At 39.1% G+C, this 72089-nt stretch overlaps 4 protein-coding genes across 6 annotated transcripts; 1 reads left to right on the top strand and 3 right to left on the bottom strand.

Moving 5' to 3' along the window:
• Positions 1-609: 609 nt before the first annotated feature.
• On the bottom strand, positions 610-14395 carry mia2 (MIA SH3 domain ER export factor 2). 2 transcript variants are annotated; one of them, XM_030126917.1, is made up of 23 exons: positions 14253-14395; positions 12698-12829; positions 12540-12561; positions 12310-12398; positions 12093-12164; positions 11559-11669; positions 11377-11448; positions 11148-11252; positions 10925-11047; positions 10516-10701; positions 10314-10404; positions 10093-10160; positions 9936-10006; positions 9739-9840; positions 9560-9656; positions 6782-6849; positions 6469-6554; positions 6227-6340; positions 5589-5750; positions 2667-2813; positions 2456-2508; positions 2207-2375; positions 610-2113 (listed from the first exon to the last, which is right to left on the bottom strand). In XM_030126917.1, the coding sequence occupies exons 1-23, from the start codon at positions 14274-14276 to the stop codon at positions 1890-1892; spliced, it is 2388 nt and encodes a 795-aa protein (XP_029982777.1). In that variant the 5' UTR covers positions 14277-14395; the 3' UTR covers positions 610-1889. The 2 variants fall into 2 exon arrangements, with proteins under 2 accessions (XP_029982777.1, XP_029982776.1); XM_030126916.1 differs by lacking the exon at positions 14253-14395 and adding an exon at positions 13497-13708.
• A 7589-nt stretch (positions 14396-21984) lies between these two features.
• gemin2 (gem (nuclear organelle) associated protein 2) lies at positions 21985-25630 on the top strand. 2 transcript variants are annotated; one of them, XM_030126856.1, is made up of 11 exons: positions 21985-22214; positions 22390-22474; positions 22677-22766; positions 22870-22929; positions 23098-23214; positions 24164-24208; positions 24298-24366; positions 24505-24615; positions 24959-25017; positions 25323-25376; positions 25433-25630. In XM_030126856.1, the coding sequence occupies exons 1-10, from the start codon at positions 22093-22095 to the stop codon at positions 25372-25374; spliced, it is 810 nt and encodes a 269-aa protein (XP_029982716.1). In that variant the 5' UTR covers positions 21985-22092; the 3' UTR covers positions 25375-25376; positions 25433-25630. The 2 variants fall into 2 exon arrangements, with proteins under 2 accessions (XP_029982716.1, XP_029982717.1); XM_030126857.1 differs by having other exon boundaries at positions 25323-25384; positions 25441-25630.
• A 476-nt stretch (positions 25631-26106) lies between these two features.
• pnn (pinin, desmosome associated protein) lies at positions 26107-30239 on the bottom strand. The gene is made up of 9 exons (XM_030126854.1): positions 30088-30239; positions 29556-29633; positions 29254-29325; positions 28911-28986; positions 28631-28725; positions 28422-28497; positions 28162-28317; positions 27905-28043; positions 26107-27828 (listed from the first exon to the last, which is right to left on the bottom strand). The coding sequence occupies exons 1-9, from the start codon at positions 30198-30200 to the stop codon at positions 26585-26587; spliced, it is 2049 nt and encodes a 682-aa protein (XP_029982714.1). The 5' UTR covers positions 30201-30239; the 3' UTR covers positions 26107-26584.
• A 2673-nt stretch (positions 30240-32912) lies between these two features.
• On the bottom strand, positions 32913-48645 carry fbxo33 (F-box protein 33). Its single transcript, XM_030125996.1, has 6 exons — positions 48050-48645; positions 45296-45406; positions 43333-43493; positions 42748-42956; positions 42347-42644; positions 32913-41610 (listed from the first exon to the last, which is right to left on the bottom strand). The coding sequence occupies exons 1-6, from the start codon at positions 48490-48492 to the stop codon at positions 41345-41347; spliced, it is 1488 nt and encodes a 495-aa protein (XP_029981856.1). The 5' UTR covers positions 48493-48645; the 3' UTR covers positions 32913-41344.
• Positions 48646-72089: the final 23444 nt, after the last annotated feature.

Genomic DNA, 72089 nt, shown 5'->3' with positions numbered 1-72089 from the left:
GTAAATCATCAGTGAATCTCTGGTTTAATCATTATCGTTCCTATAAGACTGGTTAAAGTAGGTCTGGTCAGAATCAGCTCAGGAGTGTTCTATTTAAAGGGTCCAAGTTTGCTATTGCTGTCATTTCAGAGTGGCTCTGTGGTCCTCAGCCAACATAGTTAAACTGATTGATCATTTACTTAGATGGAAAAACTACCACCATTTTATTTGGACTGAAAAGGCCTCAACTGACCCTGGCTAATGACAAAAATGTCCTTTAGCAGTCTGCCTTATAAGGTTTTGGATATACAGGAGACAGGTATGCACACTGGGATAAACTTTCCTTTCAGATATTAAAACATTCAGTTAATCTATGCATTGCGTAAAAGGACTCAAAATACATATGTCACACAAGATTAACAACAGACCTGTCCATACAGCTTGTTTTCTAACTCAGGCAAAGAACATCACATCAACTTCTGTAAACATACAGTACATGACAACACAGGTCAAGGTGACTCATTTTACAAACTTAGCACCCTTAGATGTCCTGCCTTGAAGCTTAATTATGATGAAATGAACCAGGTTCTTCAGCAAAAAAAAAAAAAAAAAAAAAGGACCCGTGTCAAGCATAGTAAAATTTGATATATTATTCAATATTCATCAGGCATGTTACATCTAGAATTAAAGTTACACACTTTTCACAAGTCTTGCAATAGAGGCTGGATACTCTGCATAATCTACAAATAAGTTAGACTGTACAGTCTAGGTTAAAATAAATTAGAGCAGAGACTACAATGGAAATGGTACAGGACTATTTGCAATTACAAATGTTCATTTTCAAAAGTTGTCCATTGCACCTGTATGTACATTATATAACACTGATTACTAACCAACCATGATTTCTAGTTTACATGTCTGTTTTGTTATCTGGGGTGGACACTAGTGGTTTTTCAGAAAAAAATACATTTGTTAGTCTTTGAAAACAGTGAAATTATGGAGGCACTGACAATTTGACAGTCTTTATTCATCTATTAATAATCATTTTACAAAATTCACATAAACGTCTCTCTAGCTCTGAAGGCCTAAATAGCCTCTTCTCAAGTCAGTCCACTGAATTCACTGCTTCAACACAATAAAAGTGGCTAAATTTAGCCACTTTTTTCCCAGCTTGAGCCAAATAGAGGGTTGTAACAAGATAATAAAAAAAGCATAGTTTATGAGCTGCTACTGTTGGGAAATAACAGCTTTGATGAAGGCAAACCCTAAAGAGTCACAGATGAGCCAGTGACATTTAATTAGAATTCCTACTTATGGAGACCATTCAAAATCAAATAAAATGTGTCATTTTACTTAAATCAACTCAGGTGAGTTAAAACCAGACCTAATACAGTATGACAGAATGTATGAGTCCAGGTCACTAACAAAACACATGATTAATGGCTGCTTTTTAGCTTGTGAGGAAAGATGTTGGAATACGGGCCTTCAAAGAGAAATGTTGACTGGTGGTGGTTTGTATAAACACACCAATGTCTTTTCTCTACACCTCAGTTCAATTTTAAGTTCCTTCTTGCATTATCAAGTAACTGTTTCCTGTTTCCACAGCCATATTCTCTTCCTCACACATACAGATCACACTGCCATGATTCTGTCTGTGAAATTGCACAATACAGCATGAGGGAGAGAATTGCACATAGAAAAGAAGGTAAATGACAAGCCTGACAACAAAGGGAAACACAGATGTCAATAGAGGAGACAGACGGCAACAACACAGGCTAATGACGACTGATAGTTTCCCCTCTAACGACACCCATTTCTCATTCAAACACAGCGAACTGCTTGCCATCCATTTATCACTGAGTCAAACTGGTATCTTGGCATGTCATCTCCAAACTGTTGGAAAACTGGAATCAAATGATGTCTTGTGGTGAAGGCGTGTGCTCCTCTGGTGACTGACTGTGTGGTGGGGAGGGGCGCTGCTGCTGAGGAGGGGGAGGACCCATAGAAGGAGGAGGGAAGCCATCAGGTGGAGGAGGCCGCATAGGCATACCATATGGGGCCATATGAGGAGGAGGAGGTCCACCTGGAGGGAAACGAGGGGGGAACATCATCCCTGGAGGAGGAGGACCCCACACTGGTAGAGGGGACAGGCAAAGAGAGTTAGGCTGATGACATTTGGAGATAAGCCCGTCTATTATGAGATAATACTGTAGCTATAACTACTTACTAGGCATGGGAGGTCCCCCTGGTCCCCTGGGAGGGTAGAAATCAGGAGGTGGAGGTCCATAGGGTGCCCTTCGAGGAAAGGAACCATCCACAGGACCCATTGGGGGTCCAGGAGGAGGCATGCCCCCCATCTTTGGATCTCCCTCAGGGGGAGCACCAGGACCAGTCTGCTAAGGAAACACAATATGTAAAGTTACAAAACTGTACATTTAGGTTAGCACACACAAACACTATGCATAATATTTTTTACCTCTCTATGGTCCTGTTCACCAGGTCCGAAGCTGTTTTCTCTGTATGGCCCATCTGCATTGACAAAACATTCAGTAACAGTTGTGACTAATGTCTGACCATACAAACGTGTGTACATATTCACAGAATTTTACGTTCAGCTTCTATTTTTCAGTATTTATATACAGTAAATGTTTTTGACAGAAGCCTTTCTCTTTGTATGACACACTCACCTCCCATGTCTGCAGGTGGTCCTGGGGGTCTGACAGGAGGGACACCTCTGGGTCCAAGTGGGACAGAGCCGGGAGGAGGAGGAGGGACATGACCCAATGGGGGAGCTCTTCTGTACATGGGTCCTCCTGATTCTGGGAAAATATAGCCTGAGAAAGATAGGGAAAGCAAAAACAACACTTTTTAAATCTCTTGACAATGTTATAAATGTCCAATACATTTTGGTGTTTTCAAGATCACTCCGATAGAGGGAGTTTGTGAACCTGGACGCTGAGCCAAAATGATGTTTATCTTTGTGATAAATGATTTAAAGGTTCTGTGTATGATATTTAGTGATATCTAGTGGTGAAGCTGCAGATTGCTACCAGGTGAATAGCACACTCAATCTCAACAGAGGCTGCAGGAAATACAAAAGGGCCCCGTTGAAACAGCGTCTGTTTTGCCTAATCTGGACTCTGTAGTAAATGGGATGTTATTGCTGGTCTGCACTCCAACGTAGGTGAAAATAATCTTAACACTGGATGTCACCCACTATAAAACGAAAGAACAAGAGACAGCCTGCATTGAACAACATTAGAAACAAGGCAGCGCAACATTGTGGACTTTGCAGAGACCACAGGCCCCCTCTGCAGATATAAAGAGCAGATTCAAAGGTGAAAAAAGATGATTATTATTTCACATAATTACATACTAATGAAAATGCAATTATGAACATTAAATTCACTTTCTTCAATAACATCCTCCTAAAGTTTACACACTGGGCCTGTATTAAACATTTTTGTGCTCCACAGACAGCAAGACATTCCTGTCAAATCTCAAAATGCATCAAACACAAGGTACATGCATTAGCATTCCCATGCACATAATATACAGTAGTTGAAGTTTTAGCTTCACAGACACAATTGCGACTCACTTTTAAATACAGCTGCATTCCATTTAACTATCATGACATGAGTTACATGTTATTTTGGTTGATGATGTATTATGATGTCTGTCCATCGAACATGAGAGTACGCACAGCAGTTTGGTGAGTATGAAAATTATGTCAGTCATATACTGTGGACTTCACAGCCACCAGATCTCAATCCAGTTTAAAACATGAAGGATTTTGGGCTAATATGTTAGGACAGGGGTTCCCAAAGTGGGGTATGCATACCTCCAGGGGTATTTGGAAAAAGCCTAGGGGGTACTTGAATTTTTTTGGGAAGAATACATTAAATAAGTCATCATGTACTGAATACAAAATAAATAATGAGAACTAATAATAATATAATAATGGATTGGATTTATGTAGCGCTTTTCTACACACCCAAAGCACTTTACATTATTGACCCATTATTCATTCACTCTCACATTCTCCCTCTGGTGGTGGTAAACTACATCTGTAGCCACAGCTGCCCTGGGGCAGACTGTGTGAGTGGCACTAGAGGCAAGGAGGGTGAAGTGTCTTGCCCAAGGACACAACGGACTGACTAGGACAGAGCGGGATTCGAACCGCCAACCCTTCCGTCATTGGATAACCCACTCTACCACCTGAGCCATGGCCACTCAGAACTAATGCTGAAATATAAAACAATAAATACATTCATATAATAGTTTTGTTGTCAAGCATCTTGTTTCAGCTTTGGAAACATTTTAAGAACATTTCTATTTTATATTATTCAAATTAGTATATCTGAGTAGCTACGCAATTATTTTTTGTTGATGAAAGATTCATTTATTAATTAATGACCAACTTATTTATTTTTGTTTATCAGTAAAAGACGGCACTTTTCAGTTTGTTTTGCACACAAAATTTACTTAAATTTTTTTTCTTTTTTACATATTCCAGTTAAATATATGTTGTTTGTTTACAAAGTTTTGAAAATATAAACAGACACCTTTGGCACAGGAACAAATTTTGCATTTTTTTTTCAATCAAAAATGCTGAAGCAAGAGTTGGGGGTACTTGGCTAAAAAAGTATATTTCATGGGGTACTCCACTGTAAAAAGTTGGAGAACCACTGTGTTAAGACATCACTGTCCACTTCCATTATAAAATTAAGAACCATCCTTTTCAGGAAAGGTGCCTATCCCTCCAGCAGAGTTGGAGGCAGTGCAACACCGTAGTAAGACATGTAATGATTTTTTTAATGTTAATTTGCCACCTGTCTGTATGAGTATTAGAGAAAATGTTAAATGTATAAATTAAGAAGATGAATGCAATGGCTCTCCATGACACTGAACACTTACAATAAATCTTTATTACTACAGTATGAAAGCTGACTCATTTCTATATGCCAGAGAAATTACATGTTTTTTCATTTCATAGAGAAGAAAAGTACCATTTTTCTGCCTTAATATAATAATAATGGATTAGATTTCTATAGCTCTTTTCAAGGCACCCAAAGCACTTTACATTAATGATCCATTATTTATTTGCGCTCACATTCTCACTCTGGTGGTGTTAAACTACATTTGTATCCACAGCTGCCCTGGGGCAGGCTGATGGAAGCGTGGCTGCCATATCGCGCCAAACAGACCCTCCGACCACCACCAAACATTCACACACATTCATACACCGGTGTGAGTGACACTGGAGGTAAGGAGGGTGAAATGTCTTGCTCAAGGACACAACAGAATGACTAGGACAGAGCAGGATTTGAGCCGCCAACCCTTCGGTTATTGGACGACCTGCTCTACAAATATTTCAGTTATAGAAATAAATCTATAAAACACAGAAAACGACAAAAACCAAACAGAGCTTGTAAAATCCCCTTTAACATAAATAACTTTTATCTTTTCAAACTACCCATGAAAAAGTACTTATTTCTTTTTGTTTATCTGTTGTCCTCAGTGTCTTCGGAGGTGGTCAGGCCTCTGTGGTTGACATTACATATTCACTCTGTCCACTCTGTTTCCTTCTTTACCATACACACACACACCTGGAGGGCCTAGGGGCCCAGGAGGTCCTGGGAGGGGTCCTGGCGGGGGTCCCCTTCGATCTCTCTCCCATGTAGGAGAGATTGAGCCACTGTCTGAATGAGGACCTCCACTCCGCTCCATCTCCCCTTGGCCACCTGGAGGCTCCACTGGACCACGAGTCACTGAGAAGGTAAGAAGCCAAACAAGAAGATGGTGCAAGGGATGGAGGGGAAGTATCACATAAATGAGACGGGAATAAAGATGAAGGAAATGAAGGGGAGAAGGAGCAGAAACAAAATTCCAGACACATAAGACAATTCATCCAAAGTGAGACATGCTTATGGGAGTGCATCATGTCCTTCACAATAAACCAACAGGCAATAAGATAAAAAAATATTACACTCAATTTTCACACAGTGACTTTCCAAAATGCCAAAAACATGCTAGCATACAGAACATGCTGCTACACCATTTTCATTACAGTTGTATTGGTTTACATTGTAGTTAAAAGTTACATCTACAGTTCATCGTGCAACAGCCATCTTATCATAGTTGCTGTATTTTTTGTAAATCCAAGCTGCAAAAACTATTGGTGCAGAACATGAGCACAAAGCACATGGCAAAATATAAATTATTCAGATTGTGGTTATGAATTTACCTCTTGGAGACAATCTAGGAGGTGGTCCATCCATTAATGTAGGAGGAGAGAGGAAGGCTCTGGTCTCAGACGCGGGTCGACCCAGAGGAGAAGGACCATACGGTGACCTTTCAGCTGGAGATAAGGTAGAGTTTGGTGAATGCAAAATGAGCTCAAAAATAAAGAAAAGTGATCCATCATGAATAGTATCCATCACAGAGGCCACAGAATATACAGCGTGTGTATGTTCGTGTGTGTTTTACCTCGGAAAGGCAACGGTCTGGCCAGACTATCCAAAGCATAGGGGTCCTTCTCAAGGGCATCTAATTTAAACTGTGTGTCTGTCAGCCTGTAAACAAATACAACTCAAATTGGCACAAAGATACTTTGCAGGTAATTCATTAAAACAACAAATAAATACATTATAATTTATCTGTGTGTGCATGCTTTTTAATAAAATAGATACATAAATCAAATCTCAGTGAAACAAAAGAAATCAAAAGTTTAGTTAGCATTTCAGTAAGAGACTGAAAAAAAACAAACCAAAACCAAAAAAAATCATCAAATTAAGCTTACTTTTGCCTGAAGAGGGCATTCTCTCTTCTGATGTCTGTTAGCTCTCTCTCTGCGGCTCTGGCTGCCAGCTGGAAGAGATTAGGACATACATAAGACATACAGATGTAGTGGACAAGTGGAAATTTGTCACCACTTCCAAATATATGAAGAGGTGTCAAATTATTACCTGTGTGCTTGTATGCAATGCAAGGCATGGTATTATGATTTGTCATATTTATTATTATTATTATTATTATGACCAACTTATTATATATTGCAAATATATAGCAAAATTTTGGAGGAAAAAAATGCAGCCCAGAGCTTTGGAAATAGACCCACACATAAAACAGTAAAAATGTGCAACCTGGTCTCATAAGATATGCTATGGCTTTTGTTCATGGTTCAATGCATGGATTTTGTAAAAAACAAAAAGAAAAAAACAACAAAAACAAAACAAAACAAACAAACAAACAAAAAAACACCCAAATCGACCCATCTGAAATGACCTCAGCCATTTTTGAACTGCAATTCCTCCCACACCACTGAACCTACATTCACTCTTCCAAAACAAAAAACATGCGCCCAGCTCACAGAGTTGGTCTGTGTTGTGTTTTTTAGGATAGAAACTTTTGTCTAAACAGGAGCTGCACTAATTTTTTCTTTTTTGTGATTTAGATCAGACTTCGGCATGCTCTTCTCCATGCTGGTGGAAAGGAGCTTAAGTGACTTACTGTAGTTATTATTATCTTTTTTTTTTTTAAATTATTATCCTTATCACTGTTGCAAAGCTAACAGATATGATATGTCCATGTTTGAGACAAGGAGCTGACTAAAGTGACAGCTATAGCTCTGGAATTTTACTACACAATTATTTTTCCACCCCTTACATCATCATTAACAGCATATAAACATTTTTTTTGTATATCATGCACAATATGAATTATCGTACTGTGAATAAAGTGACTGCTTCAGTGCTTGTATCACAGCCATTAAGCAAAGAAACAGAGAGGGGAACCGTCCATAATGCTCTTAACTGTGGGTTTGCTAGCTCTGAAAAAGAGCCTTTGTGGTGATGAATAGACCTGGACACTCAATCTCGACACCCTAGCCAACGATGATCGGATGTCCTGCAGAAGAACATCGTTTCCCTCCGCTTTCAAGTTAACGCCGTCATCTGTCAGGTGCTCCAGGGTGATACCGGGGTGCATGGTGGTGCTCCATCCCAAATCTGCCATGAAACCCCGCATGACGCCGTTCAGCCACCGCCTGGTCCGCTCCATGCCGTAGCCGCTGACCGCTCGCTGGTACCGCCAGCAACGACGGGGCAGGATGTCGGAGAACATCAGTGAGGAATTGGGGAAGAGCCGCATGACTGAGAGGATGTCGTGCTTCATCCTCTTCATGAGGCTTCGTCGGTCGTGTCCTTGGAAGCCCACGCTATTGGCACCCAAGTGGATGACAATAACATCAGGCTCCACACGGGATGCGTAGCTCATCTCCTGGAGAAAAGGCAGTAGCTCTTCCCAGCGCCGTCCATCTCGGCCGAGCCAGCTCACGGAGCACCGCAGACCCAGGTTGACGTCCTGGTTCTGTTTTTCAATGTGAGCGCGCAGTCGTCTCACAATGGAGCTCCCCACAATCCACACGACTGGAATTTTGCAGACCATCACGAACTTCGATCCTCCCATAAACAAGTCGCAATCAATCGTTAGGTTTCAAATCCGGCGGAAGCGGAAGTGCTGTGACGTAATGTGCAGCAGGAAGTCTCTACGGCAAGACCTCCGATCTTATCGCGAGACTAGTAGCGGAGGTAGTGATCCGCTGAATCGAGCAACCGACTCGGAAAGGAATCGTTCACTCTTCACTCCAAACTTAGATTCATCGGTTTAGTTTATTCTTTAGCGGCTCACTGAAGGTTCCGTTCAAGGACGTGACTGCTGAGTGGTGATCGGGAACGAGGCCAATGTATCAATGTAGCGATCTGCACACATTACCATCAGAGTTTGAACCTCCAGTTCATAAGGCAGAGTAAATACTCAGTGAATGAAGTGTCCAGCTTTACAAAGCTGGTGACGCAGGTTTGAGCCTGACAATGTTTTTTTTTTTTAATAAACGGTGATCGGTGATTAATGCTTTTCACGATTTCCCTGAATAATAATGTCGTACACTGTCCTGCCTGGAAATTTGTCCCATCTTTTGATGTCAACAAAACCGAGGGATGTAAACTCAAAAACGCAAATTATATTAAATATATTCATTTAATAATTTAATGATTTCCCTCAGGAAATGTGCTCATTTCTAGTTAGGTGAATGCTTGGTAATATTCTTGATTAAAAAGTAATGAGCAGCAATTGTCACAGGGTTTTCAAGTCATTTTTAGTAAGGGACAGTTATTTTCTAGACTGCAATCTTAATTTATCATCATTTAATCTGGTTTAGTGTCAGAGTGTAGACAAACATTACGTATCCATATAGTCCAGTGCTACAATGGGTGCGTGCATCACATGTCTGAATTCAGCTGAAATAACAATAATTCACTTTTTTCTGTGTTGTTAGACAGCTGAACAAATGCCCACTTGTTTCATTTACTCGTGGCCTGTATACACTGCATATTAACCAAAAACCATTTCTAAACCATGATGAAATTGAAGGTTGATGTTATAACTGTCCTATCAGGTTCATACTGTCTACTGCAAATATAAAGATGATGTTGATCTTGATGTTATAACTGCCACACTAGCTGATAAATAGTGGATGGTAATCACCCGTGTTTCTGTGCTTTGGTGAAGTTGTACTAACCCAGTTATTGTGAGCCTTCTTTTCATGTGCTGATATTTGAGTCTGGTAGGACTGTTTCGTTTTCTCCAGCTCTTCCTCCATCTCCTCTGCTCGTTGTCTAAAGAAACACAGTGATGTACATGTAATAATTTATATAAAAAGACATCCAGTTTCACACTTTGAAGAAGCAGCTACCCTACTTGTAATTGTTGAGTTCCTCCATGGCCATTGCAATATTCCTGTCAGCTTTATTCAACTTCTCTTCTTTCTGCAAGCGTTCCTTTTCTTCCACTGTCAACAACCTGCAAGCACAAGTTCATTAAAGTCCTCAGTTTCTCATTTATGATAATCAAGAAATCAAACATACCTTTATGTGTGTTTATTTGTATGTCTATACCTGTGCAACTTCAGTTCATTCTCCTGGTACATTTCTGTCATAATCTGGAGTTTCTGTTGTAATCGTTGGACCTGACCACATGGAATATTAATATAATTGTAAAGGCCAATCCATGTGGAACAAAAGCACAGCTATAGCAAAATTTGAGGTCCATTACCTGTTCTGAGTAGTGCTCAGAGTCTGACTGTAGAGATATTTTCTCCTTCTCCAAGTCTTTAATGCTTACTAGAGTAAAAAAACAAACATGAGACATAGATGCAACAAAAAACACATCAGAGACCAACGATATACATTTACCTCTAAATAAAAGATCAGTGCTTATCAGATATCTATCACAATCCTTAAGTTAATACGACAGATATCAGTGTGCTTACTCACCTTGGAGGTCTTCTATAGCTTTAACTTCATCGTTCAGTTTAGCAAACACTCTGTCTTTGTCTTCATCAACTGATTTGAGGTCTGCATTCAGCTACACAGAAATACAAACACATCGTATAAGTGGTTACAGATAAGTTTGTCAACTAATATGCATTTTAGTTTGTAAACATGTCATGTCATAATACATAATGTGTATGTATACCTTAGCAGCATAGATAAGTTTCTGGACTTTCTGCAGATGGACTTGTGCATCAGGTTCATGTCCTTTTGCATTCTGATTACCCCTTCCTGCTGTTCCATTGGATGTCTCCTTCTCTCCTCCTTGCTCACATTCCTCCTCCAAGTCTGAATCCCAGGCTTTCATCCTCAGCAGTCGATCCGTCAGGGACTGGAAACATATGCGTAATTGGTTTAAATAAAACTATCAAAGTAACTAAGGACCACAACCAATTAATAAATGACAGAATAAAATGTGTTGAATTCATTTTTTAGTTAATAATATTCTGAGGGTCTTTTTTTTTTTTTTCAAATTGTTACAATTTTATGTGAAAATGCAGGACATGCAGCAAGTTACTTAAATGTTCACTAACTATTGTTAGAGCCAACTATACCATTATACGCTCATCCTTGGTGGACACATCCTGAAGCATCCCGCTGTGGGAAATTTCACACCTTCTCATCTCTTCCTCTAACTCATTCACTCGCTCTGCCCATCCCTCCACTTGCTGCCGCAACTGCAAAGTAAAACACACAGGCAAAGAAATGACACAATGTTGACAGCAAGATAGAGCTGGAAAGAAAATGAAACTGCAAATGGTGTGTGCAGCATCATACCTGATCATTGCTCTCCTTCAGCAATGTGTTCTCCTCTCCTGATGTTTCCAGGTTTCTCTGAAGTCTGTCACTGTTCATACTGTAGACTTTAATTGTCGTTTGTGCCTTAACAAAAAGACAGGTGTGATGTTATTGGAAGCGGAACAGCAAATAGCATAAAGAAAATGATGTGACAAAAATGTGGGAGTACAAAAAGGAGATGTATGAGGTTATAAGTTATGACATGCACCTGTTCCTCTTGTGACTGGAGATCTTTGGTTTCCTCTTCACATGTTTTCATGCTCTCCTCAAGCGCTGCTATCTGAAGGATAACCAGAACAAGACAAGTGATGAATATCACACATTTTCTTGTGATTCTAACAACTATCAAGATATGATCTATTAATACATTTTGATTGTGTGCGTTCTTACTCTCTGTTCTTGCTCTATCCTATGTTCTCTCTGATGTTCCAACTGATCCTTCAGCTCTTCAAGATTTTTCTGTAGCTCCTTTTTAGCATGGTGTAATTGTTTGGCTTTGGCCTGGAGAAGCAACAAAAAAAATCAGAATGACGCTGTTGTCAGATTGTCATCCTTTGAATAATAATAGTAAGATAGGCTACATTGTAAAATGTAGACAAAGCCTCCACACAAATGTAACATTCTATATAGCATATTTTTCTCAATAATTTGATTTTAAAACATTCAGCAATTAAAGAGGTAACAAGCTACATGTCATGAAAAAGTGACTTCTGGCAAATGGAGTAAAGAGCACAACAACAAGTCTCTGTAGTCACAGAGCCAAAAAAAAAAAAAAAAATACAAAGCTGGATTTGGTGGCTCATTAAAAAAAGCGTACTTTGTTTGGGAGACCAGCATAGTTTATACTTAATGTAATGCCTCAGAAAATGTGCATATGGGCATAGCCTGACAGTATTACTCCTTGCTTCTTTTTCTTTGCCTTACCTCAAGTTGCACTGTCTTTTGAGTCTGAGCCAACACACCACTGTCCCTAAGTGAGTTCTCTAGCTCATCATGCTGTAAAGGATAAGAAAGATATCTGATTAATGTTGACAAGATGAAATTCTTTAGTCTTGTTCATTCAATAACTATCAACCCTGATGTGGTTTTGGTGTTTTACAGACAGGCTCTACATCTAGTTTCCTGTGACACAAGTACCAACCTCTTGTTGACATTTACTGAGAGTCTCAAGCACTTTACACTTCTCATCCAGTAGCTGTGCAACCTGCTCTGCCATCCACCTTTCTTTACCTGCAAGACAGACCATACAACAAAAGTGATGGCATGTAAGCAATTGTTTTACAGTTACTACTAAAATCTTGAAGGAACAAGAGATTGAAGATGACATATTTGCCATGATTAGGATGTAAAGAAAAAAGAGCGATAACTTACTTCTATACATCCTGCTTTTGACCTGTAGAATGGAAAAAGATGAAAACAACAATGAAGAAAAGATCATTAGATGGACTAGTGGCTTGATAAATGAACAGATAACCAGATCTTTGTGTCCCGGTTTTCAATCAATGTTACATTTCAGGTAGAGTACTCACAGAGCTATAACATCTACAGCTGAATACCAGCAGGGTTACAAGTCCCACCAGACCAGAGACAATGACTGGCTCCCATGGCACCCCATACAGGTCTGGCCCAGGTCTAATGTCGTCAGGCAGGGAGGATACAACCTTTTGGAATAGGAGCAGAGAGCTGTTTACTTCGGGCAAGATATAATGTTTGATTTAACTGCTTTGTTATCCTGGAAATAAAGTAAAGTTCATTGATGCTTTGAGCTTAATGAAGTGTACATAGAAGGATACATAATGTTGACTTTTGGCTCTAGGTTTTATTAACATTGAACTCTTTCATACAAAGTACCGGCACTCCATATCTGTAAAACACACCATTTTAACAGGTGGTGCAGTGTTAAAAAAAATATTTTTGCTTGGTTCTGTGTCTGCCTGGAAGTTAGAAACAGTCAGGGTTATACCAAAATAAAAGCTGTAACAACTGTTTAATAGTAGGTAGTTATACCTATGGTTACACCCTCAGCAGTAGAAAAACAAATGGCTCAAAACCAGTCGCACAAGAACTACTACCAATTAGCTACTGGTTAATACTAGCCAACTCTTTTAATAGTCACAGAAACATTTCAGAGAGAAATATAATATCATATCAACTTTGACAGCTGGTAAACAGCACTGGTAGAACACATATCAAGTAAAATGTTTGTCGTAACATTACAAACCTACAACATGTACTGATAATAAATACTAATATTCAGTAATTTTCGTCTGAGCATTACGTTATTTCGGCTAGTTAGGAAATGCTAACGAAATCTGCCACATAACGTACATCCTTCACTTTCTCCACGGCAATACTGTAGTATGCCTCTGCCGTCGCCTGGAAGTCAGCCGCTTTACTGGCCAAATGGTCACTTGCCGGATGTTCCGCCATATCCAAAACTTTTCATTTGGCTGATATTATAGTTATATTTTTTTGTTTACGCGAACATCTGAACTAAAACTAGCCGTACACCGGGCTAGCGGCGGTTTCACATCCTATTCACAACACCGACGCTCAAGAGTGAACCACAACCTATTGTACGTCGAAGGGGGAGAAAGAATATTGAACTATAATAAGAACCCACTGTAAAGACACAAATAAATTACTGAGTTTTAGATACGGCATTATAGTGATATAAAACAATACTTGAAAAAATCTGTGGCTTATATATATCTTTTTCCACATTTCAAATACTCATTAGAAAATAAGACACCCCCACCAGAATGAATGGTTCAACCGCAACGTCACCAATTGTAAAACGCCACACTGGCACATCGGAATACGTTCAATGTGACACCGGAATAAACAGGTGTCATTCAATTAAAACAGTATCGATATTGTCCTTCGTGACCTCTAGTGTCTTAATTTATCTGGCATTTAACACAAATAACGACGTATACATCCACAAACTTCCCCTTTAAATCGTTTGCCACCTGCTTTTAGTTCCAGCCACAGGCTGAGCTGGTCTAAGTAGGACACAGGTTAAGACTTGACTCAGTCTCACTTCTACCATCCAGTCACTGTTCCAAAAAAGTTTTCACTCACCGAAATTGCATCATTCTCGTCCATGTGAAACTAGAGTATCCCTTGGCTCATAAGAACACTGAATAGAATTTGTGTTTATAGCAGTTCTGCCTGCCAGTTGGCTTGATGTATGTAATAGACCCAGAAGGACTGAGGAATGTGAGTGATGGTGAGAAAGCCAAGCCAGCTTGACAGCTGAGAAGACAGTCAGGACAGTATGTCACAAGTTCAGTGGAGTCTTAAAGAACCAGACCTCCCTGTTGGTGCACACTTCAAAAACAAAATTTGTGGATAAATTATGGGCTTGTCAGCAGGCCATTCTGCATCCAGGTAGAGTCAAGGCTGCAAATAGTGCAAAAAGGGTTAAGAACCTCATCCTTGCATGAAAAACCTCCCTTACGCAAAAGTGCATGAGGAAAATACAGATTTGGTACCTTACACTCTCATACTTTGTGATGTGTATGGCATGATTAAATTATTAATACTAGAGCATCAGTGTGTAATCAGAATGTTAATGTTTATGGTGGACTGTACACATAAAAGGAAAGAAAAAGGGAAACAAACCTAATGTCCTAATACACAAGTCTATCATCGGGTTTTGGAGAGGATTTTCTCTCTGGATGACTAAAACATCAGAACATTTTTTGACTCAAGTCATGTAAGAAGACATAAGAAGCCATAAAGATTATAAACACTTAATATTGTATTAAATTTTGAAGGCTGGACAATATAAAGTCACAATGAAAATAAAGTTTCAGACTAGAATAGTTGATAGAAAGCATCATATTTTCTTCTGAAACAAAGTGGGTTTGACACATATGGAAGCAAAATTAAAATACTTAAGTAAAGTACAAGTGTCATTGATGCCAAGATATGTGAAGCTGACCAAATATTTAAACATAATAAAACTGGTTAAGCCTGAATTGTGATGGAACCTGGATGCACTCTGTGAAGTACTGTGAAGTGTATCAATCTCAATCAGACTAAGATTATACAGACTGAGGAGAAGAGACAAATCATATTTTATAGTTTGATGTAATTTGCTGTAGACAAAAACATGACGCTTTTGGCCTTTATGTGTTAGTGATCATTTCAAGCTGTTTTTACCTGTACAGTAAGCCACACAAGGAGCTCCCACAGTGCATGAACATGGGTGCTTGAGCCTTCCACGATCTGATGGAGGACGTGCAGGATCTGTTTTATTACACCTATGTTCAGAGAGAAAATAAAATAATTAATTAAAAAAATTAAAAATAATAATAATACATGAACACTTAAACATCCTGGGTTTTTAAAACTATATTATCATATGTGACTATGTGATTGGTGATACAATATTGAAGTTTATTTTCTGATACTTTTGAGGGATACTCTAAATAAAGTACTATGGCATGTTCCAAGCTAAGAGGCAGTTTGTCACATGACTCATGAATGCAGCAGGCTGAGGCTATTATTTAACTTTTTTTTTTTTTTTTTTTTAATTATTGTGTAAAAATCATTTTTGATGAAGGGTGACTTAAATATATTAAAATATATCTTCAAGTTGACTGAGTGATTCTGGGTGATTATAAGGGATGGACATTTTTTTACCCTTCTCGTCAGAGGACACACTTTCATCCTCGTTTCCTTTCACCATCTCTTCTCTACTGTCATTTTCAGGGTCCCCGTCTTTTTCTGCAACATGTTTTTTGTTATCACCCCCTGTCTCTTCATCACTGTGAGCGCTGCCGTCCGGACCTACAGAAGGGTCTTCCTCCTTGGCAGTTTCTGTCCCTTCCTCATGCATGCCCTGAGATGAACAGCTTGGACCATCACAGCTGGCATTCTCTGTATTTGAGAACACATGCATTCTGACTTAGACAAATATAGATCAAAATAATAATAAAAATAAGACTGAATCAAATTAAAATGATTACTTCATAGAGAATAGAGTACCCTGAGAGGTTGCTTTGCTAATGTCTATTTTCCTTGTGTTGAACATCTCCTTCACTCTTTCCAAAAGCATTTCTAGTTTCTGTAGGGCGATAACAGTTCTGGTCTTATCCTTGTCCTCTTGAGGTGCATCAGTGAGCCTCATACTAGGAGCAAACAGTGCATCTCTGTGGTAATACAGAAGTCTTTCTATATCCAACAGTATAGATTCATCATTATCAGGATCATCTGTCACACTATCAGAACTGCCTAAAATGTAATCCAAAAATTGCAGTTTGTGCTGTCCAAAAAGCTCGATTAAAGTAACCACCTCATCTGCACTCATGTAGCCTAGGAGGTTTGGGTAATGTTTGGAGAGGGATTTTACTGTGGTGGGAGCTGGAGAAGGGAGCTGTGTCAGGGATGGAGATGATGATGAAGATGACATGGCGATGGGGGAATCTGTGGGCAGATCCTGAACGTATACTTGATTTGTATTGATAATGGAATCCATTTCTTGTTCAGGTTCAAGAGAGGCTTGTGGCTGTGATTTTTCATCTGTATTTGTATCTGAGTTCAGGGTGGATTCTGTGGATTTAGTTTCAGTCTGTGATGTTTGGCTAAAAAAGCTGAGGGCATTATGGAAAAGCCCAAATGCTCCCCTGTTTTTAGACAGATCTTGAGAGACTTGTGGAACACCTTGTGCAGATGTGACAGCCTCGCTCTCCATAGTGGGTCCATCTGTATCACCACCATTATTTACCACCTGTTTATTGGCATCTTCATTTGCATTTACATCATCTTGATTGTAGTTTCTCCTCATCTCTTCCATAGCATAGTCCTCCTCTGTGTCTACCTTTTGGTCACAGTGTATTCCCTCTTCATTAGCTTCAGTAAAAAGCCCATTTGAACATTTAAGACTTTTCTCTTGCTCTTTGCTCCAACCCTGAATATTTGCCTCCTCCTGGTTTGTTTTCATCCTCAGTTCTTCTGTTTGCAGGATTTGTCTCTGTGCCTCAAACCCACCAATATCATTATGAGTGTCAGGTGATGCTTTAATTGGCCCGTCTTTTTCCCACTCCTCCCTTAACTCCTCCACTCCCCCCTCTAATTTATCACCATCTCCTTCATTTAACTGCTTTTCCTCCTCCTCCACCTGCTCCTCTGCCTTCTTTACCTCCTCCTGTTTGTCCTCATTCTTCAGCCCCTCTGTTTCCTCTTGCCTACTGTCTTGCTTTAAGTTCTCCACCTCCTCCTGCATCACCATTTCCTTTACCTCCTCCAGATGAATCTCTTCTTTTAACTTGTCCATTTTCTGTGTCGCCTCTGATCCCTTCAGCTCCTCAACCTCCTCTTGGTCCTTCTGTTCTTGTAACACCTCCACCTCATCCTGCATCGTCTCTTCCTTCATCAAATCCGTTTCCTGACTTCTGTCTTCTTCTACTTGCAGGCTTTCAGTCTTTGTGTCCTCCTTCTCCGAGTTGCTCTCTAAATCAAAGACATTCACAGCCTTATTCTCTTCCTCGTTGCTTTCTAACTCTGCCTTAGACCCAGTTTCCACAATCAAAGTGTCTTTGACTAAACCTAAAATATCTGATGTTTCTTCCTGTGGTTCAGAGTTAGCATCTGTGACTTTCTTTTGTATCTGTGAAGACCCATAAGCCTGATCATGAACAATCACACTAGCATTGTGGGTGTGTATATTCTCACTACAGGACACTGTTCCTGTGTTTTCCTCTGAGACATTTTCATGCATAATTTTAGTACTTCTCTCTGTTATATGGGATGATCTCAACTCTTGAACACTGTCTTCAACAGGCTGCACTTCATCCATGTCTCCCACTTCACCCTCCTGTTTCACCAGTGTCTGCTCTGTTTCTGTGTTACTCTCTGTACTGACTATTGCATCTGAACTTTCTACATTAGTTTTTACACTATCAGTCTCACCAGTGGACAATTCACTGCTCTCCTCAGGTGAGCCTGGTGATAATAAAGTTGTACTCTTTCCACTGTTGCCCTCAGCAAAACCACTGCCTTCATTTTGTCCTTGTGGATTGGTTTGTTCTTCTGATTTATCACCCTCAGTTGTGGGAATTCCACTGTGAAGTACATGTGTTGTTTCATTAAACCCAGCAGACAGTTCAGCAAACACACCTGTAGAATTTTCTGTATTATCAGCCGAATTTTGGATTTCTCCCCCTTTTTTGTCACTTTCTATTATCTCATTTTGCAGCTGACCACTAGTGTCTAAAGACGGACCCACAGAGTTAGAGTTTATATCCACAAAGCTCAAAACTGATTCCGAACTGGTGTCAGACTCTGTTATTAAATTTTGATCTTTGTCATTAACCTGTTTTTCTGATTCAGGTATCTGATGAGCTTCTGTTTCTTCAGATGTTCCTTCATCTACTAAGTGTGTCTCATCATTTCTATTGTTTGAGCTATCGACTTCCTTAACAGCTGTTTGGAAAAAGTTGGGTTTGAAGGACACTTCACTTTTCACAGTTTCAGATGCTTCAACTAATTTAGATAAAGGATCTGCAGTCAAAAAGCTATCCATGTTGCTGTCTGTACCGTGGTTACCATTACCATCTGTGCTAACTGATACTATGGCACTATATTCTGATGTAGGGGTTTCATGTTGTTGATTTTTTTCTGTCATAGATACCTTGGCATCTGTGTTGGGGCTGCCGATGCTATTATCTACTGCTTCTAATACTGTCTTCTCATCCATTTGGTCTGTGCTTTTGTTCTCTGTCAGTGGAGGCTGAGATTGAGGGGCATCTGAATTTTGCTCCATTGTTGGTTCTTCTATCATTCTGACCTCATCATTATCCTTAAGTCTACTTCCTGTAGTCTTGTCAGCCTCGTGCTCATCTTTCCTGAAACCTAATATATCAATCCCAATATCCAACCAAGAGCTGGAAACTGGTTGTTGCTCCTCCTGAGACATCTCCTCAGTTTTACCTCCAGTTGTTGTCTCATGTCCCAAGTCCTGATCACTTGGGCCAAATCCAAGTCTGCTTCCCAGCCAATCAAATGTCCCCATCTCTTTCGATCCTTCTGCATGTAACTGGTTGCCTTCAGGATCCAGTGTGAGTTTCCTGCTCCTAAATACTTCGACTTGTTCATTTCCCTCATCTGTTTTCCTTTCTTCTTCTTTTTCTTCCTCTTTTTCTACTGATTGATCCTTTTCGGTCTCACCTCCAAAGCCAAGCCACCCAGTCATTGCTGAAGCGAGAGAAGCAGAGGTTTCTCTGTCTTGTGTCGTTTCAATATCTTTGGCAGTTTTGGGTTCACCATTCCCTCCAAACCCGAACAACCCTGTTACTGAAGATGTCAAAGTTGTATCACCCTGTGTTTCTTCTAGTATCTTCTCATTCTCATCAATTTTCTCTCTTTCAGCCAAACTTGCAGGCTCTTCCTCTTCTGACAGACCTAACCACCCTGTCACAGAGGAACCTTTCCAAGAGGAGGACGGGGATCCATCTTGTTCATTCTCAGCCACGTGGGGCTCCTCATTCATCCCTGCAGCAACATCACCATCATTTTTGTCTTCATCACCTTTTGATAATATGTCATTAGTTTCCTGCTCTAAAACATTAGATTCTGTAGAGGGGCTTTCAGTTGTTGATGAGATGATTCGTGTGGTTTCTGGCTCTTGGATTTGAATTTTTTGATCATCTTCATCAAAATCCAGTTCACTGGAGTCAATAGGATAGCCATACTCATCCATACAGAAGAAATCCGATTTCTACATAAAGAGAAAAAATGACAATGGTATTTGGATAAAATAAAATTAACAACAAAATTTACAAATTCAAGGTTAATATTTTGTTATGCTATCAACCAAAGCATTTATAGCTGATGTAAATATGGCTTAATTTCATTAAACCTGTAAAATGTGTATTAAAGAATATGTTTTGTTCGCAGCTATTAATTTAAAAACAACTGAAATCAAACCCATTTACCTGTGTTTCCAGTACTATCTCCTTAGTCGCATAAATCTGCTCCTCTATTACAGCATCCTTTGGAAAATAGCCAAACTGTTTATCAATCTGGAACAAAAAGGAAAGGAAGAGAGTGATTGGATACCCATCTCTGTTAAAATGCTGACTCTGGAGATTAGATTACCCAATTATATGTAGTATACTACATGTATATAGAATAGTTTGAATTGCGCAGAAAAGTCACATGCTGTCATGCCATACCAGGACTCCGGTGTTTATTAAATGTAAATAGCTATTCTAATTTGGACGTGGTAAATTTAAAGGAGAAATTAGACTTTGTTTTTTAAATCAGCAAGGTTGAAAAAGTTAAGATAGGAATTTAACATGTGGTTTATTGTATGATTTATCATATTAAAACATGTTCAAGATAATCTCACTAAATCAGTGACTAAATATTGTATGCAACAGATGAGATATTCATCAGAAAGTAAACAAAATTATTACAATAGTACAGGACAGTGTTATCATCAGTCACCCTTTTACTTTTTATTATATGACTGCCTATATGCCTATAAACAAGATTTGAGGCTCTTACAGCGTTATGACTGACATACCTGTTTTACAAATATTAGGGTATTAATTAATTTGTACTCTGTAAACAGTGAGTCAACAAAATCACAAAGACATACAGAGATATTAAACGTACAGTGCCTGCCCATAGGTCTTCTCTCTTTCCAGTCAGTTTATAATAAACAAATATGGTGTCTCCCTTTCTGAAGCTCAAGAAACGACAGTCCTTACTGTGGTGGTCCCTGATGGCCAGCACCCTGCTCATCAGGCCTATTTACACACAAACAAAAAAGAGGAGCAGAAGATTGACGTGTTAAATAAGACATTGGGTTGGTTTTATATATATAGGATTAGGCTGCCACAATCAAGGCCCAGTGGATTAGACTTTACATGCTTTTTATATGAAAAACTAAAATATATGACAAATCATAGTTACATGTCGGAACTGACTTACTTTCACATTCTGAATTTCCACAGATCTTGTAGTCAGACAACAATCCCAGATTATAATGAGGTAAAATCATAAATGCCATTCCTATAATCCACACTGTTTTGTAAACCAGCGAAGAAGCCATCGTCTGTGTACTTGAACCAGAGTGTTTCAAGAGAAAATGTCCATGAAGTACCGTAAGAAGTCCAGCCACTTTTGCTGGTAAGTGGACATTGCCTCCAAACTGTTGCTGTCATGAAGAGTCAATGGCAAATGTGAGTCGCGAGATAAGATACAGAGCAAGCGTGGGGATAATTATTAACATAAAAAAGCTGCTTAGAATAAAAAACATTATCTGATCTCTGATCAAAGGTTTTGTGTTCTTCAAATTTAATATAAAATTCTGTAATTTATATTTCCCTGTAAATAAGGAGAAAGGTGGAGATGAATAACTGTTCTGGTGAGCTACAAAGTAAATATTTTGTGGACTTTGTCCTTTTTTTTTTTTTTTTTTTTAAACTTTATTTAGATATCAATTTACAAATATTGTCAAACACCTAACACCAAACACAATAAACACAATACATGAGTGGTGATACAGATACAAAAATAGAATACAATCATAGAATGAGTATATGTACAGAATATATTTTTAATAATTCATTTACAAAAATAATAATAAATAAATACATACGTAAATAATAATTTCTCATCCAAAATTTCATTAAATGTCAGATGATACATTAAATATATTATCCTAGCTATCAAGAAATGTTTTTTTTTTTTTTTGTGGACTTTGTCCTTCATTTGAAGAACGGCAACATGCGTACCATCATCACCATGGTAACGAATGGGGCTCACAAATACAACGTCATCATTCTGCGCTCGACAGCAAGATGGCTGCTTATTTGTGAGTAGTTTGAACGTCTGTGTTTAAAACTTGTAGTTGCAAGTAAGCACCGGTAAATTTGAAGCTCAGACAAGAGGTAACTTGGCCAAAATGAAGTCGGACGTGGAGGACCTAATGCCGAGGCTGTTGCCTTTTGAGTTTGGAGACAATAAAGAAGACCTGGACCTGAATGGACCCCCGAGAAACCCCCAGGAATACCTGCGACAAGTCCAGTACGCACGCGTAACTTCTAAATTGTTGGGACTAGCTCCATTAATTCAGCCTGTCTTGGTTATATTTAGTCGTTGACAGTAATCTTTATTTCATTGCACCTTCTTCGTTATGTAGTCTGTCTCTTGAATTTGTCAGCCAAAAGTATCTAGCGATAACGTTGTTTTCTCTCCATAGGCTGGAGGCGTCTTTGTGTCCAGAGGTGGTCGTTGCTCAGATTGATCCCAAGAAACTGACAAAGAAACAAACTGTTAATGTAAATGTGAGTCAATAGCACACGATGTTACTTGGTTTCATTTTCCTTCTGGTAAGATACATATAAAACATTTGTGTACACGTTTAACACAAGTCTTCTTCTTCTTTTTTTTTTTTCGTAAAGACAAATCTCTGAAAAGTATGTGTGCAGCTCCTTTAATCCTGTGAGGGCTGTGTGTGTGTGTGTGTGTGTGTGTGTTGGGTTTCAGGTACCAGGCTGTCAGGCTGCTCCACTGGGTTTTTCCCCAAGTCTAAGATGGCAGCAGCAGCAAGTTAGCAACTTCTCAGATGTCAGACAGGTTAAAAAAGACCAAAAACAAAGCAGAACACGAAACATTTCTTTGTCTACAAAGTCAGTTTAGCTCTCAATTTGGTCTTCTTCGTCTGACATTTTGCTTCCAGAGAATCACAAAAAACCGACAACATTGGAGCAGTCAGACTCTGGATGAAAATGTACAAATGGTGAGGAAAATTGCAGTTCTTTTGGATTATTTCTCCTGTAGAAAATGGCAAGCAGCATGATTTCATTACTACTGCATGGCATATTATTCAAAGACAATTTCTGAATATGTTGTACCATGAGCAAAATGTGCAGCAGGTTTTAGACATGTATGTATGTTTGTCTGATAGCCAAAGCTGACAGATGAAGAGGGCTGGAAGAGGTTTTGTTTGGGACAGAGGGTCTGCATCGACTCCTCATCAGCCCACACAGATGCAGGTCCAGAGTTGGAACTCGACTATCTTAAGGTTAGACAAACCTGTTTTCACATCTGTAGCAAGGAGAATAGTGTTACAGAGTATTCTGTTTGTAAAACATAAGAACACACAAGACCTGTCATATCAAGCGGTGAGATGGGGACACATTTCCTATTCAATAAGCTCTGTGTTGAAAACAAAATAACTTATCTCCATGTTTAATACATGTATGAATAGGTCTCAGTAAGGACATTCACATGTTACAATTTACAGAAAAAACATTTTGGGGTAAAAATACTTGAATTACTGCTGTGTGACACAGGGACTCAAAATGAACATAGTTCTTTTTTTTACTTTACGCAAATGTACAAAACACACTGTTCTCATAAGAAATTGATACTAAATGAAACATAGGGCTCTAGCTATGATATGAAACTACAATTGTGATCAATATTAGATAAAAATGTTTTAGTTTTTATGAACATAAATATGTTGTGACACGGGGACAGCAGTTTGTCACTTTGTTCAGTAGTCATAATAACTTGACTCTAAGACTTTGCTGGAACTAAAACACTACAAATATGCTAATAAACTTTTATTTAACATACATTTAACAACTGAAGTGATATATACAGCTAATAGCAGAGGATATTTTACAAATAATTTGATTATACATAACCATTCTGTATTCTTGTACTGTTGAATAATTAGTTCTTACAGATTCAGACTTAAAATATCACTTATACAACCAAGAAAAAATATTAAAGTTAATAGTGCATTTACATATTTTAGTCCTTTTTAGGTTTCATTTTATATTATCTTTTTTTCTAAAAGTGATACTGAAATTTTGTAAACAGTTACAATAAAAGAGTTGTTAAGCTAAAAAATGAGCTTATTTGAGAAATAAGTGAAACTTTTAAAAATTTTTGACATTGTTCACTTGTGCTTGATCTGGTCCATATTTATTTTAGACTGATCAAGGTATGTTATGTCTGTTCAGGTGGGCTTTCCTCCCTTCCTGAGTATCGTCAGCAGACTCAACCAGGTAAAACCTCTTTCTGAGAACACTTTCAGGTCACATTCCAGACCATCAATCTGATCTGGAGGTTTTCTTCTGTCTCTCTGGTCCTGCAGTCTACAGTGCTGACAGTACTGGACATTCTTATTAGCTGGTTTGAGGAAAGAGACTTTGTGCCACAGTTGGTGAGTTTGAGCTGGTCCATGCCAGCATAGAATTCCAAAATTGGATAACAAACTTTCTCTCTGTTAAATTACAATTTTTTGTTGCAGCCAAGAACCTGAGTGGTTACTTATTTTTTTGTTTGTATGATTGTGTTAAAGGGTCACTGGTTGTATGCATTATTAGCCTGCTTGGAGAAACCTCTGATACCTGAAGCCCACTCCTCCATCAGACAGCTGGCCAGGAGATGTGCTCAGCTACGCAGCACACTGGTAATTTTCAGTTCATACCAGTATTCGTGCTTGATCAGTGCAATTCTTATTTATCCTTTCCATATTGGAGAATTAAGTGGGAATATTTTAATTTGCTTTTTTTATTTTGCCAGTTATAAGTAAGTTTTGGTGCTGCAATCATATCAATTCAGTCTTCCACTATTTTGAGGTTGTGATACCGGTAGTAATGTTTGTAAACCTATGAAAAAAAATTTGAAAAAATGATCATAGTTTACAGTTGTGTTAATGTGCAGTACAAAAAACTGCATCATAAACAAAGTCACACCAATCTCTGGTTGGCAATGATCAGATGTATTAATGTCTTGTTTTAATGATGTCACAGGAGAGTCTAGAGGATGACAGATTGGCTGCCCTTAACCTTCTCATCTGCCTTGTTGCCAGGTAATTAACACATAAAGTAATTTCTGCTGGTGGTCATAACATTTATAAACTGTGACCGTCTTACAATCGGTGTGATACAGTGCGGAGACAGCCAGAGCATTTAACGATCTTGACAAAACAGATGAGACTGAAAACAAAATCCCTACAATGTCCTTAACAGCAGACAGAAAGATATCAATGGGTTTTATGTAAACCTGTTGTTGGTTACCACAAGCAATTACACTTGTCACAATTAGCATCGTTTTACAGATTGTGGTTCTGATTGATGCTAAAATTCAGCTCATGTCATTCCATTTGTCTTGCAGGTATTTTGAACAAAACGACCTGGCTGACCAGCAGGAATCCACAGATAGCTGAACAACAGAAAATGGCAAAGGGACTATGTTATCAAACGTCTTTCCTGTCTGTTGCAGAAGACAGAAATGGATCATGAACACAATTTGTATTACGTGGTGAATCTTCTTATTCGATTGGATTCCTGGTGATACAACCTGCAGCAGCTGATTCTAAAGCTTGTTACATTTTACTGGAGAAGTTGTACATTTTCAGATGCCAGTGTTTGAGTTAATGAATGAAACGTTAAAACTTTTATTAAAATATTTGAGGATTTGTATCGTTTGTTTTTGTAAGATACTAATTTTAATGGTCAAACAAAATTCAGAGTGAGGTTCTTCAAACTACTACAGCATGGGGTCACATCAGTTGAGTGTGGTCATAATCAAAACACAACCAACACAGTGGTGACTGGGCATCGGTGTGTTCCATAGAAGCCACTTAGATCAGCCTGTATTTTACATAGTCTGAGCCTGCACTGTTGCAAGTTCCAAAAAATGTTCTGGTTTCAAAGAATAGAGCCACATTTCTTTACATAGTTAAAGTTAACAGAAAACTGCTGATCAAACAAATTCACATCACACATTTAAATGAATACTTCACCTTTAATTGGAAGCCAATCAGTTTTAATACAAAAAAATGGAAAAACATTTTCAAAAACAGCATTTCAGCAAATCACACATGTACCCACATGATGACAATACAAGGCCTTGACATCAGTTAAACGGTGTGAATGGGGAGTCACGCACAGTAGCCTTTTTAAATTAAATGTCTCCATAACAACCAAAACTGCCTGTGGCAATATGGTAAAGATAAACCAAAAAAACGTTCAACACCTTCTCGTCACTGTCACAAAATCCCATTTAAAGTAAAATGAGTACTTCAGATTCTAAATGGCAGGGCTAAAAGTCTCCTCAATAGTTTAACCTATCTCAAACCTGTTTAAGGGCCCGATCAAGACAGTATAGTTTCTGGCCAGAGGCACCGCTTGAACTTAAAATGGAATTTACATCCTTTATGCCAAGGGGGAAAATCTCAATTCATTGTCAGAAAATAACCACTTTAATTTACGTTGCCTTATAAATCCTATACTGACAAAACATTTGCTTCTACAGGCTAGGTTTTTAAAAATGTGGCATTTTAAGATGAATTTAAGTTTAAAAGCTTTATCATCTGTCAATAAGTAAATAGTTGGAGGCTTAAGTTCCTGTAGAGAGGCTGAACAAAAACCAGATTAGCGTCGTTTGTCCTTCCTGTCTCTATCTTTATGCTCCCTATCACTCCGTGATGATCTGGCCCTCCCTTCTTCGCTCCTCCTCTTCCTCCTTTCCTTCGATCCCTTCGAGTCCCTCCCTCCTCCACTACTTCCTCCTCTCTTGCGGTGACTTCTCTCCTCTCCCTTCTTTCTGTCTCTGCTCCTGTCCGATGGCCGCCTCTTGCGCTTGCCGCTGTCACGGCTGCGACTTCGGCTGCTGCTGTTGGACGATGAGGATGATGAGGAGGAGGATGATGAAGAAGACCGGCTGGATCCAGAGGAGGAGGAAGAGCTTCCGCTGGAAGAGGAGCCCGAGGAGGAAGAGGAGGAGCTGTTACTATGACTGCGACCCTTCTTGGGCTCCTTGTCCCTCTTCCTCCCTCTGCCACTGTCCTCATCCTCTTTAGAGGGTGCAGGGGTGGTGCTGGGGGGCTCCTGGGATTCAGGTAGTTTTTCAGGTTCTTCATCACGTAATTTTCCTTCCACTGCCTGGTTTTCAGCAGTTTCCAGACTCTCAAGTCCAGGTATGACAAAATTCAGATCACTGGATGCTGTTTGAGGATATGGGAAAGGAGAGGCGCCCTGTGTCTCAGAGGATTTACCAGCCGGTTCCGAGATGAAGGGGATGGACTCGTGACTGGTGATCAGAGCTTCTGGGCTGGTAACGGCTGGTTCAGAGGACGGGGTGTCCTGGGCCTTTTCATTTTTGAGGTCTGTGCATCCCTCATTTCTGTCTGTTTCTCCCTGCTCCTCTCTCTTAATCCTATTCTCATGCTCTGGCATTCCCTCGACCTCCATTTCCTCTGACCCTGGACTGGCCTGTTTGTTCTCCTTCTCCCTTTGCTCAGCTCTGCACTCAACCACCTCCTCCTCTTCCTTTTTCTCCTCACTTTGTACCTCAAACTCCATCCCCTCCTCCTCATCCTTCTTCAGCCCTTCTTTCTCCCCTTCTCTCTCTTCCCCCTCATCTTTCTCTGCCATCTTTCTATCTCCCTCCTTTTCCCTTTCCTCCTCCTCCTCATCTTCCTCCTCCTCCTCTATCTGTGCTACACCCTTGTTACCTGTCACCTTGACTACCTGACCTGCTGGCTTACCCTCCGCCGAGTGGTCCGTCCCTGCTGCTGCTGTGTTGCCATCCTGGTCCCGGTTTGGCTGACGCCTGGGGCGGGACTCCATCTTGCTGAGGTGTTCAGCAAATGCTTCACGCCTCTCCTCAAACACAGCTTTACAGACAAAGAAAAGAGTTTAGAATGTAATTACGGCTTCCAAATTTTTTATAAATGTAAAGCTTTAACTAACCATTTAGCTTCTTTGTGGAGTCATCGAGGAGTTTCTGTGTTGCGGAGCACATTTTTCCAGGCCGGTAAAAGATGTGTGGCTTGGTCTTGGTGCGAATGTATTTCACCAAACGGGTATTGTGGCTGGTCCACTCCTCTTGCTGTGGAGAAATAAATATGTTATATACATCATACTTTGGGTGATGAAAAATTGTGACACTCGATTTTATAATAATTGTGCAACAATGACAATACACTTCTCTCCACACATTTCCTTACCAGCTGAGCTAATTCAACTTTCTGTTCCAGTAGTCTCAGCTCAGTTTGTTTGGCTCTCCTCTCTTCAAACAACTCCCTCTTTTCATTCTCCACCTTCTTTCTTTCAGCCTCAGCCTGAACCTCAAGTTTCTGCTCAATCTCTGAACGCCTCTTTTGCTGCAGATTGATCAAGACAGCACAGAGATGAGAATAACCAACATTTTGAGATTAAGTTCAAAACAGAAATCCACAGGGAAAATGCAAAAAGATGGTATCCTCACTTTTTCTGTAGAGACGTTTGACTCCTGTTTAAATTTCTGCAGGGTCCCCATTAGCAGGCCGAACATTCGCCGATTCCTGGACATGGCAGAAAAAATAATAGTGTTGTGAAAAATAAAGTCATTTTTAATGCTTGCTGGTGTAATTTAACAGGCATAAACACCTTGGCAGACATCACTCATAATTCTAGAAAGGCATCTTGTTGTCCTACCTCTGTTTGCCCTTCTCATCTATGGTTTGATCTTGAATGAGGTCTCGGCGTGTTCTCTCTTTGGAGGTAGCTACGACAGACGACTGCAACGCCGGCTGAGGACGGAAAAACATGAGACAGTACACTAATTACAGATGTTTCTCTTTTATAAAACCACCATTTTAACAATGCTTTTAGCTGAGCTTGTATCTGAGGTGAGGCTCTGCCTGACTCCATACCTCAAACTTTTTGGTTTGGTTTTAAAAGAATTACATTATTCTTCCACAACCACCCTTTTTACCTTTTTGACATCGTCATCATCCTCGGCGTCGCTGTCGTGACGCGCGTCTCTCCGGGCCCTCTGGTCCCCTGCCAGCCTAAAAAACAAGGAAAGATGCAGCTGCTATCACTGCTGTTAAGCACAAAAACAGAATCACAGAATCAAGACACAAATATAACTTTTGATGTGACTCAAGAAAGTCTGTGCATAAACATATGCAGGAAGGAGGAAAAACAAGTTGCAAACAGTGAAAGGTTACTGATTTATGTATCTACATCTACCTCTTACATTGTAAGATTAAATAACGGCAACTGTGCAGGAAGAAAAACCACACACATTTGTAGACTGGAAAGAAAAATATCACCTCAGGAGGGCTCCTTCAATGTCCCTTTGCTTGGCAGGTGGGCCGCCGCTTCCAATATCTGAGAGACTACGCCTGGATTGGGAAAGAGACTTTTTGAGGTGATCAAATCGCCAGGAAAAAATAACTTGAATATCAATCATACCATTTGTATAGAATGAAAATATTAATTTCTCTCCACATTCAGAAAGCCATATCTGCCAATGAAACTGATGAACTCAACCAAATGAATAAGGCAATAGCAGAATTACCAGGTTTAAACTTTTACAAACATTGTATGGTTTAGATTCAGAAATTGGTTTAACCTGAGCAAGTTGATTCCTCTGCCTCTACCTCCACCAGGGCCTGCCATGGGGCCGCCGAGCCGACGGAGCTGACCCGGTCTGCAATGATAACAAACAAGGTCAACGCAGAAATACCTTATGCACTACAACGTGGACTTCAAGGATGAAAGAAAATGTCTTCTGAGGTGTGAACCTAACAGGGTCAGTTCCATTGTACACTTTCACAGAGGTAAAGCTGATGCGTACCTCGGTCGTCACCTACTAGGCCTGGCGCTATTAGCATGAAAAGTTCAATGTCTCGCTACAGGTTGTTTAGATAATGTGCAGTGAAGGGTTGTTTTAAATAGATCTTTCGCCCGAAACGCCAATTACCATTCATATACCACCGGGTTGTGCGAGTTCATTCAGCACTAAACAATATGGGGAGGAGTGGCGTTTGCTAATTAGCTCGAATGCTAATGCTAACATTTCGCTTATGTCACTACTAGAAGTTATGCTTGCGTGGCACTCAAAATGCGATATTTCAAATGCTATATAACCACTATCATTTTACCTTGATTCATTAGGATCACGTCCTGTTAATTTCCGAATATTATCATCCACATGTTTTAAGCTTTCCTTAGCTTTTTCGAGCTGATCTTGCAAGCTCCGCACCGCTACCGCCATCTTGTTTCCAGTTAGCGCGAATCACGTGTGTTTCTTCTTCTACTCCACCACAGTTGTTTTCTTCGCTTGTAAAGTCAGTCAGTCGGCGGCACCGTGGCGCACTACCCCCCCCTGGTGCTCACTCTGAAATGTACACGCACTAATAAATCAGTCCTAACACCCACAAACCCACACTGACAGTTTGAGTGCATTTTATGTGAATAGTTTAGGGACGCGGAGCTGGAAAGGGGCCCCAACGGAACTGTTCTAAGGGAACAGTCAGTTATAGCTTAGGAGAGCTCTTTTTCTTTAAATGATAGTGTAATAGCTTGTAAAAACAAAACAGTTTATTTGTCCATGTAATTGAACTATTTTACCTTTTGACAACGTTTCAACACTTCAACAAGCCAAAATGAACCCAGCAAAAACAAAAAATACAATAAAATACACTTCTGTGTTTTTAAAACACTGTAAAATAGAAATCAAAGACCATGTCTTGTTTGGAAAGATAAAAAAAGGGTTAAAATAAAATTACTTGTTATTATAATGTATTATTACATGTTATTTATGCATAGTTTGATGTGCTTTTTCAAGAACTATTTAAATCTAGAACCTACATTTTGGTTATGTTTTTGGTCATATGGCAAGTTTTTATGTTGATCCAGAAGGGGAAAAAGTGGTTCTTTTTATTTATTTCTCATAGTGCTGCAACCGATTAATCGACTCAAAGTGATCAAAACAAAAATCATTCAACCACAATTCTCCTGAATCAAGGCTTTGTTTCCTTCATTTCTCTGCTGTTAAACATTGGTTCCACTGTTGTGTTTCACACGGACGGTTATTGTGACACACAAAGAAGCTTCAGTTCAGGAAAACTGCAATAGAATATTTCCCTTCAGTCAATTCGAGTTGATTAATCGAATTGTGAATTTTTGCATTCGCTTCAAGCACCTAATCGATAAATCGGTAGCAGCTCTAATTTCTCATGAGTTGTGGCATACAGGAGTGGTTTCTTCCCATAAGAGCTAAATGATTCTCTATCACTCTGAAATATGTAGAATAATGCTGTCTTTAACTGATGGATCAGGTGTCTTTGGAAACACCTGTGTGAAGTCCACAGTTTTTATTAACACAAGTCATCTTGTATTACTGGATCCACTGAAGCCCATTGTTCTAATTGTTTTAGTCCTTTGGGGAGGCAAGATAAATACCTTGAATATCCAGCCACCTCAGCGTTGTTTGTCACATCCATGGTAACTGTGGGGCACTAAAATTGAGTTTCTGTTCCAGCCAAATTGCATAACAACATTCTAATCTCATAGTCACATTGTTCAAATATGAACAAGCTCTTTGTCCACAGAGAGAAAACTCACATTAATTAGTGACTGTATTTCTCTGTTGTGTTGACATTTGTCTGTGATCTGAAATATAAGTACATAGGGATTTCACAAGGTTTGAAAGCTAACAAACATCTATCCCTGCATTGTTTTATGTGTAAAATCAAATGAATTTAATTTGTAGCAGACATGTCCTTTCAATAGTGAGTCATCTAATTACAGGGTAGTAATCATGGAGGTGATAGCTCATTATGGGAAAATGTTTATGTGATATGCCCTAGACCAGTGTCAAACAGAAAACATGTTTTTATTCAGCATAAAGAGTGAACAGTTTTCCAGGTTTCAGTTTCTAAATTTCAGGCTTCATTTATTGTAATCATTATTTGAGATTCTTAATATATCCACATGTGCGTGAAAAAGTATATCATAGTGCTACCTTAGTGATTTCCTTTAAAACTGAATGGAGCTCAGTGGGTGAGTGACATCAGTGTTTTACTGTTTCCTCTCTTTGTACTTTATTTTATACGATTAGGGAGTAATTGTAGGGAAACACCCATCTTTATTCCTGGTTGGTTTCCCATTGCTTTGTTTTTCTCATTTTCTGTGCTCACCTTTTCTCTCTTGGATCATTACAACACTTGTCTCCATACTTCCTCTGTGTTGTCATGGTGACAGTGGTTGAATCTCATTTCCATGTGTCATGGTATCTCCACACTCCAGTGCGCTGATTGATCACCAACCCCATCTGAAGTGATGGTCTAGTGTTACCAAGTGAAGTCTGTTGTATTTCTGCGTTTGTGGCATACAAAAATGACTGACTATAGCTTTATGGACCTTTACTTTTTATCGTTAGCTCTGTAGTGATGTGCTCAGGTGATGTGGGAGCTTTCAGCACAATGTCTGACACACATTATGCCAGCTGGGTAAATAAGGAACTGTGGTTTGTTTGCTAAATGCCAACCACAGGATTTTTAATGCACTGTTGTAAATGTTTGTTCCACCTGTTCTCACTGTGAGATCAGTCTAGACACTTCTGAAGTTGTGTAAATGCTCCAATTCATTTATGATCATTTGAGTTTACAGCTTAATATCTTTTGTTTCCGCTTTGTCAGACAGTGTTGTCAGCTGTTAAACAGCAGGCAGAAATAAGACAAAGAACCAAAATGACTTTATGGATACTTTTATTCACTGACTAAAAGAAGAGAAGCATTCATTCCACATTGAACCAAATCAACATTCGGCAGGTTGACCCCTCGAGTGTGTCATCTGTCAGTTAAGAGGTTTCACATGGAGGCTTGTATGTACCAACAACATGGATCAACACTGTTCTCAATGATAAAATCTGGCCTCTTAGCTGGTTAGAGGACTTTTCCCCTGCAGACTTATCCCCCCCCCCCCCCAAAAAAAAAAACAAAAAAACAAAAAGCAAAACAAAACAAAACAGAAAGAAAGAAAAAACAGCTGGAGAGGTTTTAAATCTAAGTTATATAATTAAGTTTAATTGAAATGCAATTTTACAGACACAGATTAAGCCAAGTCCTCAACAAAAAAAGCTCTTTATTTACGGACAATTGCTAGAGGAGTTTGGGGTAGAAGTGGATACAACAAGACTTAGTTCATGCTGTTGATGTATTTCAACAGATGCACCACATTTAGCTCTTTGAAACATGCAGTCAGAAACTACACTCAGATGTTTTAAAAACCAGAAAGAGTTCAGATTAAAACTATTTGAAATAGGCTCAGTTCAATTCAAAACCTGGTCCAGCTGTATTTTGGGATAAGTCTGGTTCCACATAAAGAAAGTAAAACCCAGTGCTATGCGCTCACTTTAACAAACACAATCACACAGGAAGAGAACGCTCAGAATATTCAACATTTAAGATGGTAAAATAATTTTTGCAAAAACACACGACGACATAGCTTCTGATTTACAAAGTCTGTGTGATTTTTATAATATACTTCATGTTCATAAATTGAACCCGGACATGTGTTGCATAAAAGTATACCACGGTAATGCATTGTTGATACCTATACAAATCTGCACTGTGTGACTTTTATATATCTATTTATATAGTTTATATTTCTTCCTCTGTGGTTTTCTAAAGACGCAGCCGGGCGCTGTCAGCACTGCTTGTGCCCCTTTGTGGCCACTAGTAAGACTGCTGTTATTGCAAACTGTCCTGATTTTAAACAAATGCACAACATTCGTACCACGATAAAACTGGGGCCGTCTAGCCAGTCTCACAGAGACCAAGAGTGAGCCCGCCGTCACCGCTGCTGTCGCTGGGCTGGCTGACCAGAATCAAAAGATCTTAAAACAAAATGATAAGATTTCATAAATCATCATAAGGCCAAGTATTGTCATTGCAAGTTCTTATTAGCTGAAGTCTTTATGTCTACTGCGTGACAGTGAGAAAAAGAAAAACTAAATATAAAAACTGAAAAAGAGCTAAGTGTGGATTATATGCATTCCTCTTGCATAGTTGTGAGGCTGGACTGGGCAGCAGGCCTGCCTGCCTGCCTGGCTAATTAGGAGGTTTGGCTCTCCAGACTTGACAAGAAAGACTTTGTTTACCAGCCAGAAACATCAGAGCCACAGTAGCTGAGATCTAAATGAAGATAGTTGGCTAACACTGAGCATGAATATCTATCAGTTCCTTGGTATAGCCAGGAATGACGCTCATCTCACTGGTATTCACCACAGTTACTGACAGAGTTTGGCCTTGTTTTATATCAGTGACATCTTGTGGTTTCTACAAGTATGATGGCGAGTATGAGCATACCATTAATACCATTGTCATGCTGAGAAAACCCATCCCAAACTGTCCAGAAAGTTTTACTCCCATTTATCAACATGGAGCACTGACGCTTCCTCAAAGGCTCTCCGGGTGTCTAGCTGCTGATGGCCAACTCTGATTACCCCTCCTTCACTGAGATCACATCTAGCCTCATATATATCTATGTTTATCTCTTATACAAAACTGATTTTATACTAGTGCCATGCACTTCCAGTGTTTTTCCTCTATGTAACAGAAAGATATACAGGGATGCTAATCAGATTCTTCACATTCCTGCATGAGTCCAGCCCTAGGAGAGCTCATTTGGAGTTTTGCATGTATTGTAGTAGTCTATGGTCTTAGCATTTAGATTAAAAAAAAAAAAGAACAACAAAAAAGGAAGTGTCTAAAATGTCACATTGTGATGAGGAAACCCTGTCTGTTCATTCAACTCCTTTCAGAAACATTTTTAGGCCCAGATGCATGTCACTTCCTCTTTTCCGCAGTTTACTCTTCTAAACATTGCAACATCCCGAGAGTCAACTTTACAACCTCTCAGGCTGGCATTGAGTCTGAGCAACGATCACAATGGAAAAAATGTACCTGCTCATGTCTGATGTACATCTGCCAGTGGACCTGAGTCTGCATTCAGACTGATGCAGATCTGACAACGTCTGCTGCTTTGGTACTAGAATAATACACACACACTCGTCCAACTATGTCAGTGATAATAGTACTGGCTATTATAGTACAATCATTCAAGCATCAAAGCCTGGTCTTTGTGTATGTGCCTGTAAGAGAGACATGCCCAGATCTATGTACATCTACAGTTCTGTGATCGTCACACAGTTTTAATTAGCTGTGAAGGCCGAATGTCTCAGATGGACTACATTAGAGGCCAGCTCTGGGGATTCAATTACCCATCAGTCCACAGGGGACCTGTTATCTTCCAGCATTTCTCTATGAATCCATACAAAGAGCACAGAAAACAGACTAAAAAAACAAGTCAAATGGGTCAAAAGGGCTGATCGAACTGATCCCATCTGTGTACAGTAACTGCTGGTAATGGACTCCTAAATAACCACTGCCCCCCTTCCCCTCTAGAACCTTGAAAATTGCTCTCACTTAAGCATCAAACATAAGGCTCTGGTAGATGTGTGGCAATCAAAGTTCTGTGTATAAACAGTATAGTATAGTAATACACAACACTCCTGGGCAGTCACCTGGAGCCTCTGTTTACCCAGAGTGAATGTGTAACCTTGCAGTGTGTATTTACGCATTTGTACATGTTCAGTGAACTAAATATGCAGACAGTTCCTGTTACTGTGTTAAAATGTTCTTGGAGGAGGTGGATTGTTTGAATGAGTGAACCCACTGAAACTTAATGGGAAGAGTAGCTTGTCCATACGTTTAGTGTGGCAGCAGAATAGACTTCTCTTATGTGTACCGGACACAAAAGCTTGCAGAAATGGCCTCTAGATTCTGAAGCGTCAATAGGACGCTTGACATTGCAGGAACACAGATGACTTTTAAAAGTGCAGCACAAACCACTTCGAAATGGTATCACACCTCCACTCTGCTCAGACCAGCTGGTACTCTGGTGTGACTGGTCAGCATTAGCTGCATCCTCTTCCATCACTTCAAAAACAAATCTACGTCAAAGTAAAAAAAATATACTTTATATTTATGTCTATAATCTAGTATTCATGCAAACACTTAAGCCATATAGTAAACTGTTCGCTTGTCAGACAGCCTGAGCGACCCCCCATATGGAATGTCCCATTACAAATTGCTTCACACTTCCAAAACTCTGGGACTAAACACCTGCCTCCAAAATGTAAAATCAGCCATACAACGTATCAGAGCAGGCATGATGGCCTTGTGCTCTTAAAACTTCTAACAGTAGCCTGGTGAAACGTGGCTGCCATGCTTTCAATATTTCTGTTACACAATCTGTCAGGGAGCAGCTTTTGATGGAGTGTTTAGTCCCTGATGTGCTCTGAGACTGAACCAAACTCCTCGTCCTCCTCGCATTTAGTTTTTACATTCCTCACAGTGAAACAGCTGATAGAGAACAGATAAACAAGGAGGAATAAGGTGTGAAAATGTTGCCACAGTTCAACCCTTTTACCCGCTGCTGCAGCCTCAGTCACACTATCCAACTGTACTGCACTGGACTGAAAAGGCCTTGCTTTGCAACATGAACTGTAGACCCTGAGTGCCATTCAGACAGAGGAATTTGGCCATATTGTACAAGTTGTGCAAAGTTGCTTCTAACATATGTTAGATATAAATCCTGTATTTCAAAACAGGATTTGTCAAGAAAAGCCTACAGCTAAAACACAACATGGGCCAGACGTCTGCACACAGGTCTGCTTTGGTACTTAATGACAATGTGAGCTGTTCACATTTTACCTGGTCCAGCACAGTATAGTTTATACAGTATAACAAAGACACACAAAAATGAGTCAGAGCAGTGACAGGTCAGTGGCAGAAACTAAGAGCGGGGCGGACAAGGAGCCATAATAACAACAGAAACACAGCAGAAAGGGAAATCTTATAAGGAGGTGCAGAGTGGGAAACAATACTGGACCAGCCTCCTTCTAGTGTGTATATGTGGGCACTTCAGACAGACATGTGTCTGGGTTAAGTTTGTTTCACTGTGGTCTTTGGCAGCTTAAAACACATCACGGGAGGAGAACAGATCCAGTGACTCCTTATGAGTGAGCTAGACGCCTGAGCTATTGTTACTTTCCCTCCTCCTCCTCCTCTTTTTGAAAACCGATTGTACCCTGAGAACGAACGATTTCTGTTCCTGTTTCCTGCTGCACAGTAAGAGATAAGACTGACATACAACACTAGTGACCCCCCCCCATATATACAAACACACATACATGTGCAAGCAGAAAAAATATGATGGCTGCACTACTGAGACTTGTACACACATTCTTACTATCTTTTTCACACATCTAATGAATAGAATTTTCAAAGCTTATAACTTGCTCAGATAACACAGGCAGACTCAAAGAGAAATTCCAAACATGTGCAGAAACGCTAGCTACTGTAATTCCTAACACTACAACACCATAGTGTGAACTAGCAAACACAGCAAATAACTTGGGGAGAGCAGAGGTTAGAAAAGCAGTGAGACTCCAGAGGCTTTTAGGCACAAGGTGGTTTACCATATAGCTTCTGGTGTTGACACACAGGGACTGGATGTAGGTGAAATGCTGCATTGTACCCATGTGGCTTCTCATTAGTGTGTGAAGCTATCTGCGTTGCCTTACTTATGGAACCGTGTCTCATCTTTCCCCCTCTTGCTAGATCTTTGCTTAAAAACAGATCTCTCTTCACTTCATGTTCAAAATAATCTTTTTTGGTGCATTTAAAAACAAAAGTTAACAGAAACAAAAAAGGATATTCAGCAATTATCTATATCATTGTTTTTATCCGTTTCTAGCTGTGTGGCTCCTAGCTGAGACTCTTGAAGTTATTAGATAATGAATACACTCTTGTGCCACATTCTTCCACACTGTCTTCATGCCAAGAGAGAAGGCTATGAACAGTATTATTTATACTTCATACGACTATATATTTAGATTTAATTGACTTTAATCTGGGTGGTAATGCTGTCACAAGGCCTGACTAAAACTGTAAAAACAGAGACGTGACTATTCAATAACATCTGCATCTTAAGACAGGAAACAGACGAGGAAGCAAACATGGTGTGTGGGCGGAGCTTGTAAAATCAGCTATTTAAAATCATGTGTTGGTAAAAAGCAGTTTGCTGAGCTCTGAAGACTTTAGTTTGACGTTACATTCCATTGCAGTGCACTGCAGATTTTTCCAACCTTCATCAGGTCATGACTACACACTAGACAAAACCTCAACATCTTAATCGTCTCACATGAACCAACAAAGTTGAGTTCTAAAAATAATGATGAGAGGAAGAAAGATAAAAACCAACATTTTGGTTTGAGTGAGTTATGTTGGTATTGCTATCCCCTCTGAGAATAGGTATTTGAGTGTACAGCTCTATAAACAGCCACAGACAGCCTTTAAAAGAAACTCTTGGTACCAAAGTGCATTTATCCTGAGATATGGACCAAGGACTAGAGATTATCATGGCTAAACCATCAAGGTCCCTTCACAAACAGGCAAACATTTGGTAGCTGCAGGCCCAACACTACTGCTGGCACGTTGTAAAATGCTGGTTTCATATCTGCTCAAATATCACCACTCAACCTTGTAAACAACAGATCTGGATATGGACCTTCGTAATCTGCAATACCATTGCCCCAGCCTCTAAAAAGCCATAGTGTGCACAACAACTAACTGAGCTGAAGCCATTCAAAAGGCTAACTGTTAAAATCCCTAGCTCAGGAGATGTCCTCAGTAAGACACAAGTGGACCACAGCTGTCATATCCAGTGAGCAGTCACAACACTGGAGCATCAGTGGAACTATACCGGGCCCAATTACCACCTGGTAAGACCTGGTAATTCTGTTAGCACTTAGCTCTGCTGCAGTGGCAGACATTTGATGAAAGACTTCAGCTACAGTACCTGGCCAGGCAATCATCGTGGTGACTTTTGTATTTTACAAGTTAAGACTCAGATACTGACAGACACTTTGATTCTTTACAAATTTACTGAATGCCTGAAAAACCAGCCAGCTGCACATCAGGACAAGATTTGCTGTACCCGAAATAAATCGTTTCATCCTAGGTAATTCATTACATTCAGTCCAGACCTTAATTGGGCCCAGCATGTCCTTCATCGACAGCATCGATTTTCTACCACTCCACACCACACTCTGCCCCTCACATCTGCTGAGATATAAAACATGTGCAATGAGCAGACTGCCATTCGTAAGTCTTTATCAACCTTAATCTTTGAAAACAAATGTATGATTAGGTTTGCTGACCTTCCCTCACTAAAGAGGTGTGAGGGTTTATCAGATGGCAAGATAAACATCATCATTAACAACAACTGTATCCAGAAAACAAGGGGCTGTTTCCAAGGCAACTGTGACTCAAAATAAAATAAAAAAGACAATTTCTAACGTTAACTGATTGTTTCACACACCCCACTGGACAACATCACTATCACTGCAGTAGGTATAGTGATGTTAAAAGCCTACCTGAGACTGACGGAAAAGAACTTTACGCCACAGAAACGAGCCACGCGACCCAATGTCATGTTGTGCTGTAGGTGCCATTACTCTGAACTGAACCTGTCTTGGCTGTCAGTGGAACATACAATAGCAGCCCCAATTGTTGGCGGTAAATATGACTAAACAGTAAGCCTTCACTAAGAAAGGAAAAACACAGACTTGACTGGCCAACAGAATGAGAGAATGAGAAATAAGTTACATTCAGTGCATCCTTTTCATTTCCCTGTTAATTGTTTGGTGAAAACAAGAAATTCACCTTTTCTAACTACGACATTGCTGGCATGTCAGCAACACCTAGGTGTAGAAACTGCCTTCAGAATACTGGTGTTTTAGCATGGCCTAACCAAAACATCTGGGACTAGTCAGAGATGCACTTATATACGGTATTATGGAATGATAATGCATTTCCTATTAGAAGTAATAAAAAAATATTTGAACATTTCTACGCATTTCAGAACTTCATGATGCACTTGAAGTGAAGGTAAGTCCATAAAGGCTCTGGACCATGGATACTAGTCAAAACAAAAAAAAAAGTCTGTAGGAAACCCATGATACAGCTGTGTCTAACGTAAAGGTCAAGATTTGCTACCAACTTGTTATATATGAAGACAGAACAGAGTAGGTCTGCGTTGTACAGTGATGGGTTGATTTTTATAGTTTGGCTCTGAATATCAGTCGGAAGACAAGGCTCCCTCATTAGTCGACTAGTGAGATTTCCCCAAAGTGTCGACAAGTGAGCAGGGTGGGAAGTGTGTTGGCGGCAAGCATGTAACAATATTCTCCACAACACCGTTAAGTAAGAAGCCTAATAGCCTTAAGAAACCCGCATGGCTTTGAAATGCCACTTAACAAAGATCACAAGTCTGAGTCATGGCACTGACATGGCTGTAGCTGAAACTGCATTCACTGCAGCCATTTTACAGTGGAAAATTCCCACCCTGCTGGCAGGCTCTCAAACTAGTGGACAAGTGCACGAGGTGCTCAATCAGAGCAATGGGAGAAGCAGCTAAGATGATTACCCAGGGGGTGATTGATTGATTAGTTTACAAATTTCAACTTTTTCTTAAGCGACGCAAACTGACAGAGCAAAGATAAAATAAAAAAACACAACTAATGCTAGTAGCTTGTGTCTGAACACGCATTCCCAACACCCTCCCACTGCTCTTTAAATCCATCGTCACTCAACCCGCCTGCCTGTCTTGTTCTAGCTGTGAACAGGATAATAATATATTTAAACACACACAAAGCCTATACAGGCGAGGGAACCACCACACAGGAAAAACAAGATTATACGCAGAGCAGGGAGAGATGAAAAAGAAAAAAGGAAAAACAAAACAAATCAAAGTTACATCATACAGAGGCTCGGGAGGTTATTAAGGTGGAGAGACATCAAGCTCAGAATACTTGTGGGCAAGACCAGACCAGACTGGCCAGACTGACCCAAAGCAGACTACTCGAATAATATGTGTGAACTGTTGTTGGAGATCTAGAACAACATAAACATGTATCAAATTTTACAGAGGAATGTCCAGTTTTCATTGGACATTCATCATCTGAAAATTGACAAGATTACGGTTTAACATGTGCACTCAAATATCTAATTAATAAATGTGCTACTCAAGAGGAAAAGCAGGAAAACAAGAAACCCACCCCAGATGGAAAATGGTTGATTAATTGTTTGCTAAACCCTCAAAGAAAAACAAAATAAAACTATCCGCCGATATTCCCTAACATAAATGTACTCTACAGACTGCTTTGGGAGTCAGTTATAGTCTGGTTTTATTATGAATCTGAGGTCAGGGCTGACTTGGGTCAGCTTTGTCTGGCCTGGTTTTGACACATGTTAGGCTATGATGTGTTGTATCTGCCACCCCTGCCTACATGCCCATGCTGAAGGCATGCAGCTCGCGGTGGAAGTGCTGAGTGGGTTCAGACAAAACCAAACTGGAATCCAGGCAAGGGTGCCAAACTCGTCCGAGGCCCAGGGAAACCTCTTTGACCAGATTATGGACCGGGTCGCCCTCCATGCACACAGCTTGGTCTGGGTCAAAGTCGATGCTCTCCTCGGACACGGTCAGGACACGAAGGCTGGAGCCTCGAAGGCGAGAGATGGCCACCAGATTATGAGACCACACAGTGTAACCTACAGACACACAGGGCGAAGTAGTAATGATATAACAATTAATGAAGCGTTACACAGAAGATACCATTAACTATAAACCATAACATATAATGACAACGTTGAATTAAAGAAGGAGATGTGTTCATGAATTCTCAGTTAGAATATTTTATTATTTTCTTTTAATATGGGCTCCTTTACACTGTGTTAAAACTATGCTACAAAATTGCGAGTGCTGGTTACCTCCGCCAGGAGGTATTGTGATCGCTTTGCTTTGTGTGCGTGCGTTTGTTTGTTTGTTAGCAAGATAACTCAAAAAGTTATGGATGGATTTTCAGGAAATTTTCAGGAAATGTTGATACTGGCACAAGAAAGAAATGATTAAATTTTGGTGGTGATCAGAGGGGGGGGCAGACCTGTCTGCGGTGGCGGTGGTCTTGTTGTTTATGCTAAACACATTGAACACGTTGAGTTCATGAATGGAAATTATATCTATCCCCACTATGTATAATTACATGAACAAGTGAAAAAGTGTGCTTACTAATACACCCCTCTGTACAACATTTTGCCCCCAAAATTGTTCAAATCAAAACTGTTTTATTTAAGTTCATGTTCTAATTCTTTTGTGTTTATTCTTCAGTGAACATTTATATTGTTTTTCTCAACATTGTTTCTTGACTACATTGTAAATGAGGCCACCACCTCAGTCTGAGATTACATTTTCTGAGTACTTATATCAGGAAAAATAAACCAGACTCACCATGTATGACCAACACAGCCAGCTTAGTACATCTCCAAGCCAAGAGGACCAGAGGGTCTTCGTTACGATTGACGCTGAGATCAGGAAAGTCGGGGTCATCCCTTAGGAGCAGGAAATGGGTCAGCGTTTTGTTGTACTGCTGGGAGATGAGCTCCAAGGTGGCATCAGTCACCAGTGTGCTGTAACTGTCGAGGTGAAGGCGCTCCAGAGGAAGGCTCGGTTTGAGTACCCTGAGGAGCTCCATGCTGTCGACCTCCAGGGCCATAATGTAGACTCGCAGGTTGGTGCTAACACGAACCTACGAATAATTGGGTTCATTGGTGCATTTCAAGCAAAAGTCAAACATTAAGTAAATTTTTTGGGGAACTGGGGGTGGAGTGCCACAGACAATGTTGCCTTACCAGTGCTTTCCAGTCATCCTCTGTAGCTGTCCCTTCTAAAGGTTTAAACTCCAGGGCAGCACCGTTGAGCAGCAGGGAGAGGCGGTGCAGAGGGGTGCGACGTGGAGATGCCAGCAAACCACAAAGCTCAGATGTCAAATCAGAGAAGTCCAGAGCCAGAGAATGAAGATTAGAGAGACGATCCAGCTCAGATGGTGAGATGAGTGGACCTGAAGGAGGACACAATTCAGACAGGTGACAAGAAGTACAAACTTAAAATGTTACTAAGCATTACAAAGAAACAGCACAAGTGTGTTGAACTGAGGATGGGACAACTAAGAAAAACATGGAATTCACAAAAGAGAAGATATTAACCAAATTTTTATTAAAATAGATTAATAAATGCCCTGTTGCTTTGTTATACAAGTGATGCATTTTCTCCTTTCTTATGTTTGCTTGTATATTTGAATTCTGTATATTGTGAATTTGTGTGAATAATATGTTAGTTGTAAACTAAATACATAAGTACAGTGGGGAGAGATAAGTAGAGTAGTAGATACAGTCATGTAGTGCAGTAAGCATCTGATATACCCAGCAAACACATACCCAGCTGGTGGTCCAGTAAACTGAGGTGCTGCAAGGTTTCGGCTGAAGGGTTGGACAGGCAGGCTAAAGAGCAGGGGGTCACCAGGCCAAGCATGAAGCTACAGGACAGCCACCTCAACTGCCTGCTGTTAGACAGCAGCTCCATGAACAGCTGCTGGATTCTGCAGAGAGCAGAGGAGGTTGGTAATCAACTACAAGAGGATGGAAATTAGCTTCAATTGGTTTTACCAGCTTATCTGCCATGTTCAGACCCTGTGACACTCACTTTTTCCAATTCAAATCAAACCAGAGACTTATTTTGTGCTGGAAAAACAAAACAGTGAGTGAAAAACATGACTGCGGTCTGAGCAAAGAAGGATACCTCACAGTGAAACACACCACTGAGAAAATATTTCATAGAAACCACAGTCAAAGAAACATTTCACTCAGGTAAAAACCCGGATGGCCTTGAATTTAGATCTACTTCCAAGTATTTACCTGCATTTCTAAATGGCAAAGAATATTTGGATTGGGTTGCATTAAAATGCATTGGGTGATGCATTGCAATAATCATTCTGAATGATTTAAGGGCAATGCTTTTTATTTTTTTCACATCATCTACTTTCATCCATAAGCAGAGCGTGTAAAAATGTGACACATCCCACAGAGGTATAACATATTTTACAGGGAATTTAATACAAAATATCACCACACAATAACACAGTAATTATAATTCAAGGGGAACTGAAATTTTTAAGAAAATTAAGTATAGATCAAACATAAAAATCCAGTGTATCTCTGTTAGAGGGATACATCTTTGGAACAATCTGAATCAAAACTTAAAAATGTCTTCTTCCATTTGTGCATTTAAAAGGATGTATAAATCCATTATAATAACAAAATATCGAGCATTATCTGAATAAGTGAATATCTAGTTATAATATGGAAGAATGCATAAAATAAGATATTATTGTGTATTGCTTATTGTAATTAATCATGATTAGGAGATACTATCACATTGATTAATAATTGCATGTGTAGTAAAGAATAAAAGTGCATATAAATATGATAGTTTACATTAAAAAAGGTTGATTATGCAAATCTGATTGTGTGTGAGGTGACCAAAAAAGTGTTTGGTGAATGGTTTGGATGGATGTTTTGCATCGTAAAAATGTAAAAAAAAAAAAAAAAAGTATGTTAACAAAGCAAAGAAAGTGGAATCAATGAATTATTATTAATAGCTTGTAAAAAGGGGGTGGGAGTGTGTAAGTTATACTTCTTCTCACTCCTTTCTGAGTGCTGAAAATTTTGCTTTTCCCTGTCATCTTGTTCTTTGTTATGTGATGATTTTATGTGCTTGAAATAAAACTAAACTACACTAACTAACTAACTAACTAACTCAGGACCTATAGATTACAGCATTTATACAATTGCACACACTCACACTACAATTCTATTAATCATGTAGCTGTACCATCATGGGGTAGGATATTTTCTAGTCTGTAAGCAGTGGCAACAGAAAGTGCAGAGGTCTCATTTCCTCTGAGACCACTTGAATGCTTAAAAGTAATTATGTCAGCTTTGCCCTGTGACATCAAAAAACCATCACACACTAGAGCTTTAATGTGCCCTGCCATCTGCAAGCTGTGGACATTCATATGAGTATTGTTATTTTCTAACTTAAATCTTTTTCTACTTCTTGGCAAGAAAACAAATTTGTTAATTTCAGAAAATCTCAAACAATTATCTCATTTTAGAAAACACAATATTCCAAATATCAATGAGAACCATCTTTAGCCCTTTCCCAATTCATTTTATAAGTGAACTAAAATCCAAATGGATCTCCACTTTTAATGTCAGTGACTAATGAGAGTAAATGTAATGTTCATTTTTGCACTAAAATAACTTGTTGCAATAGTGCTATTTCCAAGTCTGTGGACAGAAACCACAACTGAAATAACTTGCATGCTTAGCTTGTGCTTACTCGTTAATCTTTTTGTCTCCCTGGTGAATTTGGTGCAGGTTGGAGCTGTCCAATAGTCCCTCCTGTTGGAGAATACAGGTGTCTCCATAGAGACTCAGCCTCTGGAGGTTTCTGGAGAGAGAGCAAGAGAGAGAGGAAAATGTAAAATGGTTGGAGAAAAAGGCAGCCTATGCTACAGAGATCCACAGAGATAAAGGACAAGAAGACAGAAGAAACAATGCACTGGAAATGTTTTTAAAAAATAAACAAACCTCAATAAAAACCCATAGTTGAAAGTCTACATTAAGAATACAAAAGTGTTATTTAAAGCATATTGTGGTGCATTTATTTTCTGTTTCAAGAACCACATCCTCCTTTTTAAAATCCCTGAGACGACGGTCATCTGCCATCAGTAACCCATCATCTCTTTGCTCTGTCAACATTTGCTTAGACTACTCATGTAATTCTTGCTTGTCACACACAACACGGGATGTATGCAGTTTTTCAACAGAGACAAAGATTAAGCTTATACATTTTACAACTCCACATCAAACTCCAGAGAGGGACTTTCCTTGTGAACAATTGAAGCTAAGATCTCACCCGGCCCTGGTCGTGGTTACTGAGATATCTCTTGTCATGCACAGAATTCACTGTACTGCTGTCTAGAGGCTCTTTAAATTCAGTTTCCTGAAATAGATCAGTGATTGGCAACAGTCAAGCAGCTAACTATGTGCCAAAAGTTGATGCTTTGAGCAGCAGTCAAGGTACACATAAAGGTCACAATGCACCCAGTTACTGTACCTTCGTTTAGATTCTCTACATTGGTTTTGATGTTTTGGCGATCACTAATGTAATGTGTATGAAAGGATTATCAACAGCCTGCATGTAACACCGCCACACAGGACACAGGCCTACCTGCAAATTATTGCGCACATTATGTTCTATTTCCGGTAAAACAGATGAAATCTAAGCTTCATCACGTGTCTCTGCAGGAAACCAGTAGCAACTGCAGGTCCTACTACTTATCTCACGTAAACACAATGAGAATGATGATCAGTACCTAACTAACTGATTTTCAACATGAAGCATTTATAATTGTAAACGAATGGATTAGATAAATAAAACACTAGTTTGTGATTTACTTAACAACTGAGATGAGATGGGTTTAAGTAGCATTATCGCTTAAGGGTACATATCACAAAAAAAGTGTGACTTAGTAAAACACACTTAATTATGAAACAATGAAACCAAGTTACTTCATTATTTCATTACTGATTTGCAAATCCACTCCACAAATGCAGAAGTAGCCAAAATAAATCATGCAGCAATCCTTACTTGAGTTCACCTGTAGATTTAGTTCTTTATGTTGCATAAAGCTGTTCAGTTTTTATACCTTAAAATTATCTCCACTAAACAGATATTGACAAGAAATGTTGAATGCTCGGCACCAAACAATACAACCTTGTTGATTTTCCTAATTCTGAGTTAGCTGTAGAATTCAAACAGATAAAAACGTTTCTCAAAGGTCATGTAACTTTTCTCGGACAAAATATTTCTGGACCCATTTCACCATCCTCCATTATAGAAAGACATCAGTTAATAAAAACAGCAACTTTGTTTCTGATATGTACTAGACTGTGTTAGCACACTCTCACTTAACATCACATTAAAAATTAAGCAACGGTGGAGGAAGTTAGATTGGAATAAGGATTATATCTCTGTACCAGTGACTGTCCTCTGCCTCTGCCCTTCTTTCTGTAAGTAAGGACTGGCTAGTTAATTAATGAATTAGTTAGTTGTTACACGCATCTGAATCTTTGTTTTTGTGTTTTAACATAACTGAAAACTGCAAAATAAAAAAAATATATATATATTTTTTAAATCAAGCAAAGGGAGTATGTACATGTATAAGTACATGTAACAGCCGGATGTATTTAGTTGTGTCACTTTTAAGCTGATATACACAGTGGATCTGGGACACAAAGTTGACATGCATTATCTGTTGCTTGAACACAAAATGCTGCTCAGTGAGAGAAATTGAAACAACAGTGGCGCTTTTAGCCCCCATCAGCAGAAGTAAGACATGAACAGCACAGCTCCGGATGTGTGCTATTTCAATACTTCAAAGCACCGCAGAGAATAATGGAGAATGTGGGAGAAGGTATCGCCGTGAAAAGTGCAGCTCCAAAATCCGAATATTACATTTCAATTAAACAGTACTACCACGCGACAGCTTCACAGGGAGAAATGAACAGGGGCGCTTCAATCTTACGTGACGTGAGTACATATTTAGTACATTCTACTGCATGTAAACACAAGGCCCAACTAAATATATAAATGCACACCCTATATATTTGTGTGACAGTTGCTGATATCAGCAAGTCGCAGCCGACAAAGCCTACTCTGGCCACCAGTGCTGCATTGTATCTGCTGGTCCATGCAGACCACGGTGACATAGAAAATGGAAGTTGTAACAAAAGAGACAATCGTTCGACACGGTAGTATACTTTGAGCGTCGTTATTTAATGTGGTAGGCGGAGAATATATACGTCTCCATGTCGTCCTCAGAGATGTAATGAGAAAGCTGGCTGCTAGCTCCACTGCAAAGACGTGACCCCCCGATTACGTAACTCCTAATGTCAGGGTTTGTTTATAGCTAACTAAGCTAGCTGCTAGCTTACTGCTGCGTACCAAATACTCAATAAATGACGGAGTGTCGTGCGAGTGCATGAAACAAAATAAAAACACAAGCACAACATGACGTTTTGAGGTTACCTGTTGTTGCGAATGCTGGTGAACACACACAGCACCTGATCTAAATAGGTGGCCATGGCGTCTCTCCATCGTTCGGAAAGCTGCGGGTCGCTCTCAGGACCCGGAGGCTGGTCCATCCTGGCGGACGATGGGTCGTTGTTCAGAGGGCTCAGGTAACCCTCAACCGGCGCGAGCTCCAGCTGTAGCTCCCGCACGAAGGAGCCGAACTTCCGCATGAGGAACTCCAGTCTTGAGGTCTCATCGGAGCTGGAGCCACCGCGGTCACAACCACCACCTATCCGGAGTTTGAGCTCGGTCCACAGCGCGGGGTAGAAGAGACACTCCCTCCATCGCGAACACACGGCCGAGGCCCGAAGCTTGTCTCGGTCGGATAGAAAGGAGAATATGTGGACAATAAGCTCGCTGGGCAAAGCCATGGCTCCGACACCCCCGCACAGAGCCATGGCGAGCTTAGAAAGCCGCTGTGCAACAACCACCCAGATATAAAAGAAGAGCTTCAAACCGTTTTGATAAATAGATGCTACAGCGGTGATTATCACTAACGCTTCTTCTTCTCGGTGAAAACAAACCGTTTTTCAGCTTTGCCTTCAATACTATCGGACCGTACCATTGCACCGGAAAGCGTGGGGGGCGACTGAAGCCCTCATAATAATACATTATCTGTGTCAAAGAAATACGTGTTATCATTCGTCATATGAACACTTTATTTATTCAGAGTTTTTCATAATCACTGTTTGGTTATATTTTCACTGAGATGTTTCAAATTCTTGTGCACTGGTGCGTTGTCAGTCAATGGTTTCGTCCTGAATTGCTGTTATTTTTGCTATACTGCCGAGGTCCGCAGGAGGGCGGTGTTTCTCCTAAGAAACAAAGTCGTGCCGACACGTGATCTTTATTTTGGAAGTGTCTTCCACCCAGACACACCTCATCCAGACAACTCCTCCTTCCCAGCTGAGATCTTACAGAGGGTGAACAAAACAACATCACTGTCTGAGGTAACACTACTATGACAGAACAAGAAAATTAAAACTAGAACACATGTTTTGTCAAAGACACTAAAATCATGCCTAAAACACTTAATCTTACCTTGTACAATTGTTCATTAAACAAAAAAACGTAATTAAATTTTAATAAAACAGCTCCTCTATTAGGGTAAGGAAGTTAATCTATAGGAGATAACAAATATAACTAATCAGGTTTAGAGGTGAAATCTAGCATTTTTTTTTCTTATTTTAAAGCCATTTTTACAAAAATGTAGTAATTTGGAATTTAGAATTACCCGCTTATATCAGACACAAATGGGACAACATTCTTTCTCCAAAACTCTAGCAACTGCTCTCCTCAGTTGTCATTTATTAATAAGCTGTTGTTAAAAGAAAGGATGCGACAAAATGGTAAACATGGCTCTGTCTCTTTTTAGAGTTGTGCTGCTCCCATCAAAATAAAAGTTATTCGATTTTTTTCTTTATATTGTACATGTTCTCATTTTAAACATTTGATGCCATTTCTATGTTCCATTTTGAGTGAAATATGGGTTTACGAGATTTGTGAACCAATGCACAATGTTTTAATTTACATTTTACAGTCACATTTTTGGAAGTGGTGTTATATTTTAGACACTGTGAAAACATGTTTCTTGCGCTGATGTGTATACTTCATAAGGATGCTGCTGACGCTGGCATACAAATGGGTTTATAAATGGACACACACATTCACCATTTGCACTCATTCACACACCAGTGACACAGAGACTAACTTGGGTTCAGTGTCCTGTTCACTAACTCTTTGATGTGTAGACTGATGATCAAACTGACAACCTGGACAATCTATGTCATAAAAGCCAAGGGGCCTCTGTGTGCGCATGTGCGTGTGTGTCCGGGGATTCACACAAAATCCAGAAAGAGCTGACTGCTGCAGTTTGGCATACTTATGTATTTTTGGTCAAAGAAGAGACTAGCAAAAACAAGTTGATAGGACCAATATTTTGGGAAATATTAGTAATTTTGGAATACAATAGCCTTACAATGGCGTTACTATATCCAGAGTGCTTTGATGGTGACTGCTGGACAAATGCGGTACAGCATGCATGAATACACAACAGGGTCCGATCAAGTGGTAACACGTGGACACATTTGGTGTTCAACAGTCTCTGTCATGTAAGCAGAGTAACTTAAATGCATGTATTATACATATCTGAGTGGGTATTTATAAGCACTTTAACATTTTGTATAACAAAATTTGGGGAGATAAAATTTGTTGGTGAAAAATGTTAATTACTGCTCGGTAACACGTGGACTTCAAACGGACATCAATTTCTTAAGCTTTACGCAACCATTCAAAACATGTGGTTCTCGACAGAAATTGATATAAAGTAGGATAAAACCTTTTAGATATTATGTTCAACTATGCTGAAAATAAATTTTGGGGTAAAATATTGAAAAGTCTCTGTTTTATTGACATGAGAATGTGGTAACATGTGGACAGGCTGCCATAGTAACACGTGGACGACTCTTTACCATTGTACGTATCACCCAAAATGTATCAAAAGATCATTACTTTCTGAAAGTTTCACTCAGATATCTGAATTAAATTATTATTGTTGTGGTAACACGTGGACATGGCCTTTTCAGCAACTCACAAATGTTCAAACCCACAAATATCAATAATATTCACAAAATAATGAAAATCTTGAAACTTAATCATCTATAATCAACAGACTGAATAAATTTTCAAATTATTTACTTATAATTTTTTGCGTAATATTCAAGCTATGGTGTAAAAAGTACAATCAATAAAATCAGAAGTAACTTTTTTTTTTTACAAGTGGTATTTTAAAAAGGATATCAGTTCCATAAAATAGAGATCTTTAGCTAAAAAGTGAGCCCACTTGATAAATGATGTATGCAAATTTACTTTTTCATGTTGATGTTCACTTTTGCTTGATCGGACCCAACAGCATAAAAACTACCACATCTAGAACCTGTGGATCCCAACGGGTCAATGTGCTAGTTGATTTTAACCCTTGAACCACCTCTTGGTTGTGGATAGTATGACCAATCTAAATGACAATTATGCTAATCATAAAATAGTCAAAGTGAACAATTAGTGTAGCAATGTAGAGCAGAATGACAGCACTTTTTTTTTTTTTTTTTTTACAAACATGATTTTCTTAAATATTTTTGATAAATATATTAAAGTAGGCCTCTGGTTACTGTACAGTCCAGAAGTGGAATGCACCCAACTCGATAGTTTGTCTCAAGTACTGTGTTTAGGCATACATCTGAAGTTTTTCTACTTTCCTTGTGTATTCCATGCAACTTTATTCTTCTACACAACACATCATACACAAATACATCACTGGATCTCTACCACATTTGTCTGACAGCTTTAGTTTGTAGTTCTTGTCCAGAGAAAACCACACATCTCCAACTATGTTGATTCTGAATGCTTATAATAAACTGAAGGATTAACTACACTCTAAAGGTTTGAAGAATTATCCTTCAGTTAAATAAACTCTTGGATTAGCTGGAAAATGCGTCACCAGGAAGCTGAAAAGAAGCTTTCTTTGTTGAGCTCATAAAAAAAAAAAAAAGTTAAAGGTACATTACACTACAGAAATACAATGATTATCAAGACTAAGCTGCATTGCTGTAGATTAAATTACCCAATGGCGCTTTAATCTGCTCCGGTCTCTTTTTGTGGTCAAGACACTGTGTTTAAGGGCGAAGTACACATGCAGTTTCACTTGTCACCACAGGATAGCAGCACAATACTTCAACTCAGCTTCACCTATGAACTAATTTCTCCTTAAAACTTTAATCACTTCTGTGCTTGTCTTGTCTGCTCTATCACAGATTTCCTGACAGGGAATTACTTGCAGGAAATGAGGCATAGAGACAAAAAGAGGAGAAGACTTTCCATTTAGGTTTAATAGCAAAGCCACTGAAGGAGCACACAGAAACGATAAACATACTATAAACAGATTTAAATTAAATGAAAATGGCTTATTGCAGCAGTATTATAATTAGTAAATGAATATATGTGATGTTAAAATCCATGTGGTGTGTGATGAATGCTGCCAGAACTGCAAAGTCCTTCATTTTACAAAGGTTTTTTTTAAAGTCATGGTGGTTAGTTCACATCACGTCCAATTTATTTCTTTAAAGTGACAAAGACAATGCATTGTGAGCATGTAACTACCATAATATGTTGAATGTGAATGGAAAATGCTTGAAAATGAGGCACAAATTACAAATAAATGAGAGTGAATGGTGAAGGCCTACTTTTGTATGCTCCATCTATCATGCAAATTACAGGTGTGATAAGAATGTAAAGGATACTTGGATATCATTGCATTGTGTATTGTGTATTCACCATACAATTACCTTTCTCTTTTCATCACTGCTTTTACTACAGAGTGTAATTATAGATTGTCTACATCACATATGAAATCAAAATACAACAGGATAAAGATGTTGTATTAGGTAGTATTTGACCTTAAATAAGGATTTTAAAATAAGGCTTTTCCTGCACAAGAAAACAACTTGAACTAATTATAAATAATTTGGTTTTTTTTTAATTTTTTTATTTTTCATACATTTTTATGTGATTATAAATTTGTAGTGCAGTATACCAGTGCATGTATATTTCAGATAGGTTGGGTCCCATGTGTTAAAAGTCTCATGAAATAGTAACACATTAAGTCAGATACAAAAAAAAAACAAAAGACTGTCTCATATCTATTAAACAGACAGAACTGCTGCTCAGGTAGAAGCTGAAACACAAAAATACAGAGCACGATGCGTTGGCTGCAAGTTATCTTTGAAATATATATGTGTCTGGATTGTTAAAAGCCTCAAATGTTGGCTTGCATTATAACACTGTCTAGCCTGTCTACATTTGTTCTGAAGGTATTTTTCAACTTATGCCATCTACACCTGCTGCAGACTTTATTTACCAACATGAATAAAGTCTACAACAAAAGATTTATAATCATTATTGTCTTCCTTTTGGTAAAGTCAGAAAGAGGAACATAATATTTCATCTTGACCTGAATAATATTCACACCCTTACCTCCTCTTACTGCTTCCAAATGATCTAAGGTTGTGATTTAATGCTTGTAATAGACATTACCCTGTGGCTAAATGTAGAAACACAGCCTTAAATCAGTGAGAGGATGTGAAAAATGAACTTAAGTTGAGTAAACTGCAAATGCATTGCTTGATCCTTAACATTTACAAATCCATCAATAGCTCCTCTAAAAAAAAACTCTACACTTACACTCCCAGTCAAAAGTTTGGACTCACATTCTCATTTAAATGGCATGAGATGGACCGCAGATGGCCAACAAGTGCTCAGCATCACTGGAAACTCTTTCAATACTGTTGAAAAACATTTCAGGTGACTACCTCATGAAGCTCACTGACAGAATGCCAAGAATGTGCAAAGCAGTAATAAAAGCAAAATGTAGCTATTTTGAAGAATCTAAAATATAAAACATGCTTTGAGTTATGTCACACTTTTTTTTAACTACATAATTCCATATATGTTCATAGTTCATAGTTTTGATGCCTTCAGTGAGAATCTACAATGTAAATAGTCATGAAAATAAAGAAAAATCAGGTGAGTCCAAACTTTTGACTGGTAGTGTATATGCCCATGTAAGTATAAAAAATAAACCGAAGTCTTCATCTTTGAAAAAGCACATCCGCGCACAAACACCATCTATGTACTTCAGTCATATAAAAAACTTACCCTCTCTTTGAAACTGATGGTTTTATATCAGGACATAATAAACATCATCTGGTCCTGAGCAAGTTTTCAGATTTGGTAAATACAACCTCAGCTGAAAAAACACACATAACATATTACAACCTGTCATTATTTAGTTAACAAAACTATTCCAAAATGGAAAGTATACCCTTATTGCTTCCATAGGAATTAAAATGGTATGCAGCAGCCAGGCACTGTTAAGCAAATGTCCCTTGTTTATTGATCATCAGCAAGTGTGACCACCTCTGTAAAAGTAGAATTTTAACACAATTTTAAGGAGGAAAGAGATCAGTGATGAGCTTATAGAAGCAATTGTTGCTGCTCCTCCATCTAGGCGGGGGTCTAAGACCGTTTCCATACAATCTGAAGTCCATCATTTTACATTAAGAAGGGTTATTCACAGGCAGAAAACACTGAAGACAATTGCCAATCTTTCCAGGACCGGACATCCCGGCAAATAAAACTCATGAGCCACATCTCAGACTCTACCAGTTTCAGTTATTATATTAACCCATAAAGACCCAGTGTTACTCTTGTGTTCCCAAATGAATTTTTCTCTCTATTTAACCTTTCTTAAGTTATTTATCACCATTTATTATAGTATTATCCTCTGTAGTCTGCATTTTTTCAATGAAAATCATGTTTTTTTCCTATATTTAATTCAATGATTATGTAGATGTTCATAAAAGCTCAGAATAACATTGACTGTCATAATATCAGAAACAGAGAAAAATGAAGAAAAGTGACTTTTTCAACCAAATCTGTCATTAACTGAAGATAAACCTACTGTCTCCATCCACTTTCATTGATCCAACTCCATGAGTTTTACAGGTGAATCAATGTTGTAGAAGATGACGGTGTTTCCATGTTCACTACGGAGCCTCTGAACGTCCAAATGGGTCATATTGGATGACTATGAAAAGATGAATAACTGTGTTTTACATGAATTATTTACATGTATTGACAGGATTTGTGGATCAACACGAATTAAACAGTTACATCAGTAGATGGTTTTGGTTGAAGGTGGCTGTTTGGGTCTGTATGGGTTAAATGTTAATGTTCATGACAGTACAATTAGAAAAAAGCATAAATCGTTCAGTATTGCTTGCAATAGTTGACAAGAGAAAACTTGTTCTTTCTTAATAGAACCTAGCAACACAGGTTAAGGTCACAAAGTTGGATCTGACCAAATCACAACAATTGTGTAAAAATGTTATTTAGTCAGATGTGGCCTAATGTCTGGCCATAATGTACAGTGTCACAGAACCAAACAAAAATCAAACACAACATGTCTGCACAAGCACCTCATACCACTTGTCAACTACGGTGGTGGAAGGCTAATGATTCAGGCTTGTTTTGCAGCCACAGGACCTGGGCACCTTGCAGTCATTGACTTGACCATGATGATACCAAAATACTCCAGAGTCAAATGTGAGGCCATCTGTCTGACAACCAAAGCTCAGCTGACACCAAGCCATGCAACAGGACAGTGATCCCATGCACACCAAGAAATCCACAACAAAATGTCTGAAAAAGAAAAGAATCGAGGTGTTGCAGTAGCCTGGAGAGCTGAGCACAAAGGAACACCAACAAACTTCAATGAACTGAAGCAATGTTGTAAAGAGGAGCGGGAGAAAACTCTTCCACAACAATGTGAATCACTGATAAAGTCATCCAGAAAGCAATTACTCCATGTTATTGCTGCTAAAGGCAGTTTTACAAGATACTGAACTATGGGATGTACTTAGTTTTTCATGCTCTGCCTCTCCATTTTGCCTTATTTGTTAAATAATCAGATGGTAGAATCATTTATGTGGAGTTTTACAAAAGATGACAGATTGAAATTATTTTACAATGCATTAACGGTCAGATAACTGTTATTATAAATATTATACGTCAATACATAAAACCATAGAATTCAAAGAGGGACTTTCTTTTCCACATGACTATATATGACAGAAAACCTGGCCTCCATAATACTTAATTCCACACATTGACTGAGCCTTTGCAATAAAAACAGGGCATGAGACAGTTCTCCTCTTCACAAATTAACGCACAACACAGTAAATAAAGCCTAATGTTGTTGAATGCCAATGTGCAGCTAGGGACATGCCAAAACTATTAATCTTCACTATCCAATTGTGAGATAATCTGTTTTATTTCAACCTGAAGACTCTGATGGCAGTTGCTATAGCCCTCATGTTGATAACTTAATGATGCATTCACATTACATTCGGTTAAGGATAAGTGCTTCCCCCGGTGATGAATGCACGTCTGTAAAAATGAGAACAAAGGAATGTTGATTGCAGCCAAGTGCGAGTTGTGAAAATTGAGGGACTGCAGCAACAACAACAAAAAGAAAACTATTTATCATGCTTTCCAGTGAAGGCATTTCAGCTGTAGTTTCCATTAACAAGAGCCTTTACCAGTCTGGCTCCTTTTGTTGCAGCCTGATAATCAATGACATCCTTACAAACTCTATCTCTGTGCTCTGATTGCTTGTAGACGTGTTGGTGTCTGCCTCTGAATACTCATCAGCTCCTAGGCATTCACCACATAAATATTTGTCCATCTGCATTCCCCATGCCACTGCGGTGACTATCTAGAGCTAGGACTCTATACTGCAAGGTGTCACAAAGCTATTTTTCACACAAATGACTGAAGAAACGGAAGCACGTTTGTGCATGTGTTGATTGTATTTGCAATGGGATTGTTAGACATGCTATTTTAAAACAGAATACTGAAGATTTTGAGCTGCAATGTGGTATATTAGTCCTGTGAACCTCAGATCTGTTAGCAAAAAGATCCATTTAGTGCTGAATCACCTGCTGCTACAGACTCTTTGCAGCAAAACCACTGGGTGGTGGTAGAACTCCATGACGGACCCACTGTGTCAGTAGCGAAGACACAGGAAAAATATGATGGGAGAGGGCTTATAAGAAAAGACATTAAAGATATAAATGCCAGATTTATATGCATTTATACATGCGGGGTTGGGAGTGATGATGTGACATAAAAGATGGAGAAGCTAGTGCTCAGGAGGGATGGAAAGAAAAAAGGAGATGTTGGTGGAGCTTTGGGTGAAAACACAAGACCTTGGAAAGCTTCAGAGAGATGCTTAATAGAGGCTGGGAGGACTGTAGAGAGAGAAGATGGTCATTCTCAAGAGGAGACTGGTTTACAAGCAGCTCCTTGACCAGTCTGGCAGGAAAAGATGGAGGGTTAATGGGAAGAGGCGTGATAGGCAGCTGGCCATCAATCCTGGTGCTGCACTCTCTTCCAGAGTCAGATGGAAGGGCAGAAAGTGGAGATCGAGTCAATGGATTTTCCTCAAACAGAGTGAATGTTGGAGAATGTGTTATAATTTAATGATGGTGAGGCTTTGGGTTATAAATCCTGCTGACTGATCAATAATTATGCAGAAAGATCTGGCCTCCTGTCATCTACTTCATTAGTCTATGGATGACCAAAAGAAGGGAGGTTTAGATTAGGGGAAGTTCTAATAACATCAGGCTTTTTTTTTTTTTTTGGATGATAAAACAGTATATACTGACCATAATAACAGAGCAAATATAGTGGCATTTGGAGGTAATTACAAAATGAATCACAGGACAGTTCTTGCTCTCCATGTTTTTCCTCGATATGAAGAAAGTGAATTTTTTTCTGCAGTTCTGAGACATGTTACCCTGACAGAAATGCATCCATATAATAGTGCACAAGCAGCACAGGCTGATCCTCAATAAGGCATGTTTTCCTGGGGAGATGGGAATATTCTCTGAGTCAATAACATGCAGAGCTGGCGAAAAAAACAGCAATACTATTGGATTTGTGTGCAGGATCAGTCATGTTGCAGGCACTAAAGCCATAAGATATATGTGAGGATATTTCTCTGTATATGAGCCTATCATGTATAAACAGGATTGGTGATTGTATGTATGAAAGAATAATCAAGTAAGTTTTCCTCATACAGCTTCAGCACTGGAGGCTGAAGCTGATGATGGGTTTTAATGGGCTATTTTAATGGGTACTCTCATATTTCTCTTCTGTTAAACTCATTCACAGCCAAAATCGATCGCCCCACCACTCAATTATCTCATACATTGCATATTAACTCAAGATTAACCTGTGTGACCTGGATAACTGGATGTGTGAGGGATCAAAAACAAAAAAGCTGGGACATTGTGAAAAATGTACATAAATCCACAATGCAGCGATGCCAATCATTACCTCTGCCTTTCTAAGAGGCTTTTTTTTTTTTTTTTTTTTTTTTTTACATCCAGTTATATTTAGTTTAGTTTATTTTGAATATGCAACAAAACAAAAATAATCCTACTTGTCCTTACAAATGAAACAGATTATAAAAAACAAAACAAACAAAAACAAAAACCTATACATGTACATGAAAATAAAGTATGACTTCATTTGCATATTCAGAAAGGAGTGGGAGGAAGTATAACTTATCTAATCCCACACCTTCTAAACACAACAGTCTGTTGTTTAGCTTCCTATCAACATAATACATGAAAAATCAGAACTATTGCCAATTAGGTAAGTAACAAAAGTAACATGCAAGTTAGCACAGAATATTCTTAGACTGGTGAGCGAGCTCAGACACAGCTGGTGAGTCATTCTGTTTGTTTTATTTATTATTTTGCTCAATGCATCTTGGCTAAGGAGGAATGATTTCACAGTTTATATGCATAATGTCAACCTTGTCATGGCCTTTTCAGACTGTGTCATGTCAATATAATACTGTCAGATTCCATGGAGGCATAGCATCAGCCACAGAAACAAGTGTCAGTTTCTTCGATTTAACTCAAGACACCTTCATCGAGAGGAAAAAAAGCCATGACTCAACACAAGATTAAATGAACTTACCAACCTCAAAGTTCCTGATTATACTAAAATAAAAATGGTGTCCGCAATACATGGATTAAATATATGTAACTTATCTGTGCTAAAAGTATTCCTATCTTCTGTTACTGTCCCAGATGTTTACTTTCTTCAATTGGAGGGACAGCTTTATACAAAGACCATGGATTCACAAAATTAGAACCATTAAAAACAGACAGATAGTGATAAACACTGTATGTAAAAATAGGACAGTGTATCCACGAGGAATGATCTGGAAAATTGATTGAACCAGTCGTAGTTGCATATTGGTGTGAAAAAACATGCAATAGATTTTGGGATTTTTATCCTAGCGACTGAGTTATGTGTTAAGCAGGTGTGGGTGGCAGAAGATGTTGCTACTGCGATGCTGTGCTGAGGAATAGGAGTTACTTAGCTGGAAGGACAACTTTTTTAAAACATTTTTTTATTACACCTACATACCTTTATACTACACCTTTTTATGATAGAAGTTGGCAAGAAAAGCGTGCTTCCTCAACTGATGCTTCTAGAGGTTTTTGTTTTTTAAAGCTTTTCAGTCAGTTGTGCAGTCCAGGTAAATGCTTCTAAGCATCACTTAAAGCCTGAGGAGTATTTATTTTCTTGCCCTGTTTGCTCCTTTGTTGTGGCAGGGTCTAGGACAGGCGGAGGTTGGAACCAGGCAGGCAGACGTGGGCAAACACACCGCAAGGAAACAGGCAAGAGTAGAAACTAGGAAGAAATTCAGAAGTCCAAAAAAATAAGATAAACAAGGAAAAGTGGGTAGAGTTCACAGCAGGGAAAGAATGCATGAGGTTCTGGGAGGGTGATGGGGTTTGGCAGCTGATATAGACTGATATAACAATAGGTTAGGAATTAGATGAGTGTGACAGGTGACAGGGAAAACAGTAGAGTGGAAAACTATAGACTGCGACAGGCAAGTGAGTGAAAAAGGAAAAGGAGTGAGAGGGAAAACAGTGAAGACGGAGCAGGAGAGAGAGTTTCTTTGACATTCATGCAAGTAACATCACATTGTCTGAAAAATAAAAGTTTGTTAGTCTAACTCAGCCCACATTCTTTAAAATCAAAGTCTTGTGTTGTGTACGCTCAGGCAGCACCGAGGCTGTGTTATATGAAGGGCAGATGGACACTGTGGCTGCCTGGAAAATGTTTGTGCTCCTATGCGACAAAGGCTTCTCGGATGTAAAATCTCTAACTAACTTATTTCTGAAACACACAGAGTGGTACCAAAGCTTCTAAATGAACATCGCCTCCATTTTTCTCTTTCAGCTTTCAGGAACAAGTTCAAGGAAGTTGAAATGACAGTAAAGAAATAATACATGAATTCAAGTAAAATGTGTTATACAGACTGTATTTTTTATTTTTCTATACATGTGTGAAGGTGCTTTTGCTATTTAGAAACAATTATTTTCTCTCAATTTATTTTAAATATTTATAGAAGTCACACATTGAAATGTAAAATCAGACGACGCCATAGTTTTGATGTTTTTATACGCCATATTGCAGATAATTTCTGGTAAATAAAAGAAATCTGAATCAAAATAAGAGTTAACAGATGCATTGATTGTCTTCAAGTTGAAAAGTAACAACGAAAAGGAACTGAAAACAATAGAATCTAACTGTGTCATGTGTCTGTGCCCATGTTTGCAGGAAACAAAGTAACAAATCTGAAACTGAGAAACTATGAGGACACAGGCAGGAAACACATAAACCTGGCATTTTTGTGGTGAATTAACCGCTCGAGAAAAGCCACCGCGGTCCTGAGCTGCCGGCAGTACTCAACTGCAGAGTTTCTGCCTTGGAGCTACGTCTGAGTCAACAGCTGATATGAAGAGTAAGGGATGCCAGCAGCAGCAGCAGCAGGATGCAAGGTGCAAACACAATTATCTTCTCCAAAAAGCTGACATGAAACAACAACAGTTGCAGGCGAGTTACAACAGCATACAGTTTTCACATGAGGGCGCTGACAGGCTAACAGGCAGAGCTGTTATAAAAGCAGCAAGCTTTTGTCACGAAACAGGAATGAACACCTTTCACCATCACAGAGCAGAGGTCTCTGCACTGATGGAAGTCCAAGTAGGCCACAGATTTACAAGTGGATCGTCACTTTCACTCCCTCCTGCACAGGTAAGTAAGGACTAGAGGTTGCTGAAAGGGAAATATGACAACTTTCTGCAATCATACCTAAAGACCATCCTGACACCTTTGGGAGCCTTTGGTCCTCTAAGTACAAGTGTCCCAATACAGCTCACACTGTCTGGCCTGAAAATGAAAGAGATGGAAATAAAAGTGATAATTTATGCACAATGCAAAGTCACATCACAGCAAATCACTGTCGTAAATAAATAATCTTACTGACAAAGTGAGAAAGAATGATGAAGGCTGGCAAAGGAGCAGCAAATTTCAAGATATAAAAAACTAAAGTCAAATCCAATGTATCCAGAAGCACATGTATAAAAGGCCAGGCATTTATGTGGCACGTATGCTCAATGGCCTCTCATTATCAAATATGATATTGACCTTTGTGTTTTATAGGGAGGCATAAATTTACTGGTCGATCAATTCTGCAAAGCCTGTGTATGTATGTGTGTGTGTGGTTCTTATTTCATGTAGCTGTACCAGGATTGATTTCAGCATCTCATCTGAATGGATTAGCTGTAAAAGTGCTTTTACTGTCAGGGTTATTTGACAGCATGAACACAGCAAAACATCTTAAGTCTTCATTCACACATTAATAATCTAATGTGTGAACACAATAAAATACATTTAATGCATGTTTTAATGATCTCAGCATCTCAGGTTTAAAAACCAACAAAATATAAAACCTTCTTATTTTGAGGAAGCCACACTGAAAATAAAAAAGAAATCTGTTTACAAAAACATTCAAGTATAAAATATAAAAAACAAAGCACAGCACATGCATGCCTAATGTGTCCACTCTGCTTATCCCGATACCCAGAACTTTGTTAAAATCCTGTCATGCTTGTTCTCACTTGCCCGCAGTTCATTAACTGGCAAAAAGCCAGAGCCTCATATAATACAGCTCACAAACTATTCCAATGTTGTGATCATTTTTGCAGAAAGCCTTTCTCATTCTGTTTTCATAAAACTAGTCAAGTGAGGGTTCCTGATACAAGAAGTCTGCAAATCTCTGTTAAAAGATCAAAAATAGTGGAAAAACAGCATCTTATTCATTTATCACAAAATAGTATTGGCCTTTTCGAATGAGAGACCTACACTTTTAAGGGTTGAAGTGAGAAAGACAGAAGGTTTAAACCTGATCGAGATGTTTTAATCAACATTCCATTGAGTTCCATTACTGTGCACAAGCTGTCTGTTAACCCATTACTTGTTTCCTGATAAAAGAACAGCAGAAGGTTAACCAGTAATAGAACCCCCCTATCCCAACCCCAATGTCAGAGGTTCTTGTCTGTGAACAACTACTGGGATAATTTACAGCTTTCCTACTTCAGCAGAAGCATATAAATCCTTGGAATTTGATGCAGACCTAAAATATCTGTAGTGTTGAAATAGGCTGTGTAACAACACTCTCAGTGTCTTTTGGGCAACACTGATCTGCAGAAAGAAGAATGTTATTGTTGTAATGGTGAGAAAAAAGCAGTTTACAATGAACATGTACTTGTGGTTCTTTCCTTTAGACGAAATTTCTAAAATTTTTGGCTGCAAGTGTGTGTACTGTAAATATGTGAAACGTCTGACATTCATTTTAAGAAAAGCTAAAAAAGGGAAAAAAAATGATGCACTCATTTATCACTGTCAACTTAACAGAAAATAATGTTTTTTCACGAAGAACATCATGTCCCTGATATGAAAGCATTTGCACTGTCGCATTTCAAATTAAAATTGCATGTCAGTGAACTGAACATTACAGACTGGGACCACTGTCAGGGGTCTGTTCACTGCATTTTAACACACCATTAGCATCTGGCACTTTACTACTTGTGATTTCCTTATTTACCCATAGCATTGCATGTTTTTGCCTCATGACAGGTTTTGTTTGGCTTGGTTCTGTCATCTGTGGTGGATTTATCCTCATTGTTTTTGACATTTAAGTTTGGGCTGATGAATAGTTTCGGGTGATCTTCAGGTGGCTCCCCACAGTTTGCAAACTATATTTACTTGCAGTCTTTCTTTGGGAGTGACACAGATGGACAGGATTAGGAACGAGTGCATCCGAGGGACAGCTCAGGTTGGATGTTTTGGGGAAAAAGTGAGAGAGGCCACATTGAGATGGTCTGGACATGTGCAGAGGAGGGATAGTGAATATATTGGTAGAAGGATGCTGAAGATGGAACTACCAGGCAGGAGGCAAAGAGGAGATTTATGGATGTGAATTCATTATATAAATAAAATTTGATTGATTGAGTGATTTAATTGGTTTTCCCCTGTAAGTCGCTTTGGAAAAAAGCGTCTGCCAAATGCATAAATATAAATCTATAAATATGTGGTGAAGAAGGATGTGCAGGTAGTTGGTGTGAAAGAAGAAGATGCAGGAGATGATGATTTTAAAGGGAGCAGCTGAAAGTAGTAGTAGTAGAAGTTATTTGCAGTCTATATATGCACAACATATGCATCTCATTTGTCAGTTATACATCATTTGTTTGGTCTAAGTTGGGTCTTCTCCATTGTGGTGTGAAGTTGCTTTAGTTTTATTTATCCCCTTTCTATCAGAAGGTAATATACCTAATTTGTCTTGTCAGCAGTGCCACGGATTTCTCACTAATCTAACCTGGTGTTAGGGCTGTTGTTAAGGCAGTGAACTGGGAGGCGTGCCACATTAATACTTTTCTGTAGCTCAGTAAATTGGTTTTTGGATTGCATCGAAGCTCTTAAGCATCAAGCTTTTGACCTCTATCATTCAGCTGCTTGGCCAGAAGTTGTAGACAGTAAAGTTGACTTTGCAGTTGGTTGTGTCCATGTGGGTGCGGATCTGTGAACAACCCTGTGAACTTGTGTTGCTGTCAAAGTCTTGCTAGTCATGCCAGCTGTGCTCTGTGAATGCCATGTTGGACAATCCCCAGCTGGGCTTCAGTGCCTCTCCAGCATCAGTCACAGCCACTACATGTTGAATGCCTGCCTGTAACTGACAGTCTGTACAGGTCTGTCCAAAAGAAACTGAGAGGCATTGTTTAAGCATTCACACCCCTTTTAAGTGTATCTGACACCTCAAAAGTGGAAAAAATGACATGTCTTTGAAGCTTTAGGAAAAATAAAGATCTTTTGTTAAACAAATCAGACATTAAAGGACTGTAGTTCAGCAGAAAAAGGCAGTTTTTAAGTTGTCATTGCTATTTGATATTGAGCTCTTGTTGGGCATTAACATCAAGTCATTTACGATCCAATTTGTAACACAAGACAAAAGACCAAAAACAGAAATGTTGGATCCATGCTGTTCTATCATTGAGGGACACGCAGAACACAGAAAATGTCAGAAAGTCACAAAATTCCTGAGCTGAATAGGCAGTAAATGTACCACTATCATAATCAAGATATTCAGCTCCCCATCTATCCCCATACATTTTTTGAGATACATTTTTGTATTTTTTTTACAATACAGCATTGTATTCTGTATAAAAAATACAATCAGACAATCTGCCATGTGTAATGTTATTTGTGTGACATTTCAGCGAGCCATGCTGCGTTCCTGTTGCTGATAAGAAGTTGGAAAAATTGGCCTTGATGCAAACGATTAATGTTACTTTTTCAGCTAACAAACTCTGTGGCTGATACGAAACATTGCCATATCTGTTCCTGCACAAGACCTCAGATAGTGCAGTGAATGAAGCTGAAAAGCCTCCAGTAGATATGGTTCTGTAAACTCAGTTATTTGACATCATTACGCTGGATCACATTCTAAAAATTCCAACTTAGCATTGTCTAGCTCTTCCAAGCAAAAAAGGAGTCAACTAAGGCCAGGCAAAAGTAATGATAAATTCAGCCCACAAGAAAAAAAAAACAGTTGAACACCAATGTCTGCCCTGAATAAGACATCATACCCTTGGTTTTTATTACCTCTGCCAAGGAGGTTATGTTTTTGCCAGGGTTTGTTTGTTTGTTTGTTTGTTTGTCTGTCCGTTAGTGTGCAACATAACTCAAAAAGTTATGGACAGATTTTGATGAAATTTTCAGGGTTTGTTGGAAATGGGATAAGGAAGAAATGATTAAATTTTGGTGGTGATCGGGGGTGGGGGGGCCCACGGGGGGGCCCATTTCCAACAAACCCTGAAAATTTAATCAAAATCTGTCCTAACTTTTTGAGTTATGTTGCACACAAACGGACAGACAAACAGACAGACAGACAGACAGACAAACAAACAAACAAACAAACAAACAAACAAACAAACCCTGGCAAAAACATAACCTCCTTGGCATGGGGGGGGCCCACAGGGGGGGCCACTGATCAGCCTTGGCGGAGGTCTGCGCTCTCTGAGTGCTTCTAGTTATTCAAGAAAGAAGAAAAAAAATCACTTACTGATGAACTACTGAACACACAATGAGAAAAGTCAAACACTAGAAGTCCTGCTCCTGCTGATTCAGCTGGTTTTCAGTGAAGAGCAGGTCCAGTTTATTTAGAGATGGTTGTGTGGGTGAAAGTTTTTATCCTCTTAAAGGTTGGAAAGTTTCCCCTTGCCTCAGATACAGGATTTTGGATGAATTTTAGCAGACTGAGTATCAGCAAAATCCCTGTCTAAGTGGTTCTTGTGAACGAATGATAACAGAAGCAGGACTGCTTTTGCACCCTGAGGCCCAGAGAGTTGGCTCAGAGGGTCCAACTTTCTCCAGATTCCCAAACTGGCAGTGGTTCGAAATCATAGTTGGGCCTAGGGGAAGAAATGAACCAAAGACGAATTGGAAAAAAATGAGCTGTCTACCAGTTTAACTGAGAAAAAACAGTTGTTCTACCTGAGAGATGATGTGTCACATCCCTCTTTCATCACCCGTGCAATGTGGGTGGCTCATCTGCTCAGTCGCGGTGGCGGTGTTCAGTCAATTAATCTGCAACAGCAGGGCAGACTGTTTCTCCGTCTACCCTAAACTAGTGGAGAGGAAGTGTAGCAAAGTCTAAAACACACAAAGCCAAATAGGGAGGGAGGGAAATAGGTAACAAGGTAAGAACTTGAATGAAGGAAATGTTATTATCAGCACCTTATCACCTTGGGACTAATTCCAACACGTTTAATGTGATTAATAGTGATTTAAATAGTTAAAACTATAGCTTCCATGTTGTGGCCATAGACTAAGCCTATTCAACTAGTGGCCAAATACAGCCCTTTTGAGATTTTTTTTATGGCTCACAAAAAGGTGTTTATAAATCTGGCTGGTGTGCAATGTGATAAATAAAACTAAAGCAGCTCACATCTGAGCCATTTTTGGACATCTGGGATCTATGTGCTGTGATTCACTGCTACAGGATTACACCTGCCCCTCATCACCTGTCATTCATACAGTGAGGCCTGTTAGCCAGAAAATATGGAAACAAGAGAGAGCCATGATAGCATCCATAATTGTAGCCTGGACACTCACAACAGACCACGATCAGCAGCAAATTCTGTTGAAAAAAGGCCTTTCAATGCTGGTTTATATTTCTATCTCTCGTTAAGTAAAATATGTGTGCTTGAAAGTCCTTTTAATGATGTCATGGGCAGGCCTACTATCTGTTCTCTCTAATTTTAATGGATACTGTTTATATTCAGGCTGGCACCCATTCACTGTGACATTGCTTTGATTAGTTTATTCAGTGTCATATCATTTATTTTCATTATTTTTTGGACACATAACATTGCTGAACCTAGACCTGACCAACTGAACCAACCCCCGATCATAACACTGTCCCCACAGGCTTTACTGTAGGGTGCCAGGTACTTTTGAAAAGGATTTACTAATTTGTTGGACATGTTTGAGTAATATTATGTTTTTGTTGGTTCAAAAATAATAATATTTGAGCATTGAGACCTAATGTATCAAATATGATAAAAAAATTGAAACTTGTACATGGAAATTGATATTTGAAAAATATTTATTTGGGTTGTTCAGAAGGACCAATAAAGGCTTCAGTTTCAAAGAACTGGAATTTTCTGTCAGTGATTTAATGGTTCAGGCTTTACAGAGTTAAGCCTGGTTACTCTTATTCTGTGGTCCCCATATCTTTACAATTTGTCTTAATCTCAAATTAATCTCGTTTTGTTACTCTTGAGGTTGAATAGCCTTCCATAACGTTGCACAGTATTCTATCCATTTAGCTACGTGTTACTTACATAATGTTATCTAATTTACAGACACTTACTGGACATCCTGGTGCCAATATCTGTCAGTTGTTATTCACCTCTCAGTTTCACAACCAGGATTTTGTGGGAAAGAACAAACATCTGTACATGCTTTATTATTACCCCGCCCCCCGAAGGTTTGTTTGTTTGTTTGTTTGTTTGTTTGTTAACACTCTAGCAGCAAAACTATTGGTTCAATTCATACCAAATTGGGTTTATAGATTACCAGTGACCCAGAATAGATATGATTACATTTTGGGGAGAGTAGGTCAAAATTCAGATTTTTTTAAACACATCTTTTTTTCCCCTCCTACTTACTTATAATGGGTGAAATTTCACATCTGCAAAGACATCTGTTTTGCTTCAATTTATTTCAAACTTGGCACATATATAGAGGCAATTGATATGGTGACGTCAGCAAACACATAGACATGATGACATCAGCTGGATTGATGTCAAAATAAGATACAATACGTACAAGGGATGGGGTTTGTTGTGCCTGGCACCACTTGTTTCAGTTATTATTTTAGTTACCTTTATTAGGAGCTAATCAGACCTGCACTGTTTGGTTTTATCTTACTGGACACTATTTTTGTTGTAAGTCCTGGTCATTTAGTTTATAGTGTTGAAATGGATATAGAAGTATTTTTATGCTATTTTCATTTGTTTAAAACTATGATTCAACAACTTTTATCATTTGTGAGTACTATGTATGTCATGTTGAATTTTGACTGAATCTGACTTATAAATGAAACTGAGGGTCCTCTATATGGTTGTCTACATTTTTATTATCACCATCAAATCCAGTGTATAGATTAACCCCAGAAGATGCAAAAACCAGTCCCTCCAAGATTTTGCGGGATTTTTTTTATTTTTTATTGTTACAGCCTAAAATGCCTGATTTTGCAGGAGGTTTTCCAAAAAATTGCGGTGAAAGTTGTGATGATTTGAGGCTTCTTTTATTAAAGTCACAGGAACATGGGCATTTGCAAATTACCTAGAACAGTCTTTTTTTGAGATTTTAGCCTTAAAAAGCACCAGGAGGCAGTGATTTTAAACAAAACTGGCTTTTTTCATTGATTCATTTATTTGTTTTGAGCAGCCAAGCAGTCACGGAACATCAGCCAATGACAGTGCGGCATCACGGAATGTCAGCCAATGAGAGAGCAGCATCACGGAACGCCAGCCAATGAGAGCGCAGCGTCACAGAATGTCAGCAAATGAGAGCGTAGCGTCACAGAATGCCAGCCAATGAGAGTGGAACGTCACAGAACATCAGCCAATGAGAGCGCAGCATAACAGATCATCAGCCAATGAGAGCGCAGTGTCACAGAATGTCAGCCAATGATAGCGCAGTGTCACAGAACATCAACCAGTCAGAGCGCATTATCACGGAACGCCAGCCAATGAGAGCTCAGCGTCACAGAACATCAACCAATCAGAGCATAGCGTTACAGAATGTCATTTAATGAGAACATATCATCACAGAACGTCAACCAATAAGTGTGCAGTGTCACAGAATGTCAGCCAATGATAGCGCAGCGTCACAGAATGTCAACCAATCAGAGCGCAGCTTCACAGAACGTCAACCAATCAGAGCGCAGCATCACAGAACACCAGCCAATGAGAGCATAGGGTCACACAACCTGAGAGCCATATCCTTAGTTTTTCTCTTTCCTGTTGTGCTGTTACACAGTTATAGCAAACATTTTTGTAATAAATAACTTATATATACAAATGCAATGTAGAACAACATCACTTTCATCCAAATACATGCAGTATGTTATTAATCAGTCCCTCCAGGATTTCGCTGGATTTGTTTTTGATTATTGCGGCCTAAAACGCCTGATTTTGCGGCAGCTTTTCCAAAAAATAGCGGTGAAAGTTGCGATGATTTGAGACTTCTTTAAGTCACAGGAACATCGGCATTTGCAAATTACCTAGAACAGTCTTTTATGAGTTTTTAGCCTTAAAAAGCACCAGGAAGCAATGATTTTAAACAAAACAGGCTTTTTTTTCATTCATTCATTTATTTTTTTTGAGCAGAAGAAAAATGTAAACACTTTTTGTGTACAAGGAACTAATATCAGAGCAAATACATTAATAAAGATGATCAAGACAAAATAACAATAACCGTGTACACTAGTAATAGCAAAATAAATTCAATCTGTACTGCTCAAAAAGGAGTGGGAAGAAGAAAACTTATTAAATCCCACCCCCATCTCACATTTATACAACACAACACATGACTTTTGCTTCCTTAATGATATAGTTGTATATTTAGGGTTAGGGTTAGATGGGTTACACACACACACCCATACACACACACAGACAGGTGCACAGGGCAGCCAAACTTGGGTTGCTTTCTATCTAACACATAAGAGTAAACATTAATGTTAACACCAAGTTCAATGACTATTTTCATTTGTGAGCTCGTTTTTTAACTCCTCACACAGACTTGCGCTCACACTCCCTCACACACACACACACGCACATGCGCGCGCGCGCGCACACACACACTACACAAAAAGGAAAGCATACCTCCACAGGTTCTTTCTTCTTCTCTTCTATTGCCTTATAGAGTATATCTTTGCTAACCTTAACCCTTTCAGCTCCTGCTCTTGTTCTGGATCCAACAGCCTCTGTCACTGGGACTTGTCTCATCTTTCCTCTTCCAGTTTCAGCCGTTCTCTTTGCATGTTTTGCAGTTGAAAAGTGTCTGTGGAGCGGCCACGTTGGTGTACCACCACAATACTGCAGGCAGTGCAGAACAGTATACTTCCGCTTTTGTGTAACACATCTGGAAACTGACTTGCACGAACTTTGGCAGTGATATTTGTCGGTAAATATGAGTGTTTTGAATCGCACGTGTCTTCATCTTCTCAACCGTCAACAAGGAAGTGAATGTGATGACGTACATGTCAAGTAGACAGGGGTGGGTGAAAGGGGGCTAAGGTGATTAGTCAAATTTGGGGAAAATTCTCAGTGATTGGATGAAATTGCAGTGCCACGCAGAATTTGCGGTGATTGGTTGAATTTGCATTAATAGTTGCGATTGCAGCATTGCGAATTCCTGGAGGGACTGACCAACTAAACTCTCCCTGTTTTCATCTTACAGAGATTCACTGTTGTCTGAAAACATTTTATATATGTCACAGAGGTTCTCTGTTTGGACTACGGGACATGTTTCTTATGAAGTGGCAGACAACATTTGTTTTTAACAAAATTACTCCCAAGTCTAATCCTGACTGTCACTTCTTACTGTCACCAGAGACTGCAAAGCAGCCACCAGGCAGGACTTGATTGTCAAGAGTGACGGTCGGAGTGGAAGAAACATGTCATCTGGAGCAAGCACAAGACTCAGTGATGTGTTTCTTAATCATTTTTGGACACAAGTGGAGCTGAACCCAGGGTCTTGCCTTGGTGCTATAACACCCCTTTAAACTGCACCACAGCACTACCTACATGGGTCAGCTGCCTGCTACACAAGTGAAGTTGTGTTCTAAGGCGCAGAAGACAGATGTCTCTTTGGCAGGAAGTACAGTATGTTTTACAGATAGCACCTTTGTACATACACAAACACAGGCATTCTGTGTTGTTGAGAAAATGGGGACATTGTACCATAACATTCTTACTTCTTTTCAAGCTTCAGTAGCTGCATTAGCATCTAGAGAATATTCAGTGGACAGGGATGGTATTTTCACTCTGCACATTTGAAAGTTTTAAACAAGTTTTCTCTTCTGCCTGCACTGCAGCAAATGATTTCATGAACATGGTTGGGAATTCTCATCCTTAAAAATACACTGCACTTACAGCCCAATATCTCACTTTGTTCATGTCCAGAGGCACTTTTTAAACTATACTTGAGTGTTTGTGGTTTTTGTGAAACATTGTTCTTTGAAAGTATTATGACTCGTGGTTTTAGAATGTTTTCACAGAATCAAAGTGCAATGACTAACGTTACAACCAGATCAACAGTGCCTCCTCTGGGGCTTTTGTCTGGCACAGTATCTTCTGCAGAGGATGGTGTTGTTATGGAACAGCAGGCAATCAAATCACACCACTATGACAAGCAGAACTTAACAGCATCTTGTCAATAAACAACCAAAAATTTGAAGTTGAAGTTTTATTCTGGATTCCAGAACTACTGCTGACAAACAGCCTCACCACCACGTCTTCAAAGTTCATCACCATCCACACTCTGCAACAGGGATCTAATAAACCGGAGTACTACAAATAGGCAGACTGTGTAATGAAAAACTCAGGCTATGACACAAGTAAAGACACAATAACTAATTGTCATCAGGACATGTTATCTGTCTATGTCACTATAGTTGTAAACAATGAAGCTGTGCTAATGATTATGCTGTTACAAAGTAGAATTTATGTGTAAATTAAAACCTCAAAAGTCAAGGAGGGAGGAGAAGAATGAACATACAGGTGTGACAGTTAGTATTTTTAGCTGCATAAATGTATGTATTATGTTGAATTATGTTTTGATCACTTTTGGTGTGTTGGTTGTTTTGTAGCCTTAGGTTATAACAGTGTAGCAGAAGTCACACAGTGAGATCATCAAACAAAATTTCTTGCTCTGTCGGCATTTGTCCCAGGTTGTCTTTGGTTGCAAGACAAAGAAAAAGGCTATTTCTGAAATACTTTCATTGTGCAATATAGGACCACCATTCTTTTTATTTATTTATTTATTTTTTAACCACAACCAAAATATTACTATGCTTTCTCATCTTTTGTCTGGAACAGAGTGTACCAGAGTGTTTGCCCTGATGATTTCTTTGCTCAATATGTAATATATTCAATACATTGGCCCTTCTGAAACACAGTTATATCTATTCCATGATGTGTTCAACATGGTTGTTTAAGAAATGAACACAACTCACTGCATGAATTAGGGTTAAAGAACTTGTTGCCAGTTGAATCATATAAACCACTGTAACTATTATCAAATGAAAGTTCTGAGCTATTTGCTCACCTCAATCCAGGTGGAGACATTTACTTTTTACATTTACTGAGTATACAACAAAATAGTTGAATTTATTTGTATGAAATCAGGGCAAGGATTTCTGTTTGTGGGACTA

The sequence above is a fragment of the Sphaeramia orbicularis genome, chromosome 22 (genome assembly GCF_902148855.1).
Source record: "Sphaeramia orbicularis chromosome 22, fSphaOr1.1, whole genome shotgun sequence".
Classification (NCBI taxonomy): domain Eukaryota; kingdom Metazoa; phylum Chordata; class Actinopteri; order Kurtiformes; family Apogonidae; genus Sphaeramia; species Sphaeramia orbicularis.
Note: the sequence above shows the minus strand (reverse complement) of the source record. Positions and strands in the feature narration are given on the sequence as shown.

Coding starts and splice junctions, on each gene's coding strand:
- gemin2 (XM_030126856.1), top strand. CDS start 22,093: ATGAAGTCGGACGTGGAGGACCTAATGCCGAGGCTGTTGCCTTTTGAG. Junction 24,367..24,504: donor GAGACTTTGTGCCACAGTTG/GTGAGTTTGAGC, acceptor ATTGTGTTAAAG/GGTCACTGGTTGTATGCATT. Junction 25,018..25,322: donor CTCATCTGCCTTGTTGCCAG/GTAATTAACACA, acceptor TTTGTCTTGCAG/GTATTTTGAACAAAACGACC.
- fbxo33 (XM_030125996.1), bottom strand. CDS start 48,492: ATGGCTCTGTGCGGGGGTGTCGGAGCCATGGCTTTGCCCAGCGAGCTT. Junction 42,957..43,332: donor TTTACTGGACCACCAGCTGG/GTATGTGTTTGC, acceptor GTCCTCCTTCAG/GTCCACTCATCTCACCATCT. Junction 42,645..42,747: donor AGGATGACTGGAAAGCACTG/GTAAGGCAACAT, acceptor AATTATTCGTAG/GTTCGTGTTAGCACCAACCT.
- pnn (XM_030126854.1), bottom strand. CDS start 30,200: ATGGCGGTAGCGGTGCGGAGCTTGCAAGATCAGCTCGAAAAAGCTAAG. Junction 29,326..29,555: donor AGAGGAATCAACTTGCTCAG/GTTAAACCAATT, acceptor TTCCCAATCCAG/GCGTAGTCTCTCAGATATTG. Junction 28,987..29,253: donor ATTGAAGGAGCCCTCCTGAG/GTGATATTTTTC, acceptor CTTGTTTTTTAG/GCTGGCAGGGGACCAGAGGG.
- mia2 (XM_030126916.1), bottom strand. CDS start 13,598: ATGGCGGAACATCCGGCAAGTGACCATTTGGCCAGTAAAGCGGCTGAC. Junction 10,161..10,313: donor AGCTATAGAAGACCTCCAAG/GTGAGTAAGCAC, acceptor TTTTTACTCTAG/TAAGCATTAAAGACTTGGAG. Junction 6,555..6,781: donor AATGCCCTCTTCAGGCAAAA/GTAAGCTTAATT, acceptor ATTTGTTTACAG/GCTGACAGACACACAGTTTA.